This window comes from Triticum aestivum, chromosome 3A (genome assembly GCF_018294505.1).
Source record: "Triticum aestivum cultivar Chinese Spring chromosome 3A, IWGSC CS RefSeq v2.1, whole genome shotgun sequence".
NCBI lineage: Eukaryota > Viridiplantae > Streptophyta > Magnoliopsida > Poales > Poaceae > Triticum > Triticum aestivum.
In genome coordinates, this window is record NC_057800.1 from 58,442,124 (window position 1) to 58,514,212 (window position 72,089).

Sequence of the window (72,089 nt, forward strand, 5' to 3'; positions counted from 1 at the left end):
ACTATTCATTAACTGAACCTTGTGCCTGTCTCCTGTCTTCAGTGTAGCTTCAGTATCGCCTGGGTTCTGGTCCTGACAATGCCGCCGCCATGACGACAGCCTTGTTCTCAAGGCGAAACAGTTTGTGACCAGGGAAAGTTTTGTTCATGAACGTAGCATATTCCCAGGTTGCATCATCTGAAGCTAAGCTTTCCCATTGTACCAAACACTGACCAACTGGAGTTTTGTTCCGATTGACGATTCTTCTGTCCAACACTGCCACTGGAATTGTCTTGATATACCCTTCAGGCGTAACTAATGGAACATGAGGTAGAGGAATTGCTTTATGTCCAATATGTTTCTTGAGCTGGCTGATGTGAAAGACTGGATGTATGTTTGTACCCTCCGACAGGTGTAATTTGTATGAAACCTCTCCAATTCTTTCAATTATCCTGTATGGACCATAAAACTTGGACCTCAATTTCAGTGATCCTCTTAAACTGAATGCATTTTGTCTGTAAGGTTGTATTTTCAAATATACCATATCGCCAGTGGCAAACTCTCTTTCAGTCCTGTTTTTGTTAGCAAAGTGTTTGATTCTGCTCTGCGCATGTTCCAAGTTGGCTTTCAATCTTTGCATCATGTGTTCTCTTTCAGTGAGTGTCAATCTTGCTTCTGGAGAAATTGTTTGTTTCAAGGTAAATTCCCCTATCTGTGGTGGTTTGTACCCATACAGAGCTTGGAAGGGGGTGCACTTGAGTGAGGAGTGGTAACTGGTGTTGTACCATAGTTCTGCTAATGGAAGCCATTTCATCCATTTCTTTGGTTCTTGAAATACCATTCCTCTTAGATATGCCTCTAAGCACTGATTTACTCGCTCTGTTTGCCCATCCGTTTGGGGATGAGATGTTGTGCTGAACCTGATCTTGACACCAAAAGCAATGAATAGTTCTTGGTATAGTGAACTTGTGAAAATGCTATCTCTGTTAGAAAGAATGCAGACATGAATGCCATGTAGTTTAACCACATTATCCATTAGAGCTTCAAATACAATCTGTACTGTATAAGGATGTGCCAGAGGAATGAAATGAGAATATTTGGTCAACCTGTCTACCACCACTAGAATGACTTCTTTTCCTTGAAAATTGGGCAAATCAGTAATGAAGTCCATTGTGATGTGAGCCCAGGCCATGTTAGGGACAAGTAATGGCTGTACCAGTCCTGGAGGGTGTATGTGCTCTATTTTTGTGAGTTGACACACAGGGCACTGCTTGATAAACTCCTCTATGCAGTTTTTAAAGTTGGGTCAATAAAAAACTTTCTTGATTCTGTAATAAGAAGCCTTAATGCCTGAGTGTCCTCCCATTGTAGAAGAATGGGATGATTGCATAAGTTCTTGTCTAAAGTTTGTAGTGGCTCCCACATAAATTCTGTTCCTGTACTTAATCAGTCCATTGTGGAGAGAGAATTTTGGTTGGGGAGAAGTGTCAGCAGCTATTTTCTTTAAGAGCTTGGAACTGTCTGGATCTCCCACATAACTGGCTTTCACATCTTCAGTCCATGTAGGAATGACCAAGGTTACATTGTTGCACTGCATTGCCTTGCTTGTATATTTCCTGGATAAGGAATCAGCTACCACATTTTCTTTTCCTTTCTTATACTCAATAATGTAGTCATACTCCAACAGTTTAAGCAGGAGTTTGTGTTGGATGCCTTCTGTCAACCTTTGTGTGGTCATATATTTGAGAGAGTGTTGATCTGTTTTTATGACCAGAGCATTTCCCCATATATAATGTCTCCACTTCTTAAGTGCCTTTATTGTTTCCATTGCCTCTTTTTCATAAATGGACTGAGCTGCTGATTTTGGACCCAAGCTCTTGTTGAGATATGCAAGTGGTTTTCCTTGTTGCATGTGAACAGCCCCAATCCCCGTGGCACATGCATCAGATTCAATTGTAAAAGGGAGAGAAAGATCAGGCAGTGCTAGAATAGGACAACTACTCATGTCCTGTTTCAGCGTTTGGAAAGCTTGGCTTTGTGGAGGCCCCCACTGAAATGCACCTTTTTTGAGCATATCATGTAGTGGTCTACATATTCTTTCATAATCTTTCACAAATCTCCTATAGTATCCAGTTAATCCTAAGAATCCTCTTAGTTTGGTCACATTCTCAGGTTCTTTCCAGTCCAATACTGCTTGGATCTTTTCAGGATCAGTTGCCACTCCTTGTTCTGAAATGATGTGACCCAAATAAGAGACCTGACTTGTAGCAAAAGTACATTTGGATATCTTCACATATAATTCATGTTTCCTAAGCATTTCCAATGTTCTCTGAAGATGTCTTATGTGATCTTCCATGGCTTTACTGAATACCAATATATCATCAAAGAAAACCAATACAAATTTCTTTTCTCTGGGTTCCTGAGTTTCTTCACATACTTGATTCATCAAGCATTGGAAAGTTCCTGGACCACAAGATAGACCAAAAGGAACCACTGTGTACTCGTAATGACCCATGTGTGTTCTGAAGGCTGTTTTAGGTATATCTTCAGTGGCCATTCTAATTTGATGGTACCCAGACCTGAGGTCTAGTTTGGAAAATACCTTTGTTCCATGCAGTTCACTTAATAAGTCTTCAATGATTGACATTGGAAATTTATTTTTCACTGTGATTGCATTTAGTTCCCTGTAGTCCACACACAATCTCCATCCACCATCCTTTTTCCTGACCATGATAGCTGGTGAAGAGAAATGACTGAAAATCTGTTGCATTTCTCCCTTTTTATTAGCTATTTGATGATTTCTTCCATTGCATCCTTCTGGTAGTGTGTCACTCGATAGGGTCTCAGGTTTGGTGGTTTAGCTCCTTCCCGTAATATGATTTTGTGATCACAAGTCCTCTTGGGAGGAAGCTTTTCTGATTCCTCAAACACATCAGCAAACTTCTGTAACAAAGGTTGTAGTGCTCTTGGGGGAGGAGAAGGGTTGTTGTTGTTGTTGTCAGTTTGAACTTGTTGGATGTTTAAGATGTATCCCATTACTCCTTTCTGCAATAGTTTTTCCATTCTGGCAATAGAAATTACACAATTTTTCTTGGGAATAGTATGATCCTGTAGCACTATTGCTTGTCCTTGCTTGGTCACCACTAGTAGCCTCTCCACTAGATCCAAACAAATTGGACTGTATTTGTATATCCAATCAGCTCCTAGAATGATGTCATATGTAGCTAAATCTAGGACCTTGAATGTGCTGGAAAAAGTATGACCTTGTGTTTTGAAATCTAGTTTTGGAACTTGAGAAGTAGCAATTAACTTGCCCCCACTAGCAACTATGACTTTTTTGGGTTGTATTTGTTGTTGGTAACAATTGCATTTAACTGCAAAGCCTGAACTCATGAAAGTGTCTGATGACCCACTGTCAAATAATGTTGTGGCCTTTTTGCCAGATATGTCTATTATCAAGGAAAAGGTGGGCCAGGAGTTCCTTCTGCAGCATTAACAAAGATGTGCATAGCTCGATATGTAGGTTTTTCTACATTGTTCTCAGGTACTTTCTCTTTGTCTGGTGTATTTGGCGCTGTGATAGGTCTGATTAGGAACATTATTATCTTCAGTGCTATCACTGTCTTCATTCTCATCCACTTCTTGCAATATGTGCAGTGTTTTTCCAATTTTGCACTTGTGTTGTCTTGACCATGGCTCCCTGCAGTACCAACAAGCTCTGGCATCCTTCGGAAAAGGTACAATGTACTTTTCTTGAGCTGGTACTTGAACTTGTAGTGCAGGAGTAGTAGCTTTGTATTGAGGTGTATAATTCCTGGGCTTGTAGCTAGTTGGTGGCTGAATCTTTCTGGCAGCTGCAGCTTTCTCATATACCTTAGCATACCAGTATGCTTCTATGATGCCATTAGGTTTTTGTCCACACACTTCATGTTTAATATCAGCCTTGAGGCCTCCAATGAAACAGCTGAGCCGGAAATTCTCTTGCAAACATGGATGATCTCTTTTCACCAGAGCAACACAGTGTTCAAAACTGTCAATATAATTTGCTACAGAATTGGTCTGATGTATATTTTTCAATAATTCCACAGCTTCATGCACACTTGCTTCAGAGAATCTATCAGATATCATTTGAGAAAATTGTTGCCAAATAACCATTTGCCAAGGAACACAAATATTTTTCAACCAATTTGAAGCTCGACCTTGTAAATGACCTGTAGCTAAGTTGACCCACTGATCATATGGAGTGCCAGACATGTCAAAAAACTTTTCACAAGCAATCAACCAACCAATAGGGTCCTCTCCCTCAAACAATGGAATTTCCAGTCTTGGACCCTTGAGAACTGCTTCAGCAAAGTAAGAAGGACCTCCTAGTTGTGTAGCATATTGGTTTCTTTGTGCATCATATAATTGTCCTGTAGCTTGGTACACTGGTGGTTGAGGAGGACCATTTGTAGAAATGTTGATATATTGGCTTGTTATCGGGTTATAAGTATGAGGTGGAGTATACAGAGGAGCAGTGATTGGGGCAAAACAAGTCAGTCTGAACTGATTTTGGAGAGGAATGTCCTGTTTTTTCTCCACGGATGTGCGAGTACTTTCAGTAAACAAACTAACATTTGGCAATCCTGATGTTACTCCTGGTACAGATGTCATCGGAACTGACCCTGGCTTAGTAAATTCCTGGTTCAGGTTTCTATTGGTTTGTGGCTGTGAAAATATTGTCTGATCTGGAATAGAGACCCTTGGTGGTATATTGATCTGCGGATAGCCGGTACACATTGGTGGTGGGGCGCTGGGTGTGGCCATTTCAGTTTTCTGATTACCCAGAGACATGTTTTGCAGTATGAGCTGCAGTGTTTTCTGAATCTCTGCGTTCACATCCGTCAGCTTGGCTTCCACTCGTGGCATGGTCACCACCTCTGATCTTAACTGTTGCACTTCCGAGCATAATTCCTTCAAATCAGAGAGCTCAGCCCGTAGTTCAGATACTTCGGTCTCTAGTCTGTCCACTGTGATATGAACCTTGGCACGTGTGTCAGCCATCTTCAGATCGGATCGGTGCGAGAGACGGGCCAACGATCTCGTCCCAATTAGCTCCGATCTGGACCCAACTCCTTGGCTATGAGTAAGAGGATTAGGGATTTTACAGGAATCCCAACCTGACCTTCTATTTCACGCCACCACTGGCACACGGATCGGCTTCAAGGACAGGAATTTTACCGTGAGGGGAAGATCCCCAAGCAACCTTCCCGGACTAGCTGATTTGTGCCCGAATGAACGCCGCCACCACTTTTGCCGCCACAGTGTTCACCACCGCCACCGCGAACAGGGAGGGACGGGAGGTATTTTACGAGAGAGCCCAACCCCTCGTCCTCCACTGCTCGATTCGCCACCACAGCGTCACCGTCGCCGAGAAATCGACTGGCTACTGATACCTTTGTGAGGATCAAATTGACTAGAATAGCAGGATCTACTCCACTCAATCAATCTCAGAGGAAGAAATAGAGTAATTTGTGGGTAATTTGATAGATCAGGAGGTAAGATACCTCATCTTGAGAGAGTACAATAACTAGGGTTCTACTCTAGACTAGAATTTGGGGAAAATTACAACCTGCCTTCCTCCGTCGACGGGAGGGGCTAATATACCTGCTTTCCAGCTCAGCGCGGTAGAAAAACTACTGTTGCAACGGACAGTACACAGTAATAACTTGAGTGAAACGGTGAAGGGATCTGAGCCGTTGAACTTTCTCTTATCATTTCAACTGTTCATTAACTGAACCTTGTGCCTGTCTCCTGTCTTCAGTGTAGCTTCAGTATCGCCTGGGTTCTGGTCCTGACAGGTATTCAGATTTTCGCCAGATCTACACGTCAATATCTTCTCAGTGCATCTACAAGCTCATTAGTCAGTACTTTCAACCATTCTAACATGTTTCAGTTCTAGCAGCATGCAGGTGGCTCTAGAGGGGATTACATCATAGACATGCTGATCAGGTACATGACCGAGTCGTCCGCAACCCGATTCTTGAATCTGCCTCCTTGAGCTGATTCATGAAATGTAAATTTTCCGACTCCCCTTCTAATTTTCAAGCTCTCATCATGTTACAAACTTGCCACTAGAAACATGATTGTTGCATTCATCCACGCACATCTATCAGGGCATTAAGCACATATATCAGGGCATTAAGCTAAACTTAGCTTTTGAAGTGCATGTTAGTAAGATTTGTAGCAACAACAAAGCCTACAACAGTCATGTTCATGCTGATTGGTCCCTTGTATATGTCAGCAATGCATCTGTTTTTGGTTTGCATTAGATTTGTATGAACTACTTAATTAGTATTGAGTCTCAATGGCATCTTCTCTTAGGAGCAATTGACGGGGGAGATCCTAGCATTCTACATTTGGGGAGGTTTTCAATCTTTTTCTGTAGAGAAATTGATCCAGTCCTGAATATTAGATTAGTCTATTTTACAAGGTTGAGAGTAGCTCAAAAGATTCTCATAGATTCTCTACCTTTGCCCTCATGAAATAATTCTAAAACCAAATAGTGATGTCAGGTGTAAATTCCATGAACAATAGTTGGTTTCTGTAGTTATTTGTCAAATTTTTCATCATAGGGTTCTAGGATTGGTGACTAATGTGACGCCCCCGATTCAATCGTACACTAATCATGCACGCAAACGTGTACGATCAAGATCAGGGACTCACGGGAAGATATCACAACACAACTCTAAAACATAAATAAGTCATACAAGCATCATAATACAAGCCAGGGGCCTCGAGGGCTCGAATACAAGTGCTCGATCATAGACGAGTCAGCGGAAGCAACAATATCTGAGTACAGACATAAGTTAAACAAGTTGCCATAAGATGGCTAGCACAAACTAGGATACAGATCGAAAGAGGCGCAGGCCTCCTGCCTGGAATCCTCCTAACTACTCCTGGTCGTCGTCAGCGGGCTGCACGTAGTAGTAGGCACCTCCAGTGTAGTAGTCGTTATCGACGGTGGCGTCTGGCTCCTGGGCTCCATCGTCTGGTTGCAGCAATCGAGTAGAGGTAGGGGAAAAGGGGGAACAAGGCAACCGTGAGTACTCATCCAAAGTACTCGCAAGCAAGGAGCTACACTACATATGCATGGATATATGTGTAAAGGGCCATATCAGTGGACTGAACTGCAGAATGCCAGAATAAGAGGGGGATAGCTAGTCTTAACGAAGACTACGCTTCTGGTCACCTGTCTTGCAACAGGTAGAAGAGGACGATCTGAAGTCCTCCAAGTAACATCACATAGCAATAATCCTACCCGGCGATCCCCTCCTCATACCCCTGAGAGAGAGCGACCACCGGTTGTATCTGGCACTTGGAAGGGTGTGTTTTATCAAGTATCCGGTTCTAGTTGTCATAAGCTCAAGGTACAACTCCAAGTCGTCCTGTTACCGAAGATCACGGCTATTCGAATAGATTAACTTCCCTGCAGGGGTGCACCATCTTACCCAGCACGCTTGATCCCATTTGGCCGGACACACTTTCCTGGGTCATGCCCGGCCGCGGAAGATCAACACGTCGCAGCCCTACCTAGGCTCAACAGAGAGGCCAGCACGCCGGTTTAAACCTAAGCGCACAGGGGTCTGGGCCCATCGCCCAATGCACACCTGCACGTTGCGAACGCGGCCGGAAGCAGACCTAGCCTAGTGGCGTTCCAGTCCAATCCGGCGCGCGCCGCTCAGTCGCTGGCGTCACGAAGTGCTTCGGCTGATACCACGACGCAGGGATACCCATAACTACTCCCGCGTAGATGGTTAGTGCGTATAAGCTCGTAGCCAACTCAGATCAAATACCAAGACCTCGTTAAGCGTGTTAAGTATCCGCGAACGCCGAACAGGGCCAGGCCCACCTCTCTCCTAGGCGGCTCAACCTGCCCTGTCGCTCCGCCTCAAGATCCACTCGCGGGTGCTCCACCAGCCGACCCGACTTTAGTCTCACATGTATCATGTATAAGTATATGGTATATACCCGTGATCACCTCCCGAGTGATCACGGCCCGATAGTATAGCACGGCAGACGGACAAGAATGTAGGGCCACAGATGAATGTACTAGCATCCTATACTAAGCATATAGGATTGCAGGTAAGGTAACAACAGAAGTAACAAGGACAGGCTATGCAGCAGTATAGGAGTATCTGAAAGCAGTAACATGCTACACTACTCTAATGCAAGCAGTATAGAGAAGAGTAGGCGATATCTGGTGTTCAAGGGTGGGCTTGCCTGGTTGCTCTGGCAAGAGAGAGGGGTCGTCAACACCGTAGTCGAACTGGGCAGCAGCAGCGTCGGTCTCGTAGTCTATCGGAGAGAAGAGGGGGAAGAAACAATGAATACCAAGTAAACCGATGCATATCGATGCATGACATGTCAAGAAGCGATGCTAGGCGTGCCCTAATGTGGTATGAGGTGGTACTGGTTAAGGGGGGAATCATCCGGGAAAGTATTCTCGGTGTTTCGTGTTTTCGGGCAGAGGAGCCGGAGGGGGAAAGTTGCGGGTTCGATAGGTTAGGGGGGTGTGACGGACGAACGGACTGCGTATCCGAATTCGTCTCGTCGTTTTGAGCAACTTTCATGTTGAAGATATTTTAATCCGAGTTACGGATTAAAAGATATGATTTTCTAAAGATTTTATTAATTTCTGGAATTTAATTAATTATTTAACCCAACATTATCCAGAACAGTAAAAGCTGACGTCAGCATGACATCAGGGTGATGTCAGCAGTCAACATTGACCATTGACCTGGTCAACCTGACGTGTGGGTCCAGTGGGACCCACCTGCCATTCTCCGTTTAGTTTAATTACAGATTAGTTAATTTTAATTAGTGATTAGGTTAATCTAATCAGGATTAATTAACTTAATTAATTAATTAATTAATTAATATTTTAATTATTTTAGTTATTATTCATTTATTTATTTAATATATTTATTTATTTATTTATTTTATTATTTTTTAATTCCTTTTTCTTTTTCTTTTTTTTAATAAACGTTATGGGGGCGGGCCCCTGTGGTCAGTGGCCCATGGGGCCTTGCGGGCGTTGGGTGCAGGGTGCGGTCGCCACCTGCTAACGGGCGAACCCGGGCGGCCGCCGCAGGCGCGCGCGCCAGCACCGGCGAGGCGGGCTGGGCGCCGGCTGCAGGCGAGAGGGGAGGCGGGCCACGGCAGGGCGTGGCCGGCGGGCGCAACAGCGGCCACGGCGCCGGACCGGGAAGGCGCGGGCGAGGCCACGGTGAGCGCGGGCCGGGGCGTGACGAGCGCGGCACCGGAGCGAGGCAAGAGGTGTGCGGGAGGGGCGTCCAGGGGCGCGGTCGAGGGGAGCGCGGCGAGCGCGCAACGGGCGGCGCCGGAGCGCGTCGACCGCGGGCGGGGAGGGCGGTGACCGTGGCGGCCTAGGGGAGAGGGGGCGAAGGGGGGTGCTCACGGGGGGATGTAGGGTTCGTGGCAGCGGGGCGTGAGGAGGAGGACGGAGACGGCGCGCGACGGGGAGGCAGTCCGGCGACGAGGTCCGTTGAGGAGGAGGGCGGCGAGGCGGCGTTCCGGTCGACGGAATCCTGGGGCGACGGGGTCGGGCCTCTCCCCGATCCAGATGGGACCGAGAGGAGAGTGGGAAAGTGGGGGAAGGTGAGGACGGGGCGATGGGTCGCCGGCGTCGGGGGGCGACGAGATCGGGCGGATCCCGATCCAGTCAGCGCGGGAGGGAGGAGAAGGGGATCGGGGGAGGAATCGGGTGGAGTGGGGGGAACCGCTAGGGTTCGGTCGCCCCAGGAGGTGAGGTAGGCGCTGGCTGGGCCGGCCTGTTTGGCACCGAGGCCATCTGGGCCAGTGGGACGTGGGAGGGGGTTCCCTCTTTTTTTGTTTTGTTAGTTTCTTTCTTTTATTTATTTTCCTTTTTTCTTTATTTTCTTTTGTGTTTTCTTTTAGTTTCCATTTATTTTTGTTTTAGTAAAATACTATAATGGCGCCTAATTTGCTGTTAACAAATATGCCACTGCCACATTAGCTTGCTACCCAAGCTAAATTAGTTTCGCAATTAATTAATATTTAAAAGTATATAAATAATAGTTTTCACTACTGTTTCAATTATCTTATAGTATTTAAATATCTTATAAAGGTATGGTTTCTCCATCATAATTACCTATGTAATATTTGGTTCACCCCGAACATTCTAGTTTTAAGATTTGAAAACTTTTATTGTTTGCTTAATTTTTAAAGTTTGAACTAGGTTTCGAACTGGCGCGAGTCTATAAACAGTAATCCGAGGTGACGTGGCATCATTAGCGGAGGCTCACTGTAGCTTAACTATCCGGGCGTCATAATTCTCCTCCACTACAAGAAATCTCGTCCCGAGATTTAAGAGGGGAGTAAGGGGGGAAGGTTTGGTAACGAATATAGCGGGTCTTCTCATCCTGGCTTGCTCTTCTCGAAGAGGTCAATCCAATATATTGATGCCTTCATACTTCTGCTTCAGGTCTAAATGATGAAGTCGTCATCCTTTCTTCGGGATCTTCATCGTACTTACGAAAAGGATATGGGGGAAGACTCGGGAAGGGCGGGCCTTACCAGGTTGACTATCTGGTACATAACTCAGGGAATGGGGTAGGAAGTAACTCTCGAATTGAACTTAAGAAAATATCAAGAGTAAAGTAAGAAGGTACAATAAGACGTTTCAAGCGGATAGGTAATCGTTCGTTGTCTGGAACATAGTGTGAAAGGGGTTCAGAGCAACGAAAATAATATTGCGTCTGATACCAGAATAGAACAATAGAAAGGTGACCCATTACATACGGAATCAAGCACGAGGAATATCGTTGGCAACAGGGCGTACAGGAGAGTCAGGTTTTGATCCTATGGAACTGTGGGTTATGGGCCCACCATGTGGGTTAAAAGCAGGAAGGCGCTAATATTTGCACGGTCAAGATAACAAGGTATGTCAGAGGATAGCCTGTCGGTTTTGTTGGCAACAATGTCGGTACCAAGGGCGAGGGACGAAGAGAACCATTTTCCTGCTCGTTGAACGAGGCGGACCATTAGGCAAAGTTCTCGTCCATCGATGGCTACCAGAATGTCATCAACAATAGTAACAGGTTCTTGCTGACAGAATTGCACACCGAGGAGTTTACATAAGCAGTAGAATATTACTGCTTAGATCATATAGGTCACAAGAAAGGTTCAAACAACCAATGGAAAGTAAAATATGATTATCATATTAAACAGAACAATGGAAAGGAAAATGTGTTTAAACACATATTTCAGGGATATATCCTTCCCAAGGACAAGCAGAGCATGATATCCGTGGCAAGATATAATGTAGAAAACCCCTTTAGGAAAGGGAAGAGAAATTTTCATGACATTACCCATACAACGGTGTTTGGATAATTGATCAAGAAGCATTTAGCATTGGGCTTTAAATGTTCTTGTTGAAAATCGGAGTACCACAGACATGCTTCGAGATAGCATTGACATGGTCTTCAAGCAAAAATCGGATTTTGGATACACAAAGGATCCATCAGGATAAACTCATTAAACAGGCATTCAGTTTCCTCATGGAAAAATGATTAACCTTGTTACAAAGGAAACTATAACACTAGGTCCTCTGGTCCGGTGTGCTAGGCATGACATCACCTTACCGGGGCATATAGGGACCAATGTTATAACTCTTGAAAAGTTGTCCCAACCATCATATCTGACCGAGATTCAGATCCGGTTGGTGTCATGATACCTCAGACTCAGGATGTCCGAGAAGAAAAGGTGCAACACAAATAGACGAAAAGACATTCCAAGATTCTCAGGAAATGAACTATGGAAGCAAGTTCCGAAACCAGAGTTCATCATTAAACCAAGGAGAGGATGAGGAAGTGGCTGACGGACTCAGCATAATTCAACGAGGTATCCAAAAAGATGCATCTCCTCAATTATGTGGATAAGGAGATAGCATTTGTCCGATCAAATGATATAATGAAGCATGCTCGAGGACAACATACACAATTAAACATTGGTTGAAAGGTGCGCCCGAAATATGGGTTGGGCTGCACGACCAATGTCAGAATGGTGATTCAATAATCAATAGTCTAAGAATGAACGGTTGACCATTAACTTCAAAGCAATAGGGTTGCTAGAAGTACAGAATCCAAATAGCATAGTTCACTTGTTGGTACCCCGGTTGGAATCAACCGAGGACCAAGAAAGAATGGTGATGGTGAGAAGTATCACTATACCAAGAATTTCTTAAGAGGTGGAGCAATTCTCACAACCTTCTTGACATAAAAGATGGTAATACTTCAAGTTGAAGAAGAACAAATGCTGGGTAGCAAGGAACTCAAGATTCAATCCAAAACATGAACACGTTTGTGTTGAGGGAAGACAAGGATGTGGTCGATGATAACACGATCATCGAGGGGCAAGGATGGTATTTCCCATCATGAATTTGATTGATATCCTGGAAGGAGTTAAAATGTTGATGATGATCACGACAAATTTTGTCGAGAGGCTCCATGAAGATGCAATCGCTCGGCGACGGCATCAAGCCAAGGGAATGGTGAAGCAAAAGGCTATTATAACCGTAGATAAGATGTCATCCCAAAATTTAGAGTTATCTCTCAAGACAAACAATATGATGGTGAAAGTTCGATGTAAGCTTAGAGCACTGTCGGGATTGTGTCCCAAGGATGAAGGACATAGGTAAAATGGTCAAGAAGTCAACCTGACGATGATGATGTAGTCAATCAGCTGGGAATGACACGATCGAGTACAAACTCGTAAGCGATGAAGATTACTAAGAGTTGTTGAATCGTAGTGCGGACTCGATTCAGTTATCGGTGTTCTCGAGTGACTAATAACTCAGACCCTGGGGGGGATCCGAGATCGGTGAGAAGCAATACTAGATGAAGACTTGCAGGAAGCAACATAGTTCTCGAGATACCAAAGGTTAATAATCGAGGAAGATCAAAATAGAGGTTGGGCAAGCGTATTGATCTGCAAAAGGCAAGCACTTTAACTTGTCCGAGAAATTGAATCAAGGAGAAAATGTGGTCGGGACCACGACTGCAAATGATCAATACATAAATACCAGATGATTTCATACCAAGGAAATAGTTATTATTACAAGAAGCTTCTATGACAGGATCTACATCGTGTCCATGGGCATGAACACAAAGTTCAAGGTCGACTCCCACTTCTTTAATGCATAACCTTTCATTCACTTCTCGCCTTCAACGAAATTGTGTGTTGAAATTTTATCTGACATAACACTAGTAGAGTATGACCCGTAGTGGTTTCCGGGTTCACACAGTTTAAAGAAAGGCATATGTCCAACCCATCAGGGCCTCTTAGGAACATATACCACAAACTTCAGGAGTAAATAACACAAGCTCGATAGCAGAGCATGGTTGGCAAAGTAGAGGATACAATTTACCAAAGGCGGTATATATCCTAGGAAAGGCTCAAGGTTATTGAATATGAAGGACATTGTCGGATAAAATCCAGCAAAGGATCTGGGGTGAGTATCGACACACAACCAGAGGAAGAAGCAAGGCAAAGACATTGGATTATCGAAACAACTGAATAACTTAGAGCTCAATTGCTAAGGAGTTATGATTTACAAAGCGAAGAATCAGAAGCAGACGCTCTGATCAAGGATGGATAAGTTCAATAGACTTAGGGGCAAAATCGACGACAATTTAATTGGCGAGAACCAGCTCATGATTAAAACGACGTCTGAGCCGGAAGGATGAATTCTAGGATCTGTTTGAGGATTGTGAGCATTCGCAACAAATCGAATCAACGGACTCAAAATGACAATGACAATGGGTGTCAACAAGATTACTAGACTTATGGGACTAACCATAATGCAAGCAATCAAGAATTTCAAGAGCAACAGGATGCTCAAGATTTTCGGAAGATCGAGTGATATTTCGAGGATTGGTGACATACATGAAACAACTGGGGATGAGTGGATACTCGGTAAGTGCGAGAAATTATCCGTAGTGGTATTCATATAGCAAAGAACTGCAAGGCAGTAGGCACAAAGTATTCTCGAAACATTAGAGAAAATTTCGAGGTATCTTGTAATAACAAGATCGACTGGGTATAAAGTAAGGACGACGGGTGTAAGTATTTATCCATAGGGATATTTCGGTGGAAGGGAATTGCAAAAGCAACGGGCACAAGGTCTCGAGAGAATATTGGAGAGTATCTTCTAAATCTTCTGGTGCAGCCGGCAATCATCTGGCATGAAGGGGCTCTCCGGGAGAAAGTATTTTCGAGAACCTAAAGTTAGATTTTAGTAAAAATCGTTTAACCCGAATAGAAGAGAGTTCAGAATCCCGGAGTAAAGATCGAGGAGTAAAAAGATCCTAATACCACCCAATTGGCGACGTGGGCCCATGGGCCGCACAACCAAGTTAGTAAAACAATTTTCATCGACTAGACTCAACTTCGGCCAAGGAGTTGGAAAGGGGGATTCCTACAGGCAGTTGGCTCTGATACCAACTTGTGACGCCCCCGATTCAATCGTACACTAATCATGCACGCAAACGTGTACGATCAAGATCAGGGACTCACGGGAAGATATCACAACACAACTCTAAAACATAAATAAGTCATACAAGCATCATAATACAAGCCAGGGGCCTCGAGGGCTCGAATACAAGTGCTCGATCATAGACGAGTCAGCGGAAGCAACAATATCTGAGTACAGACATAAGTTAAACAAGTTGCCATAAGATGGCTAGCACAAACTGGGATACAGATCGAAAGAGGCGCAGGCCTCCTGCCTGGGATCCTCCTAACTACTCCTGGTCGTCGTCAGCGGGCTGCACGTAGTAGTAGGCACCTCCAGTGTAGTAGTCGTTATCGACGGCGGCGTCTGGCTCCTGGGCTCCATCGTCTGGTTGCAGCAATCGAGTAGAGGTAGGGGAAAAGGGGGAACAAGGCAACCGTGAGTACTCATCCAAAGTACTCGCAAGCAAGGAGCTACACTACATATGCATGGATATATGTGTAAAGGGCCATATCAGTGGACTGAACTGCAGAATGCCAGAATAAGAGGGGGATAGCTAGTCTTAACGAAGACTACGCTTCTGGTCACCTGTCTTGCAACAGGTAGAAGAGGACGATCTGAAGTCCTCCAAGTAACATCACATAGCAATAATCCTACCCGGCGATCCCCTCCTCATACCCCTGAGAGAGCCGACCACCGGTTGTATCTGGCACTTGGAAGGGTGTGTTTTATCAAGTATCCGGTTCTAGTTGTCATAAGCTCAAGGTACAACTCCAAGTCGTCCTGTTACCGAAGATCACGGCTATTCGAATAGATTAACTTCCCTGCAGGGGTGCACCATCTTACCCAGCACGCTTGATCCCATTTGGCCGGACACACTTTCCTGGGTCATGCCCGGCCGCGGAAGATCAACATGTCGCAGCCCTACCTAGGCTCAACAGAGAGGCCAGCACGCCGGTCTAAACCTAAGCGCACAGGGGTCTGGGCCCATCGCCCAATGCACACCTGCACGTTGCGAACGCGGCCGGAAGCAGACCTAGCCTAGTGGCGTTCCAGTCCAATCCGGCGCGCGCCGCTCAGTCGCTGGCGTCACGAAGTGCTTCGGCTGATACCACGACGCCGGGATACCCATAACTACTCCCGCATAGATGGTTAGTGCGTATAAGCTCGTAGCCAACTCAGATAAAATACCAAGACCTCGTTAAGCGTGTTAAGTATCCGCGAACGCCGAACAGGGCCAGGCCCACCTCTCTCCTAGGCGGTCTCAACCTGGCCTGTCGTTCCGCCTCAAGATCCACTCGCGGGTGCTCCACCAGCCGACCCGACTTTAGTCTCACATGTATCATGTATAAGTATATGGTATATACCCGTGATCACCTTCCGAGTGATCACGGCCCGATAGTATAGCACGGCAGACGGACAAGAATATAGGGCCACAGATGAATGTACTAGCATCCTATACTAAGCATATAGGATTGCAGGTAAGGTAACAACAGAAGTAACAAGGATAGGCTATGCAGCAGTATAGGAGTATCTGAAAGCAGTAACATGCTACACTACTCTAATGCAAGCAGTATAGAGAAGAGTAGGCGATATCTGGTGTTCAAGGGGGGGGCTTGCCTGGTTGCTCTGGCAAGAGAGAGGGGTCGTCAACACCGTAGTCGAACTGGGCAGCAGCAGCGTCGGTCTCGTAGTCTATCGGAGAGAAGAGGGGGAAGAAACAATGAATACCAAGTAAACCGATGCATATCGATGCATGACATGTCAAGAAGTGATGCTAGGTGTGCCCTAATGTGGTATGAGGTGGTACTGGTTAAGGGGGGAATCATCCGGGAAAGTATTCTCGGTGTTTCGTGTTTTCGGGCAGAGGAGCCGGAGGGGAAAAGTTGCGGGTTCGATAGGTTAGGGGGTGTGATGGACGAACGGACTGCGTATCTGAATTCTTCTCATCGTTTTGAGCAACTTTCATGTTGAAGATATTTTAATCCGAGTTACGGATTAAAAGATATGATTTTCTAAAGATTTTATTAATTTCTGGAATTTAATTAATTATTTAACCCAACATTATCCAGAACAGTAAAAGCTGATGTCAGCATGACATCAGGGTGATGTCAGCAGTCAACGTTGACCATTGACCTGGTCAACCTGACGTGTGGGTCCAGTGGGACCCACCTGCCATTCTCTGTTTAGTTTAATTACAGATTAGTTAATTTTAATTAGTGATTAGGTTAATCTAATCAGGATTAATTAACTTAATTAATTAATTAATTAATTAATTAATTAATATTTTAATTATTTTAGTTATTATTCATTTATTTATTTAATATATTTATTTATTTATTTATTTTATTATTTTTTAATTCCTTTTTCTTTTTCTTTTTTTTAATAAACGTTATGGGGGCGGGCCCCTGTGGTCAGTGGCCCATGGGGCCTTGCGGGCGTTGGGTGCAGGGTGCGGTCGCCACCCGCTAACGGGCGAACCCGGGCGGCCGCCGCAGGCGCGCGCGCCAGCACCGGCGAGGCGGGCTGGGCGCCGGCTGCAGGCGAGAGGGAAGGCAGGCCACGGCAGGGCGTGGCCGGCGGGCGCAACAGCGGCCACGGCGCCGGACCGGGAAGGCGCGGGCGAGGCCACGGTGAGCGCGGGCCGGGGCGCGACGAGCGCGGCACCGGAGCGAGGCAAGAGGTGTGCGGGAGGGGCGTCCAGGGGCGCGGTCGAGGGGAGCGCGGCGAGCGCGCAACGGGCGGCGCCGGAGCGCGTCGACCGCGGGCGGGGAGGGCGGTGACCGTGGCGGCCTAGGGGAGAGGGGGCGAAGGGGGGTGCTCACGGGGGGATGTAGGGTTCGTGGCAGCGAGGCGTGAGGAGGAGGACGGAGACGGCGCGCAACGGGGAGGCAGTCCGGCGACGAGGTCCGTTGAGGAGGAGGGCGGCGAGGCGGCGTTCCGGCCGACGGAATCCGGGGGCGACGGGGTCGGGCCTCTCCCCGATCCAGATGGGACCGAGAGGAGAGTGGGAAAGTGGGGGAAGGTGAGGACGGGGCGATGGGTCGCCGGCGTCGGGGGGGCGACGGGATCGGGCGGATCCCGATCCAGTCGGCGCGGGAGGGAGGAGAAGGGGATCGGGGGAGGAATCGGGTGGAGTGGGGGGGAACCGCTAGGGTTCGGTCGCCCCAGGGGGTGAGGTAGGCGCTGGCTGGGCCGGCCTGTTTGGCACCGAGGCCATCTGGGCCAGTGGGACGTGGGAGGGGGTTCCCTCTTTTTTTGTTTTGTTAGTTTCTTTCTTTTATTTATTTTCCTTTTTTCTTTATTTTCTTTTGTGTTTTCTTTTAGTTTCCATTTATTTTTGTTTTAGTAAAATACTATAATGGCGCCTAATTTGCTGTTAACAAATATGCCACTGCCACATTAGCTTGCTACCCAAGCTAAATTAGTTTCGCAATTAATTAATATTTAAAAGTATATAAATAATAGTTTTCACTACTGTTTCAATTATCTTATAGTATTTAAATATCTTATAAAGGTATGGTTTCTCCATCATAATTACCTATGTAATATTTGGTTCACCCCGGACATTTTAGTTTTAAGATTTGAAAACCTTTATTGTTTGCTTAATTTTTAAAGTTTGAACTAGGTTTCGAACTGGCGCGAGTCTATAAACAGTAATCCGAGGTGACGTGGCATCATTAGCGGAGGCTCACTGTAGCTTAACTATCCGAGCGTCACAACTAAGCAGGGTTGTTTTCTTTCTTTAATACATACATGATCAGGTCATAACAATGTATTTTTAATGATCATACCTTTAAATGTCACATGAAAATAGAACATATCCTAACTTTTCTAACCATTTTCTGTTATTTGCTTGAGGAACAACCAACATGAATATTTGTATTCAAGCTCCCAACAAAGTTACTACTGTTGTCACAGAAATATAGTTATGTTGTATGTATACTTAATTTCCCAAGATGTAGATTTTCTTCTTATCTTACATGTTATTATTTTTTCTTTTTCTGCTTGTGAAAAAACTTAGTTTAAAAAAATAGGTCCTCATTCTAAAGGAGTAACTTCTTGGACCAGCAGTAGATATTGTGTCCGGAAGGACGAGGAGCATTGGTTCATATTTTCTCTGTTGGCCTTGTGTTTGTTTACTGATTATTGGCTTGACATGAAGATTGATCAGGTGCATGGATGTCATGTGCATGTTCTTCTTAGTTTCAATACACTTTAACTGGATTATACTTCAAGTACTCCGAGTACTTGCTCTTGTAAACCGACAGTACATTTTGTTTGCATTTTAACCCTTGTTAGTATGTTTTCCAAGCAACATGGCATGTTGCAATTCTCTTCGGAGTCAAACCCTTGGGTGGTGACGACGGTGATTACGACGACGGATTGTGGGCCTACCAGAGGGTGCGGCAGGCGGCAGTGCAAGGCGACTCATAGTGGGGCGCGGGGCCGATGCTCGCAGCAGTGGCAGGAGTGAGCATGGTGTAGGCAGCTGCCAGATGTGGTGCGGGCGGTAGCCGGCGTGGACATGTAGATGTTCATCCGAGACGCACGGTGAGTATTCTCCACATGATGGTCTAGCTATTACAAATTAACCAAGATCAGTAGGACTAAAAAATACATGTTTGACACTATTTGAGATGGTCCCTCAAACAGACACGCCGCCACACCTGCCGACCCCTGCGCAGCACACCCACCCCTACGCTCGGCCACCGCGGTGGCGACGGCCCAGCTCCAGCGCGCCGGCGACCGCGGCGGAGGCCCCGGAGGCGGTCGTCGGGGCGGGCGGCGCGAGGTGGGAGCCGATGGGCGCGCGGGAGTACTACGACTACCGGCGGGCCATCTACGGCGACATCACGCACAAGGCCATCCTTGTGGACGCCGCCAGCACCCTCCTCGCCCCCACCGAGCCCATGGCCCATGTCAGCCTACGCCCTTCCCCCATATACCGCAGCTCCAATTCATGTTCCTCTGTTTGTTCCACTCGATTCTGATGGCCGTTCCCATGGTTGACGGAGGCCTGCATGTTTTCTATGCGGTGCACACGCTGAGACAATGCGTGGCATTTGGATCGACCTGATTCGTGCTCCCGTAGACCGTTCCGTTCGTGTATGTTCGTAGATTCGGGTTGTGAGAACCTGGGCAGATTTGTTTCTGCTGTTCATTTCTGGGTTGTGTGGATTTGTTTCTCCATGCACAACGAATTACTGACAAAAATCTCCATTTCCTCTGTTAATTGGGTATGCATACGGTGGTTTGATTAATATGGCTTGTGTTCTGAATGTTAATTCAGGTGTACAGAACAGTAGGCGAAAAGTATGGGGTGAAGTACTCGGAGGATGAGATCTTGATGAGGACCTCGAGGCCTCGGAGAGCCCCTCTGAACAAGACACGCACGGGAGCTCTGCCTTGATGGGGAAAGCAGCGGAGTTGGTACAGTGGCGAATGTGGGCGGGGTCGGCCGTGGAGGGAGACTTGCTGGTCGGAGCAGCAGGAGCAAGAAGATTGAGGCGGTTCAGGTTTGTCTCTATCTTCCTCCCCCTCTCTTTCCCCCCTTGTCTCATAGATGAGGTCGTTGGTGCATGCAAGGAGTGGGTCGAACACGAATCGTAGCAAGAGCGAGGAGCTGGACGTGGTTCATGGTTTGCCTTTAGTTCCTCTCTCTCTCTAGATCTCTAGACGTGGGTCTTTTTGTCCATATACTGAACCATGAAGTTGTAAGTTCATGTTCTTTATATTTGTACAGATATTTAACTGCATTAGTGAATGTTCTGGGTCTGATACAGCAGCTAAGCTTAGGTGATTCCTCATGTTCTATGTGGATCGCATAGAAAATAGAAATCCTAATTTCTAAAAATAGATCGAATCATGTATATATTTGCAGGGCAAGACAAGAACATTAGTTGGATCCAGAGTATCGAGATTGCAGAGGACTCAACAAAGGGTCTGCACTTATTCTATAAATTCAGTATCAGGTTAGTGCCTCTGTTTAGTGATTATATAGAGCTACCTTTTGAACTTGCAGAAACTGAATGCATATAAGAATCGAGGACCTTTACAGTGGATGCATGATGATGATCATCCACCGAGCAGCATATCATCTTGGAAAAGCAGATGCGAATTTCTCCTAGGTATGCTTCTCCGGTTGTCCCTCGCATCAACTCTCTCAGCTCCCAAACCATTAACCTCGTCCTGGTTGTTCCTATTTTTTTTGTTTTGTTTTTACCAATGCACTTCTCTTGGCATGTTTTAGTTTGTTCCTTCCTACGGCCAGCTCGACCATTTGCTCCGCAGGGAGTTTTTTAGCTCGGAAGGAGCAAATAATTTGAGAATGCATTGGTCTTTTCTGCAATCTGTTGTACAGGAGGATCTTTCATGTTTCTCTGCAGGCCCCACTTGCAGTGCAGGGACATACTGCCATGAAGAGTGTGCGTCTCAATGACTATCGGGTCCCATCTGTCAGTGCAAAGTTGAAATAAACTAAAAAATTGAAAAGCCAAGATTCAAACCGACGACCTGTGTGAGCCGCGAAGGACATGCACCAACCAATACGCCCATACAATTTTCTAGTCTTTTATGCACTACAACGGTTTATATATCCGATACAGCCGTGGAGTTAAATGTGTTGCAGTTAGTGCACCCATTTTCCACATGTTCGCTTTTTTATTTTAGAAATTGCAAAATATTCAGGTAGTATATGAAGTGTCCATGCTTTTAGGAAATGTATTTCTAGTTTTAAAAAGTGTTCACTTGTTTAAAAAGTATATGTGTTTGTCAAAAGATATATTTTTTAATAAAAATAAATATTAAAATATGTGTCAGAAAATAAACAATGGCCTAGTGTTACTCCAGGATTTTATACATTCTTATATTTAAATTTGCAATTTTTAAACTATACATACATTTGTCTAGTTAAAAAACTTTTAAATAACTGACTTTATAATAATACGTAAATATATTTTTATTACATTAACGTGTTTGAAAATAAATTTTTTACGCATATTAGTTCTGAGACAAGAAGATTCTAGATTTATTTTTATTACCATTAGAATAATTTGCATAAGTTTTAGAACTAATAAAAGCGAAAAAGAAACCCACACGTCGAAGGGTCACATAAAAAAGGAAAAATAACCAATATTTTAAAAAAGGACCACATGATATGTTTTAAAACACGAATATTTTGAAAATTGATTAAAATTTCATAAATGTATAACTATTAAAAATTGCAAAATTATTTTATTAAATGTGTGAAACCTTACAAATATTATGAAACATTTTTTAATTATTTTGTATTATTTAAAATTTGTGAATATTTTAAAAAATTGAGGGGTCATTAACTATTTATTTAATATTGTGACTATAGTTTTAATATTTTTCTAAAAACAAAAAATAACTAGCATGTGGAAAATTGGTCGTACTGATTGCAGTCTAGTTCGCTAGATAAAGGTTAGCGATGTGTTACAGTCAACTTACTTGCCCTGGTCATGTGGTTTGTGTAGGTCCTTCGCAGCGCACAGGTCGCCGGTTCAAATCTCTGCTGTTCTTCATTTTTATTTATTTTAGTTGTCCACTGACATGTAGAACCCGATGGTCATTTACACGCACTCTTTCCATGCCGGTCTGTCTCGGCACTGACCTGTGCCAGCTGGCATGTCTAGTTAACAACACATACGCATTTGAACCGTATTTGAACCATACCACCGAGTTATAGAACCAGTTTGATGTATTTTTCAAGTTTAGGCACCAAAGTGAACATTGATGGCAAGTTTAGACACCGCTGGTGTTATTACCTCTTTGAACATCAACTATAGGTTGATGTATAACCAGAAACACCATGGTACAACACACGTACTACACATAAGAGGATCACAAATCCACAATACACACACTCTCTCTCTATATGTCAGTTTCTTCACGTATGCACGCTACGTAGCTCAAAAGAAAAAGAAACAAGCCTCAACCACATCAAAAGAAGCGCCGCGCGACATATGTATCAACCCGATCGATAAACCACTAGCTAGCTATATATAGGATCGATGCTGTTGCTGCCCGTTCCCTTGGCAATGCTCATCACGTACGTACGTAGTAGTAAGAATTAACGATCAATCAGCAGTACTTTTTTCTTTCAATTAAGTAGAAGATCGATGGATCTCCTTCTTCTCCGGCACCGGCGAGGATCAGTACGTACTAGGGGCAGTGCACGTTGCGGCCCGGCCCGCCGTAGTAGAAGTAGTTGCCCCAGAGGTTGTTGTCCCAGTCAACCACCTGGACGTTGCGGAAGTAGGCGGCGCGGTTGAATCCCTCGCGCGGGAACTGGCCGCTCCCCATATGCGTGGGCGTGTGGGAGCCCGAGGGGCGCGTGTTGACGACCTCGCCGCCGAACTGCACCATGTTGGCGTGGCCGCCGAGGCGGGAGAAGAGGGAGGAGGGCCAGTAGCCGACGAGCGGGCCGGAGCCGAGCTGCAGCCACCAGTCTACGGATTCATGTCGGACGCGCCCGAGCCAAGCCGGGTCACCGATGTGCGGGCCCGGGGCGGCGTGATCGGATGCGCCTTCGACGCCCTCCCGTCCGTCTACGAGACTTTCGTGAAGAACATGCGCGTCACCCTGGCGGCTGCAGTCGGTATGGATCAGTTCGTGGGCGAGGAGCTGAAGGATCGCCTCAAGCGGGTGAACGACCTTCTCGACGCGGCCAACGCACAGCAGGACCACCTCAATCAACTCGTCAAGCCGGCGGGATCCGGCTCCCTCCGCGACAACGGACCCAGCGATCATCAGAACACGACGTCTTCGTCACCCGGCGAGGCGCACTCCGGTCGCACTCGGACCAGGCGCAACCCTGCCCCGACGACTGCCGACGGCTTGGGCGACGAGCCGGTCTTGGAGGTCCGATGCCGACTCGACCCCTGCTCCAACCCGGCCGACGCCTGACTGCGGTCGATCCAGCCGCCCGCGGTGCGGTCACCGATCGGCTGGCCCCCCGCGCCATCGACGACACCGACGCCCACCACCGCCTCGACCGACTCGCCCTCTCCAAGGAGCCGGAGGAGAGCGGCCCTGTCGGGCCGGCGTGCTTCGGACCACGCATCTGGGATGAGCCCTTTAGTAAAGGGTTCACGCTCCCCTGCGACACCACCAAGTACAATGGCACCGTGAAGCCGGAGGACTGGCTCACCGACCACACCACCGCCATCGGCATCGCTGGCGGTAACCACCGCCATGTCTACTACACAACCTTCTTCTTGTAGATGTTGTTGGGTCTCCAAGTGCAGAGGTTTGTAGGACAGTAGCAAATTTTCCTCAAATGGATGACCTAAGGTTTATCAATCCATGGGAGGCGTAGGATGAAGATGGTCTCTCTCAAACAACCCTGCAACCAAATAGCAAAGAGTCTTTTGTGTCCCCAACACACCCAATACAATGGTAAATTGTATATAGGTGCACTAGTTCAACGAAGAGATGGTGATACAAGTGCAATATGGATGGTAGATATAGGTTTTGGTAATCTGAAAATATAAAAACAGCAAGGTAACTAATGATAAAAGTGAGCGAAAACAGTATTGCAATGCGTTGAAACAAGGCCTAGGGTTCATACTTTCACTAGTGCAAGTCCTCTAAACAATAATAACATAATTAGATCATATAAGAATTCCTCAATATGCAATAAAGAGTCACTCCAAAGTCACTAATATCGGAGAACAAACGAAGAGATTATTGTAGGGTACGAAACCGCCTCAAAGTTATCCTTTCGGATCGATCTATTCAAGAGTCCGTAGTAAAATAACATGAAGCTATTCTTTCCGTTCGATCTATCCTACAGTTCGTACTAAAATAACACCTTAAGACACAAATCAACCAAAACCCTAATGTCATCTTGTCGGAGTAAATGACCATAGGTAGCCTCATCCGCTCCCCATGGCGATTCGAGACATCGGGGCCAGCTACGCCCCTCAAGCCTCGAAGACAACGGGCCGCCTTCTCAAGGCCGGCTGGTCCAAATGACCAGCTGCTTGAGAGCGGCGGCTCCTAGAAGACTGCCTTGAGGAGGGCCGACTCCTACCAGGCGGCGTTCAGAGAGGCCGGCTCCTAGAAGGTGACTCCCCTCCACCCCCTTGAATTTTGCACCACATTAAGACGACGAGACGGGGCATGGCTACAGTGCAGCCTGCCACCCCTGAATTCCGAGAGGAGCGTGGCCGCAGTGCGGCGTACCGGACGGACATCCTCCGCCCGGCGCGACACTGTTGCCATGCAGCCCATGACATCATCCATGGCAAGACTAGCCATGCCTCCACTACGGACTGTCGGTACGGCCTGCAGGCGGCGGGCCCTACTTGACTGTGAGAAGCCAGAAGGCGGCGAGATCCGCCAACCGGCTGGAGGGAGGACGACTCCCAGCAGGTGGCCTTCCCCTTCCCTCAGAGTTTGTGCGCCATTAATCGGAAGAGATGGGGAGTGGCTACAGTGAACGTCCGCCAGGCAGCGGGTACTGTAGCCACGCCCTCCCCAACAAAGCATGCGTCATCAATGGCATTGCTGCAATACTAAGCAGCCGGCAGAGCCCACAAGTGGTGGGCACGGCCTATCGGCTCAGTACGAGACAACCGGCGGGACCCACCAGGCGGTGGGCCGCAGCGGCCGACGGAGAAGCCGGCGTCCACAACACTGATAGCTGGGACCACCACCCGGCTGGATTACCATTGTACCCCTGGGGGTAGGCCTATATAAACCCCCCAGGGCACCCATGCAAAGGGTTTAGCTTCACTAAGACCCTAACACACCCACACACGCATATAGAGGGAGTAAGCTAGGGCTAGCCTTGTTCTTCTTCTCCCTATAAAGAAACAGCTCAAGGAGCAAGCTTGTAGCCACCATTGTTGCTAGAGTGGTCATGCGGAAGCCCCGCAGAGCAGGAGTAGGGGTGTTATCTCCTAGGAGAGCCCGGAACCTCGGTAAGATTCGCCGGCGGGCATGTTTGCGCCTTATCCCATTTTCTGGCACCGGTGACGTATTATTAGCCCCCTCCATAATAAGCCATCCATTGGCATATGTCGCACGACACCCCCGACATTTGGCGCCCACCGTGGGGCTAGGTGCACCATCGTCCGGAGATCTGTTCTGCACGGAACCCTGTTCCTCCCTCACGAGCGTAGCCAGCCCGGCTCGCCTGATGGCGTTTGCGCTGACGCGTTGCACGATGCCGAAGTTGCCTGTGCAGCAGCCAACCTCACCGATCTTGTTGGCGAGCTTCGCCTCTCCACCGAGCCCGCACCCGATGCGACAACAGCTAGCTCTGAGAGCTTCTTCATGGACCTTCTCGGCAAGCTTCACATCGCCAGCCAGCCCGCCACTGACCTAGAATCGGTTGGCTCCACCAATTCGATGCTTGTCGACAACGACACGGCTTCCTTCGACTCCTTCCCCACCAATGTGGTGGTCATCGACGATCCACTCCCGCGCGTGGAGAGTGGCGGCAGCACTGTCACGGAGGTGCTTATCATCAGCCACGACAACGCTTCTGGCGGAGCGGCCCAGGACCCATTGCAGGAGGCAATGCAGGACCTGTCTACGCCCATCGATGCAGACGCCAACACCGAGACGCTGGAAGCCTGCCGCGTCTCGCTCGTTGAGAACGCCAAGAAACTGGCTAAAATGAGACGCCTTTCCGAAGCCTTCCAGCGCGAGATCGACCGCGCTGTAGGCGGCACGCCGACTGCTGGTGGACCCAACCGCGTGGGCACGATCCGGCAGCGAGGCGGTGCCGCCGCCAGCATGTTTGGGGCAGAGCGTCCTGTCTAGGCCACACCCATGGAGAACATACGAGCCGCCCAGGCGGCGGCTGATGAGCTGGACCGTCTGGAGGGTGATGAGTGTTGCTACATGATGGAGCACGTTCAACAGCTTATTGACGCGGCTGCCGCGCAACAAGAAGTCGTCTGTCACATGGAAGAGCATAACCAGCGGGTTGAGAACCCGCCCCTTCGCCAAGAGCATGGCGCGACCTCCCGGACGCCGACAAATGACGCCCACGACAGACGAGACAAGGAGCCGGCTGCTAGCCGCAACCGGACTCGCATCACCATCGAGCGCGACCAAGACAGCCGCCCACGAGCAGTAGAACGACGGGGCGACCATGCGCCACCTCCACCTCCTCGAAGGGAGAGGTGAATTTCCCCGCCGTTTGTTGATCACCCGACTCTGGGTGACCGGCTAGGCCGCCGAGAAGGAGTCGAAGAGAATGATGCCCGCAACCGGATCGACCGCCTTGCTCGATCCTTGGTGCTAGAAGAAGAAGATGCAATGGGTCCACCTTGTTTTGGCCCTCGCATTCGTGATGAGCCCTTCCCAAAGGGTTCTCATTTCCAAGAGATACACCCAAGTACAACGGCTCCGTGAAGCCGGAGGATCGGCTGGTGGACTATTCCACCGCCGTCAGCATAGAGAATGGCAACAAGCACGTTGCCGTGAAATACGTCCCGCTCATGCTCCAGGGCACAACCCGGACGGGGCTTAACATCCTCAAGCCCTACAACATCAACAACTGGGTAGATTTCACCGAAGTGTTCATCCGCAACTTCACCAGCACCTAAAAACGGCCTCCCAAGCCCCGCCAGCTCTCGTTGTGCGTTCGAGCACTACAAGAAATATGTCAACTTGTGACCAGCACTATTGGTCACTGAATGGTCACTGTTTTCAATTTGTGACCTTTTTGTGACCAAAAACATAAGGTCAAAAGTTGGCGGTCATAAACTGACTATAGCGACCTTTCTTCTGGAATGGTCGTAGACGTTTATGACCAAAATACGTCTACTGTGGCGTTTTGGTCACTAGCAACCTCCCCAGGCCACGTAGGCATCCAGCGTGGCAATCTGATGTGGCACAAGATTCAGCCCGGTCCAATTCGATTTTCTACATGGGCCTAGCCCAACAATTCAGCCTTTTTACTGTATTTTTTTTCTTGTTAATTTTTGCTAGCTACATGGGCTTGGGACATTAATTCGGCCTTTTTTTTCTAATATGCAGCCTTTTACAGTCTATTGATATTTTATTTTCGTCCTTTTTTTTGCCACTGGTCCCACTTGTCATGCTTATCACAAAATTGATCCCACACATCAAAAATTTCAAAATCTGTCAAACAACTATTATAACTTGGACCCCCTTGTTAGGTTTCCATTTGACAGGTATTCAATACACAATCATTATTTCAAACAATCCAAATAGCAAATGAAATTCGTCCAAAACAACACGGCATTAGTCTATTACAAACATTACAGTATACTACAGCCCAGATAAGCCTACTACTGCCTACATTTACAACACATAATATGCTAGTCTTTGTTGATATGCTTCACAGCTTCAAACTTGGATTTGCACTTCACCTGTGCAAAAAACAAGAATGAACATATAAGAATAAGAATCTGTACAGAACATCAAACAGTAGCCAATGAGGGATCCAATAACTTATAAGCAAGAATTGACAGCAAATGAGATGTACATAAATAGTATGACTAACACTAACCAGTATGTGTTCATGGAGTGACTAACACTAACTAGCATGGAGTGACTAAAATGTTCTTACTAGTTCAAGGCTATTACAAGCATGTACTCCCTCCGATCAAAAATAAGTGTCTCGGCTTTGAATTAAGGAGGGAGTACATAGAAACCAACAACCAGCAGATTAATATAAGTTCTTCCATTATCAGAAAAGACCATGAAACAGACATTCTGAAACCAACGAAAATCTAATATAAGTTCTTCCATTATATTTACCAACCTACCTATCGATTTCTCAACACCAACAAACAGTCCTCAATTGGAAGTAACAACCAACAAAAATTCTATTTAGCATGTGTGCAAACTGGAGTTGTTTCAGTTCATACAGCAGATACACGAAGGAAATATGCAAATGTTTGATCTATAATTCAAATCATAGCACACAAGGGGGCTAAATAACGGCAACCTGATTACCATCAGGCACAGAATTAAGGCAAAACACATCCAGCAGACATAATGCCGAACCAGCAGCAGAGAGAAAGTGAATAATACCGAGGTGGAGATGTTCCTCTTGCCATCGGTGGCGCAGACCAGGCACCGGTACTCAACAGGCTCCCCCTTACTCGCCATCTTCTTCAACCTAGCCTGACACTTCATCGACACTGCGCACATCGAACAACTCGTCACATCAGAGTTGTTGAACCCATCAAATCTACAACCCACACCACACGAACCAGCTGTAAGGGTAGGGGGTCTCTCACATCGCTTCATGGTGACCCACATAGAGCCCTTCTCCGTGCTCCTCTTGCACATGCTGGTCAGCTTGGTCAGGAACATATCTGCCTGCATCAACACCTGCACAGAACACGCAATGCGGGCAAACATGGTCAGAAACAGTTCAACAAAGCAGGGCAGAATTTCCTGCTATCTGATGAATTAACAAAACAAGAGTGGACATCTCACAGTGAGTTAACTATCTGATGAATTTAGTAAAACACATACTAGCATTCACTGACTTGTCCTATACTAGACAGGAGGTCCAATTAACATTTGGGTACATTAATAATCAGATTACAGGTGAAAAATAGCAGTCAGAGGAGTATTCAGTAACTAGATGAGATGAGAGAGGGACCTGCTGCGCAATCTCCCTGGTAGGGCAGATGCAGATGGCCTGGGGAGTCCTGCGGCTGGGGTCACCACCGTACACAGCCGCCATAACACTGGTCACCTCGTTGATCTTGTCCTTGAAGTTCTCTGAGTTCTCAGTTCTTATCATACGTTTATGAACTTCATCACGTACCCGTCGCCATCAGGAATGTTGCTCCTACAGCAGCAACAACAGGTAACCATTTATAAATTAAACGGACAGTCCAGCTATAAAGTGGATGGCACAAACAAGTTGGCTGCTTACCTATAACTTTCTGCAACAACAAATGATTTTCATCGTGACCCAACATGTAAACATCAGTCACTTGCCGCGGCATCAGCTTCGGGCACCTTCTTCTTGAAGATTTCTTCTTTGCCCCTGAAGAAGCATCCGCCAGCAGCCTCGGCGTGCCTACAATTTGCATCATCATGCATGCAAAAGTGTGTCAATTTCAATATAGTAGGCTAGCTTTATAAGGAAGAAAGGAACACTCCATGCATCCATCTGATGCAAATATTTGCACTAAAACTATGATGAACCTGCACCCAGAATTATATCTCTAGGAGAGAGGGCCCCGCTTGTACAACAACAATACCAACTAACAAGAGCTAATTAATAATCCTACTATATACTAGCATAAAGGTTTTCTAGTTATTAACAAGGCAAAAACTGATAAGTAGGAAGCTAGTCACATCAGGTAAAAAGTTAAGTAGCACAGTTTTCCATTTTAAGAAGCATAAATGCAAGCCAGTCCCAGATACTGTTCTTGGATGTTATCAGGACTCAAGCATTGGGATGGCATAGCTAAATATAGTGCAGTAATGACTTCAGAACAAATATTCCCCAAAGACTAGATGCATGCTAAGGAGGAAAACAATAACTTGTTTGATTGTTTTCCATTCTGAACCATAAATACACTTGTTCAGTGCAAACATATGTACTATAAGGCTTCCTTAATTGGAGTGACATTAATCAGGACCATACATATACAGGCTCCTAGAAATAGAAGTTACGAGTAGAGCCATGGATGGACTAGTCGATATATACGAGTCGAGCGACTCAAAAAGAGAGTTGCATCAGCTGGGACGAGGCGCCGCCAGCACCCACTCCCTACGTCCGGAAATACTTGAAATAAGGGTGCACATTTGCATAATAGCTATCTGAACATACAGAACCCAAGTTCCTACCGATGTACTATGGAAATTTGAAATTTAAAGTCCTAGCTTTTACTACTGAAATTTCCATTGGTAGTTCACCACTGAACTCTATTTTTGTAAGCCCGGGAACTCCACGCCAGCCCTATCAATCCTAACAGTGTGAGTTAGTCAGGCAGGTTGCAGAACAAGAGGCTATATTCAGTTAACAAGCATTGAATTCAGTATCTTCAGTGTGTGCACTGCACCACCAAATGCAGCTGGCTGCAGAACATCTCAGTTCGTCCAGCAGGCAAGGACGAAATCAATCCAACCCGCCATCTACCTATTTCAAAGTCAGGTAACACTGGAGTGCTATCTAACACCATCAATTCCAAGCCGGCTAATACTACTAGCAAAATCAGGCCTGAACTCTTAACAAGTTAGAGACCACTCCAAAATCAGGCGAACTCTTATACCTCATAGAACGCTGGCAGAACAACACAAGCATCAGGTATTGTAACAGAATAAATCACAGGTAAAACCACTCTAAAACCTTTTAGACCAGCAGATCTGGCTATCGGAGCGGGTGAAAACCGCAGATCGAGGGGCATACCATGTACTCGGTGGTGATGAAGGGATCGTTGACGGCGACGAGCTCGACATCGTCGCTCTGGAGGGCGACCCTGGCGACGAGCCTCCCGATCCTCCAGACCACGCAGAAAGAGCAAAATTGATCAGCAAAAAACAATCATCACTCAGATCAGGAGACGAAGCAGCAGTAATTCGATGATCAATTTACCCATGGCGAGGGAGTGGAACTGTCGCTGCGACGCGAGGGAGTGGAAGGGCGGGGAAGAGAAGGTGGGGGCCGGCGGCGAGGTGAGGGAGACGGGGGCGGTTGGTGGCGGTGGTGCTGTGAATGGCACGGGGGGGGGGTGGAAGGCGGGAGCGACGATTCTGGCCGGAGGCGAGGGAGGAGTGGAGGGGAGGGGAGGGGAGGGTGCAGACCAGTGGCGAGGGGAGAGGTGGGTGGCGGAGGCGAGGGGAGAGGTGGGCGGTGGAAGGAAGGGGAGGACGGGGCGGCGACGGAGGGATCTGGATCGGGGAGAGGAGTGGGGGCGGGGAGGGATCTGGATCGGCTAGGGTTCACGCGCGTGTGAGAGAGAGGCTGACTGGATTGGATCGACGGATGGATTGATGTATGGATGGATGGATGGACGGATGTTTGCCACGTCATCGATCCATGCCACAACGGATTCCACCAATCAGAATTCAGCCTATGTTTCTCTTACAGTTTTTATCCTCTTATTTAGGGCAAACATTCAACATATTAACCACTTATAGTTTGTTAAAATGAAATAATATTGTGCACATGTGTGTATCTTGTGATGATAAACAATGTTGATCTGGGGAGTTTTCATTTTCATTCCAAAAAATACCCGTTTTCTATTTTTCGAGTGCCCGAAATGGTTTTTTTGTGAAGGACCTACCATCCATCTATTGCAAAATTGGACCAAATCATTTTTCTAAAATATTAGGCAATGTTTAATGCACAATAGACCAAATAGTTGGGTGTCAAAAGTTTTGATCCACCACTCGTGAAAAAGACAAATTTCCGCCGATTCAGTTGGAAGCGGGTCAAGTTTGAACTACATCTGCCTCATAGTTTGCTCTTTATTTTTTTCAAAAATCATTTCTAGGTAAATAAGTATCTATTTAATTAGAGAAACATCAAAAGTTTTCCAAGATTCAACCACTAGCTAAGAACGGTCAAGCCCGCCGTTTAGACTGCATTTTGAAACGGGCATAAAAAATTCAAAAATAAATCAAAAATTGGAAAACCTTCATATTGTGTCGTTATATGTGGCCAAGTTACCAGCAAAAATAATAAACTTGTAATACGGCAATTATTTTAAAAAAGTGTTCTCAGAAACGAGCTATCATGTGTGGAGATCAATGCCTTTCAAGTCAGATGATCAATCTTATGGCCACATTCATGGCATAGTTTGTTCAAATGATCTCATATTGTGCACAAGGGTGCATATTGGAATGGCAAACAATGTTGCCTAAGGGAGTCTTCATTTTCTTTGCACAGAAAATTCGTTTTCCATTTTTCGAGTGCCCGAAATGAGTTTATTTTGTGAAGGACCTACCAAATATTTGTTGCAAAATTGTACCAAATCATTTTTATAAAAAAACTAGGCCATATTTAATGCACAATTGACCAAATGGTTGGGTGTCAAAATATTTGATCCATTTCTGGTGAAAAAGACAAATTCCCACTGATTCAGTTGGAAGCGGGTCAAATTTGAATTGCAGCTGCCTCATAGCTTGCTCTTTATTTTTTCCAAAAATCATTTCTAGGTACATAAGTATCTATTTAATCAGAGAAACACCAAAAAAATTCCAAGATTCAACCACTAGCTAGGAACGGTCAAGCCCGCCGTTTTGACCGCATTTTGAAATGGGCATAAAAAATTCAAAAAATCAAAAAAATTGGAAAACCTTCGCATTGTGTCATTATATGTGACCAAGTTTACAGGAGAAATAATAAACTTGTAATACAGTAATTACTTCAAAAAAGTGTTCTTAGAAATGAGCTATCAAGTGTGAAGATTCATGGCTTTTAAGCCAAATGATCAATCTTATGGCCATATTCATGGCATAGTTTGTTCAAATGATCTCATATTGTGCACAAGGGTGCATCTTGGAATTCCAAACAATGTTGCCTAAGGGAGTTTTCATTTTCTTTGCACGGAAAATTCAGTTTCCATTTTCCGAGTGCCCGAAATGAGTTTTTTTTCTGAAGGACCTCCCAAATATTTGTTGCAAAATTGGACCAAATCATTTTTCGAAAATACTAGGCCATATTTAATGCACAATTAACAAAATGGTTGGTTGTAAAAAGTTTTTATCCACCTCTGGTGAAAAAGACAAATTCCCACTGATTCAGTTGGAAGCGGGTCAAATTTGAACTGTAGCTACCTCGTAGTTTGCTCTTTATTTTTTTCCAAAAATCATTTATAGGTACATAAGTATCTATTTAATCAGAGAAACACCAAAAAAAATTCCAAGATTCAACCGCTACCTAGGAACGGTCAAGCCCGCCGTTTTGACCACATTTTGAAACAGGCATAAAAAGTTCAAAAAAAATCAAAAAATTAGAAAACCTTCGCATTGTCTCATTATATGTGATTAAGTTTCTGGGAAAAATAATAAACTTGTAATATGATAATTATTTTAAAAAAGTGTTCTCAGAAATGAGCTATCATGTGTGAAGGTCAATGGCTTTCAAGCCAAATGATCAATCTTATGGCCACATTCATGGCATAGTTTGTTCAAATGATCTCATATTGTGCACAAGGGTGCATATTGGAATGGCAAACAATGTTGCCTAAGGAAGTTTTCATTTTCGTTGGACGAAAAAACCATTTTCCATTTTTCGAGTGCCCAAAAGGAGGTTTTTTTGTGAAGGAACTACCAAATAATTGTTGCAAAATTGGACCAAATCATTTTTATAAAATACTAGGCCATATTTAATGCACAATTGACAAAATGGTTGGGTGTAAATTTTTTTGATCCACCTCTCGTGAAAAAGACAAATTTCCACCGATTCAGTAGGAAGCGGGTCAAATTTGAACTGCAGCTGCCTCATAGTTTGCTATTTATTTTTTCCAAAAATCATTTCTAGTTACATAAGGACCTATTTAATCATAAATACATGGTTTGGTGGCCATACGTAGAGGTTTGGGCAGTGGCCGAGGGCCCCAACTCTAGAGCGCATAAACTCGCATGCCCGCCGCGTGGTCACCGCGTGACCGTGGCGTTGCCATGCGTTCTGGGCGGCCTAGGCATGTCTAGTGGGTTGGGCACTCCCCAGGTTGGTGCTAGGAAGAAAATTACAACATAAGATTCTCACAAGGAGACCGATCGATGCTCAAACATGAATTAACAGCCAAGTGTTTGATTAGCGGTACGGGAAATGTACATGGCTAATGGGCGTGAGTTTTGGCTGAGGATGATCAGTTACTAAGAAGACCGTCTTCACAAATTTTCAGCTCAAAAGGAGGAGCCTAGGTGGTACTTGCTTTGCGAACTACCACACTGGACATAACTACGAATGTTGAAGCTCGGCTCAAAATAATGAACGGATTGAGCTGGCATTAGGTGGAGGATGGTTATTTGGGCATAGGAAACCACTGTAGAAAATGGATACTATTTGGAAATGCCAAAGTGGTACTTCCTTCACAATTCTCTTCTATGGACAGAAACTTGGGAAAACTAGTGAGAGAGATTGGATGAATGAAATGAGCTAAAAATTGGTGTAGGTAAGTTACATAGGTATGGTCATGCGCTGGTAAATTTTCAGATCATTTGGGTAAGCCTAGCTAGTACTTACTTCACAAAGCTTCTCTCGAGGTAGAAACTTTGAAAATTTCCTGAGAAAGATTTACTAGGAAAATTGAGCTGAATATTATCATGTGGCAATGATTTGGGTATGGAAGAGTGCCCGAAAAGTTTGAGGGTAATAGGAGGGGTCTAGATAACACTTGCTTTGCAACGTGCCAATTTGGCCATAAAATATAAATTGAACCTGGGCTCACATAGATGATTTGACTGAGCTGCAATTTGGAGGAGGGTGATAATTTGGGCATATGAAGGAACTGTATAAATTTCATGTCATTTCGATATATAAAAAAGGTACTTCCTTCACAATGCTTCTAGGTGGACAAAAACTTTGGAAATTTGCCGAGGAAGATTTGCTAGGCAAGTGGAGCTGAATTTTGTCATGCGGTAATGATTTGGATAGGAAAGAGTGCCCAAAAATTCCGAGGGCAATCAAGAATATATAAATAGCACTTCCTTCATAAAGTGCTGTTGTGAACAAAATAGGAAAATGAATATTGTTGAATTAGTTTTGAACTATGCAAGGAAGGATTTTTACATATTTGATGAAGATATGACCCAAAGAATTTATGAGATTTTTTTGGGAATTTTGGGAATGACAAATATAGGTTGCTTCACAACCTAGGGCAAAAACTGCCACATGGACATGACACATAGGCAAAACTGATGAGGTGGCGCCTAGTCATAGCAACCCACCACAATTTACAAGGTTATGACCATCTATATTGGTCATGATCAGCTAGAAATAAGGCAGCAGACCAGTGCTATCTGCTTTATGACCATTTTGTGTAAGGAAATTATGACCTTTCTGACCAAAATGGTCGTTATAGTTTAGGTTTTGGAGCCCCCGAACAACTTTTGACCAATTGGTCTGAAATGGTCATAGATCTATGACCAATTCTTCCAGGGTCACTAACAGAAGGTCACAAGTTGACATATTTCTTGTAGTGAAGGCCCAGACGAGTCCACTTGCGACTATCTGACCCGGTGGGCCGAACTACGCAACTCCTGCGAAGGGGTGCACGAGGTCCAAGCAATTGAGTAATTCACTGCCGGGTGCCGAGAGGGCACCCTCCTCAAGCACCGAATCCTCTGCGACGAGCCTGCTACACTCGGTGAGCTGTTGATCATAACTGACAAATACGCCACCGCCGATTCCTCCATGAAGCCGGAGCCCCGAGTGGACGCCTCTGGGAAAGTGCTCCCTCCAGCTCCCAGGACGCTGGCTGTCGACACCAGTCGGTGACAGCAGCCGAACGACAACAAGCACAAAGCCCCGCAACCGGCTTCCACCAGCCGACAAGTGGCAATAGTCGAAGACCAACAACCTAAAGGACAACCACTCCCCAAGCGCCAGAAGGGTGGCAAGCCTGCTTGGTTACCTGCCTTCTCCTACGAGTAGACCCTTGATGCTCCCTGCAAGTTCCACAGTGGCGCGAAGCCGTCCAACCACACCATCCGGAAGTGCCATTGGCTCACCCGAATCTCCAAGGGTGAAGGACTACTACCCCCTCTGCCTGCTGGCCCGCCGTAGCCTCCTCCTCAGCAGCCAGCGGCCTGTCTAGCAGTCGGCGCCGTTCAAGATGACTACCCCGAAGAGCATGGATCCTATGTTGTCTTCACCAGCGTGGCGGACGATCGGCGCAGCCGGCGTCAGCAGCACCGAGAGGTGAACGCCGTTGCTTCAAGTGCTCCAAAATTCATGCATTGGTCTGAGAAGCCCATCAGCTGGAGCTGGGCAGACCACCCGGAGGTGATGCCCTCTCCGGGTTCTTATGCTCTGGTGCTAGATGCCACCCTTGCAACGGAGAGGCGAGCTGCTCGTTTCTCTCGAATTCTGATAGATGGCGGCAGCAGCATCAACATTCTATACCGCGATACCATGGAAAAGTTATGCATTAAAGAGAGGCAGCTCCAGCCCAGTCGGACTGTTTTCCATGGTATTGTGCCCGGCCTGTCTTGCTCACCAATCGGCAAGGTCAAGATAGATGTCATCTTTGGAGACAAGGATCACTTCCGCCGCGAAGCAATTTGGTTTGAGGTGGTGGACCTCGAGAGCCCTTATCATGTACTCTTGGGCCGGCCGGCTCTAGCCAAGTTCACGGCAGTGCCACACTATGCTTACCTTAAGATGAAGATGGCAGGAACCAAGGGAATTATCATGATATCTTGGGACTACGATAAGTCGGCCGATTGTGCTGCGGCCAGCAGCCGGTTGGCCGAGTCCCTTGTGACCGCTGCTGAGAAGAAGCTCCTCGACCAGGTGGTGGCCATGGCCGGCAAGTAGCCGGACATGTCACTAGAACCCAAAGAGTCAGAGACCCAGTGGTACTTGCAGCCGACCAAAGAAACAAAGAAGATCCCTTTGGATCCTGAGCACCCGGAGAGATTTGCTGTCATAGGTGCCAACCTTGATAGCAAATAGGAAAGCGAGCTCGTCGATTTCCTCCGTGAGAATCGAGACATCTTCTCATGGTCTCCCAAGGACATGCCGGGTGTTCCGACGGATTTCGCCGAGCACAAGCTATATGTCAGAGCAGATGCCAAGCCAGTCAAACAACCCTTCTGCCGACTGTCAGAGGAAAAGAGAAGAATTATTGGTGAAGAGATAACTCGGCTTCTAGAAGCCGACTTCATCATGCATGGAAGTGTTTTTTCCAGAGTGGCTTGCCAACCTAGTCCTTGTACTGAAGAAGAACAACAAGTGGCACATGTGCATTGATTACACCAGTCTCAACAAAGCTTGCCCAAAAGATCCGTTTACTTTGCCTCGGATTGATCAAGTGATAGACTCCACAGCTGGATGCGAGCTGTTGAGTTTCTTGGATGCCTACTCAGGATATTATCAGATCAAGTTGAACCTGGCAGACCGCCTGAAGACCGCCTTCATCACACCATTTGGAGCCTTTTGCTACCTGACCATGACATTCGACTTGAGAAATGCCGGTGCCATGTTCTAGCGTTGCGTGCAGAAGTGCCTCCTCAAGCAACTCGGCAGAAACGCCCATGTCTATGTGGACGATATTGTGGTGAAGATAGAGAAGCACGACACCCTCTTGGAAGATCTCAAGGAAACTTTTGAAAATCTGCGCCGGTTTTAGGTCAAGCTCAACCCAGAGAAATGCGTCTTTGTAGTACCAGCCGGCTAGCTCCTTGGCTCCCTAGTCTCACAGTGCGGCATTGAGTGCAACCCTGTGAAAATCAAGGCCATCGAGAGGATGGAGAGACCCACCCGACTGAGAGATGTCCAGAAATTCACCGGCTGCTTGGCATCCATCAGCCGTTTCATCAGTCGGCTCGGTGAGAAGGCTCTTCGCCTGTACCAGCTCATGAAGAAAACCACTCATTTCGAGTGGAATGACAAGGCGGACGAAGCTTTTCTCCAGTTGAAAAAGATTTTGACCACTTCGCCTGTCCTGGTGGCTCTGAATGATAAGGAACCCATGTACCTCTGCATTACCGCCACTAGCCGGGTGGTCAGTACTGTCATGGTGGTAGAACACCCAGAGGCCGGCAGGGCACAGCCGGTCTAGAGGCATGTATATTATTTAAGCGAGGTACCGTCGACCTCAAAACAGAACTGCCCCCATTACCAGAAGATGTGCTACGGCGTGCACTTTGCGGCCAAGAAGCTGAAGCCATACTTTCAAGAGCACCTGGTCACTCTTGTCTGCACTGATCCACTTGCTGAGATCATTGGCAACAGAGATGCATCTGGCCGGGTGGCCAAATGGGCCATCGAATTGGCCCCTCATACCATCTTCTACTAGCCAAGCACCGCCATCAAGTCCCAAGCACTGTCCGACTTCCTCGCCGACTGGGCTGATACTCAGTACCTGCCGCCAGCTCCAGACTCCACCCATTGGCGGATGCACTTTGATGGATCAAAGATGCGCACTTTGATGGCAAATTACCGATTCCTTGTTCAGCAGCTCAGCGGATATTTTGAAGGGTGCGAGTTCCTTCACGTACCACAAAATGAAAATGAGCCAGCTGACGCTCTGGCACGGATCGGCTCCACCCGTCAAGCAATACCAGACGGCGTCTCCCTTCAGTGCCTCCGCAAGTCGTCAATCAAGCCTTCTCCAAAATCCGAGTCCATCTTCATGCCAACTCCTCCCGAAGCAATTTGACCCGGCCCGGGGGCTGCAGCAGTCGGCTCGGGGACTTCGGCAGGCGGCATGGGGACTGCAGCAGTCGCACCCGGATCGGGGACTCCACAACCCGGCCGGGGGCTGCAGCAGCCGGCCCGGGGACTTCACCAAGCAGCTCGGGGGCTGCGACAGTCGCACCTGGCTCGGGGACTTCACAACTCGGCCCGAGAGCTGTAGCAGTCGGCCGGAGACTTCCATGATGCATCAAGCTGGTAGCCAGCCCGCCACCTCCCATCCCAACCACCCTAGTACAAGGGACATAGTGGTAGTAGAAGAAATTCAAGCACCATCATGGGCACAACCCATCCTCAAATTTCTGGTGGACAGAGAGCTGCCGGCTGATGAGATCTCGGCCCGGCAAGTGCAGGGCCGAGCAGGAGCCTACATGATAATAAACAGAGAGCTTGTCAGACGCAACACGACTGGAGTCTTCCAGCACTGCGTAGAGCCAGAGAAGGGCCAAGCAATTCTCAAAGATAGCCACCAAGGTGAGTGCGGCCACCACGCGGCCTCCAGATCCCTTGTCGCCAAAGCCTTTCGCCATGGTTTCTTCTGGCCAACTGCTTTGGTAGACGCCAAGGAGTTGGTCAAGCATTGCAAAGGGTGCCAGACGTTCAGTTCCAAGCAACATTTGCCGGCTTCTGCACTCAAAACCACCCCCTCGCTTGGCCCTTTGCCGTCTAGGGGTTGGACATGATGAGACCATGCAAGACAGCACGTGGTGGCATGACCCACCTGCTTGTCGCCGTGGACAAATTCACCAAATGGATTGAAGCGAAGCCAATCAAGAAGTTGAACGGTCCGACTGCTGTGACCTTCATCACAGATATCACCATCCGGTATGGTGTGCTGCACAGCATCATCACCGATGATGGCACCAATTTTGCTAAAGGAGCTTTGGCTCGTTTCTGCGCAACGCAAGGCATCTGACTAGACTTAGAGTCCGTTGCCCATCCGCAGTCCAACGACCAAGTTGAGAGCAAACGGACTCATCCTCTCCGGCATCAAGCCCCGACTGGTCGAGCCTCTGGAGCGGTCGGCCGACTGCTGGATCGACGAGCTACCGGTCGTCCTCTGGAGCTTGCGCACCACGCCGAACAAATCTACCGGCTTCACTCCTTTTTTCCTTGTGTATGGGGCCAAGGCTATCATCCCAACTGACATCAAGTTTGACTCACCTCGTGTCACCATGTACACGAAAGCGAAAGCAAAGGAGGCACGAGAAGACATCGTCGATCTGCTAGAAGAGGGCCGGCTGTTAGCACTCAGCCGACCTGCCATCTACCAGCAGAGCCTACGCCAATACCATAATCGGAAGGTCAAGCCAAGATCCTTCCAAGAGGGAGACCTTGTGCTCCGGATGATCCAGCGAACAGCCGGCCAGCACAAGCTCTTGGCCCCATGTGAAGGCCCCTTCGTCATCAGCAAAGCATTGGGCAATGACTCCTACTACTTGATCGATGTACAGAAGCCCAGAGAATGCAAGAGAGACAACTCTGGCAAGGAATCAGAGTGTCCATGGAATGCAAACCTCCTCCGAAGATTTTACAGTTGAAGCAGTATGTACCATGCTGCCTTTTGTATTAAGCACTAAGACATCGGGTCCCTCGAGGAGCACTTGGGGGCTACCCTCTTTATCTATATGATAAGTTCTGTACCTATGAATGTGTCTTTTCATTATTTCTGTCTGGCACCGGGTTCGACCAGTCGGCCCGGGGGCTTGCCGCCTTGTACTATGTCAATGCTTCATGCAGTGGGACAAGTAGTGTGCCGGTACCTAGGCCCTCTCTTGCCATCAGCCGCAGCTCACAGAGCGACTGTCCGGCTGGCAAGAGTTGAAGGCAGGAAATGGTGCCCACACGAAAAATGGCTAAGGACTAAAGCATTCGCATAGGCCAAGCCGGCTCCTTGCCTTGCCGACCAGCTATTGAGCAGCCGGCCGGCCGATTTCTAAAAACTTAACTTCCTACGCTCTACAAACGGCTAAGTACTTGCCTTCCCAAAGCGGCCAAGTACTTGACCCGGCCACAAACCGCAGAGCGGCTGGCAAGACGACAGCTAAGGGAAGGCGGCAAATGAAAAAAGCCAGATGAGCAGAAGGAGAAAGACAAGTCGGGAATCAGCAAAGATAATTTACATAAAGGCTCATGGCCAACATTCAACAGAGTTTGAATACACCCCAGCGGGTGGAACTATGCAAACTTAACAATTTTTGTTCAAGAGATTACAAGACAGGAAAAGAAAAAGATTTCTTGGCCGCCTAGGCCAAAGGAGCAGCAGCCGGATTGAAGGGGTCGGCGGAGGTCGAGGCTCCGGGTGGTGGAGCGGCTGCCTGGTTGGTCTCGGCCTGGTCGGCACCAGCGACAGTCAGCTCATCAACGTGCCGCCCGCTGGTCGAAACCTGGTCAGGCTGAGGCCGGCGCTCGTCTTCACCATCCGGTGCATCGTCTTCGTCATCCTCATCCTCCACTTCGCGTTCGTCGCTGGAGGCGATCACCTCCACTGACTCCTCACCCTTCCCCGGGTTCAGCCTGAACCAGTTGGGCGGTGCCTCAACGCTCTCCTCGGTCAGCTCGAGGAGGAAGACACTGGTGTCCGCGTACTCAGCTATCGCCGCGGCGCGGCGATAGAGCTCGGGCGCCACCACCGCCAGCTCCTCGGTGGCTTCACCATGGAGGATGGCAAGCTGGTCTAAGTTCAGACCAGGGTACCACCCTTTGACGAATTCCAGGCCCCACCATTTGCCTGCCCGAGCTGCAGAGCCCTTTCACGCCTCAAGGCGGTCGACGGCCACCTCCAACCAGTCGGAGGTCTGACTTGGGGTGGCCGAGCTGGAGTGCCTGGCCAAAGGGCGGAGACTACCTGGGCTCCGGCGTGCTGCAGACGACGGAGAGCCCGATGTGCCGGCTGGAGACGAGCTTGGATGCCAAAAAGCTGCTCGATGGGGGTTCACGGGGCGTTGAGTGCACTTTCCGCGTCAGCCAGCCTTTGCTCCTCGCGGCGAGCTTCGATGGCCTGGCCTACAACGACGGCATGCCCAGGAAAATGCTCTGCACAAGAAGGAAAAAGAAGCATGAAGTCATAAGCCGGCTCGTATGACGAGTCGGCAGACAGGAGAAGGGAAAAAGCGACTTACCATCAAGCATGTCCTCGATCTCGCCGTAGCCATTGGTCAGAGCATTCTCCTTGTGTGCCCATTTCGAGAACCCAGTCTCGAATTCAGCCTCAAGGGCCTCCTCTACCTCCTTGAGCTTTTGGAGCTCCGCCTTGTGCTTGTCCGCCTGGTTAGAAAGCTTCTTGGCCAGGTGGTCGCACTCCTGTTCGGCCCTGCTGTACTCCTCCTCCTTGGTGCGCAGCATGGTCTGAGCCTTGCCTAGCTGCTGCTGCAAGGCGGCCTTTGGCCCCTGCGGAGGGCAAAGAAGAGAAGATGGTCAGAAAGATAACAAAGGAAAAATGTTGCTGCTGGAAGATCCGGCCCGACTGCTCAACAGTCGTCCCGAATCTCGGGGGCTACACCCCGTGGGTGCGCTGGCGCACCCCCGCGTGAATAAGGAACGAGGTACTTACTCTAGCTTTCGGCCAGCTCAGTATTCTGCTTGGCCAGCTCCCGGACCTGGGAGTTGTGGGTGGCCGCGTGTCGGGGGTTGGGTGCGACATATGCCAATGGATGGCTTATCATGGTGGGAGCGAGTAGAACGTCGCCGGTGCCTGGAAGCGGGATGAGGCGTAGACACGAACGCCGGCGTACTTTACCCAAGTTCGGGGCTCTCCTAGGAGATAACACCCCTAGTCCTGCTCTGCGGGGTCTCCGCATGATCACTAAGGCGCAAGTAAGTACAATTGTGCTCCTTGAGGGCATGCTCGCTCTCTCCTTCCTTTAAGTATGAGTCTAGTTCTAACCGGTTGGGAACCCTTTGCATGGGTGCCCTGGAGGTTTATATAGGCCTACCGCCCAGGGGTACAATGGTAATCGGGCCGGGTGTAGGGCCCGGCTGTCAGTGTCTCTGGTCGCCGACTTCTCCACCAGCGGCTGGGGCCCGTCGCCTGGTGGGCCCCGTCGACTGGTCCGGTTGCCGGCTGCTGATCACTGTAGCCGTGGTGCTAACGACGCGTGCTTGGTCTGGGGAGCGTGGCTATAGTCCCGCCGCCTGGTAGGAGATCACTGTAGCCACTCCCGGTCTCTTCTGGTTTAATGGTGCATGGACCCTGAGGGGGGGAACGGGCCGCCTACAGGGAGCCGGCCTTCCTCAGGTCCGATTGGCCAAGCCTCTGCCGGCTTCCGGGATCTCGCTGCCCGGTAGGGCCCGCCGCCCGCAGGTCGTACCGACAGGTCAACGTGGGAACGTGGCTTGGCCTGCCAGTAGGGATGTCAGGGATGGAGTGGAAACAGTGCCACGTACAGGCAGAGATCTCCGCCCATACGGAGCACTGTGGCCACGCCCGGCCCTGGATATGGGGGGGAGATGGGCTACACTATAGCCTCACCATGTCTCGTCCTCTTGAATGGGAGCGCAGACTCCGGGAGCGTGGTGGGCCGCCTGCCAGGAGCCGACCTCTCCGGAGGCTGCCCGCAGGAAGTCGGCCCGTCTTGGAGCCGCCTTCTTGAACTTGGCCGTCTTCCGGCAGCCGGCCGTTTGGGACAGCCGGCCACCAGAAGGCGGCACTTCTTCTTGATGTCTTGAGGGCCGCAGCCAGCCCCGATGTCTTGAAAGGCTCAGGGACACGGGTTGGGCTACCCGTGGCCCATTACTCCGACAATATTCCCCAAAGTTGGTGAGGTGTCGCAACTGGTAAGCCAAAAAGCCTCAACAGTTTTCTCCTCCGAGTGCTCTGGTCTGAATCCTCGTCTGACTCCTAGCGTGCCGAGTGGAGGGAGTCGGCCATAGCCAGTCGGACTCGTCCGGAAACTTTGAACGCGACGGCGGGAACCAGGTGGCTTATTAGCGAAGCCTCCAAGCCCGCCGCCTGCTGTGGGCACGCCACTTGGCATCAACCAACCGGGCCAGCCTGCCAGCTCATGTGCGCGATGGGACGTGACAGCAGGCTGGGCCCGCCACTATCGGGCCTTGGCACGCGAGTGGATCCGCTGCGGTCGAGGCGGCCAGTTGAGCTTCCCCGCGGAGTTACCATGCATGGTAACTCGTGCGATAAACAAGGGGACATGGGGTCGTGGGCACAGTTAATCCCACGACCCCATGCTCGCCCTCTCGGCTTCGTAGCCCGACAGATTTAAGTAGAGGGAGGAGGGGGAGCGGCGGAGCACACGCGCCCCCCTGCCCCTACTCTTGCATCTTTCTTCCTCCTCTCGCCGCGGCACCCGCGAACTCCGCCGGAGCGTTGCCACCGCCCGTTTCCGTCGAACTCTTCCGCCCCGAGCCCTTCTTGGACCGGCCTCAATCCTCAGCTCCTCTGCCACACCATTCGCTTCATCGAGATCTTCATGGCGCGCGAGTGGGGAGGAGACTGGGACAGATCGAACGTCAATGATGACCACATCGCCTTCCTCCGCGACACGTGGCGTCTTCCCGGCACCGGTTACGTGAAGGCGCGCGTGGTCTTGAGGGGGAGATTTCGCCGGCGCCGGGAGAGGGCGAGCGGGTCGTCTTCCGCTCGCACTTCATCCACGGCTTCAGCCTGCCGGCGAGCGGCTTCCTCCGCTTGTTCTTCGACTTCTACCATCTCCAACCTCACCACATCACGCCCAACACCGTGATGCTCCTATCCGCCTTCGTCACCATGTGCGAAGGCTACCTCGGCATCCTCCCTACCATCGAGTTGTGGGGAGCGTTCTTCTACACCAAGTTGGGCACCTTAGTCCGGGAGGTGGCTGCTCAGTGCGGTGCCTTCGTCGGCATGCGCCGTCCGTCTCCAAGGAACGCCTTCCCCTCCATCAAGCTTCCATAGTCGGTCAAGATGTGGCAGCAATCTTACTTCTATGTGGAGAACGTCGACCTAGCTGTCGACTTCCTCAACCTGCCGGCCTATGAAGCTGGCCTGCCAGCAGAGACTCGGGCCAACTGGGGCTACAGGCCGAAGCCGGTGTCGGCAGACGGCGCCGCCGCCATCGACCGACTCCGGGTGCTGATGGAGGCCGAAGGCCTCAAACGTCCGACTTGCTGGTCGCCTTCGTCGCGCGCCGGGTTCTCCCGCTCCAAGGCCGGCCTCACTTGATCTGCCGGATGAGCGGGCACCGCGACCCATGCCGGTTGAGCACCAAGGAGATGCCGGCTACTGAGGTGGCAAACTTGGTCAACGAGATCTCCTACCTCAAGCTAGATGGGTCATGGCAATTTGGCAAGCAGCCGTACTCCCGCGCGAACCCACCGCCTGTCGTAAGCTCTTCAACCTTTTCCCTCTCCCGTGCTTCATCTTGATTCCTTCTTGCTGATCGACCAGTCAGCTTCTTACTTTTTGAAACAGATCTACATGTCCGAGGCGACGGCCGCCGTCGTGGGGGTAGGCGGCCCCTACTTGCGGAACCGAGCCGTGAGCGACGTGGACGACCCCGACTTGGGGGCGGCCGCCTTGGAAGATGACGCCACAGGCGGCGTCTATGGAGCAGGCGGCTCCGAAGAGGGTTTTGGCGTCGAGTCGTGGCCGGATGATTTTGATGATGAGGAGGAGGAGCCGCGCCCTTCACGTGGCGCCGGCAAGGCGGACGCGGGCCCCTCCCCCGAGACGACTGCTCGAGGCGGTACACAAAAGCATAAACAGGGCGCCGCCTTGGGCAGCACGCCGAAGAAGGCCAAGAATCCGACCGCCGCGACCAGGCGGAAGGAGGCCGCCGCGAAGGCGGCCAAGTTCCAAAAACTCCCGAAGGCGCCTCCCATGGTGTCGGTGTAAGTATCGTTTTCTCGTGCCTTCCTTTCTTGTTGATTTTATCTGAGCTTCTTCTCCCTCTCTTCCTGATTTAGGGCTCCGCTCTCACTCGAGAAGTTAGCCGCCGCCTCCGTTATCGGGTCGGCGGAGGCCTCCACCACCAGCCGGCGAATCAATCCCGCGGCCGACCTCCGGGAGGCGCGGGAGCGAAACACGCATGAGGTGCGTGAGGAGCAGGAAGCTGCCTGCCGGGAGAAGGCGGAGGCAGACAAGGCGGAGGCCGCCGCGCTGAAGAAGGTGGCGGAGGCCGAGGCCGATGCCGCCGCGAAGAAGCGGCTTGAGGAAGCCGCGCGCTGCTGATACGTCTCCAATGTATCTACTTTTCCAAACACGTTTGCCCTTATTTTGGACTCTAACTTGCATGATTTGAATGGAACTAACCCGGACTGACGATGTTTTCAGCAGAATTACCATGTTGTTATTTATGTGCAGGAGCAAACATTCTCGGAATGACCTGAAACTTCACAGAGATACTTTTCTGAAAATAAGAAAAATACCTACCAAAGATGAAGGCCAGGGGGCTCACCACCTTGCCATGAGGGTGGGGGGCGCGCCCGCTACCTCTTGGGCCCCCTGTTGCCTCTCCGACTCCAACTCCACCTCCATATATTGAGTTTCAGGGAGAGAAAAACCAGACAGAAGAAATCATCGCATTTTACGATACGGAGCCGCCGCCAATTTAACGCCCTTGATGCGGCTATATCTCCCACGTGTCGAAGCATGACTTAGAGGCATAACCGCATTGAAAGCAATGTCGCAAGTGAGGTAATCTTCGCAAACAACCCATGTAATGCAATAAAGGGAAAAGGTACATAGTTGGCGTACACTCGCCACGTCACACAAATATCATAAATAACATTACATTCATCCAAATACACTCAAGGTCCGACTACGGAACCAAAATGAAGATAAACCCCAAATGCAACATAGTCCCTGATCACCCCAATTGGGCACCACTACTGATCATCTGGGAAAGACACGTAGTAACAACGAGAGTCTTCATCGAACTCCCACTTGAGCTCGGTCATATCATCTGGAGCGGTATCATCGGTCCCTGCATCTGGTTTTGGAAGTAATCTGTGAGTCACGGGGACTCAGCAATCTCGCACCCTCGTGATCAAGACTATTTAAGCTTATAGGAAGGGTAAAGGTATGATGTGGAGCTGCAGCAAGCGACTAGCATATATGGTGGCTAACATACGCAAAAGAGAGCGAGAAGAGAAGGCAAAGGCACGGTCGAACAACTATGATCAAGAAGTGATCCTAGAACAACCTACGTCAAGCATTACTCCAACACCGTGTTCACTTCCCAGACTCCACCGAGAAGAGACCATCACGGTTACACACGTGGTTGGTGCATTTTAATTAAGTCAAGTTTCAGGTTATCTACTACCGGACATTAACAAATTCCCATCTGCCCATAACCGCGGGCACGGCTTTCGAAAGTTCATAACCCTGCAGGGGAGTCCCAACTTAGCCCATCACAAGCTCTCACGATCAACAAAGGATATTCCTTCTCCCAAGACAATCCGATCAGACTCGGCATCCCGGTTACAAGACATCTCGACAATGGTAAAACAAGTCCAGCAACACCACCCAAATGTGCCGACAAATCCCGATAGGAGCTGCACATATCTCATTCTCAGGGCACACCGGATTAGCAATCCTTACAACTAAAACCAACCCTCGAGTTTCCCCGAGGTGGCGCTACAAGGGGCTCTAGTTTGGACCAACACTCAGAGGAGCACTAGCCCAGGGGGTTTAATAAAGATGACCCTTGGGCTCCGGAAACCCAAGGGAAAAAGAGGCTAGGTGGCGAATGGTAAAACCAAGGTTGGGTATTGCTGGAGGAGTTTTATTCAAGGCGAACTGTCAAGGGGTTCCCATTATAACCCAACCGTGTAAGGAACGCAAAATCCGGGAACATAACACCGATATGACGGAAACTAGGGCGGCAAGAGTGGAACAAAACACCAGGCATAAGGCCTAGCCTTCCACCCTTTACCAAGTATATAGGTGCATTAAGATAAACAAGATAATATGGTGCTATCCCAACAATAAACAAGTTCCAACAAGGAATGATCTCCAATCTTCACCTGCAACTAGCAACGCTATAAGAGGGGCTGAGCAAAGTGGTAACATAGCCAAACAATGGTTTGCTAGGAAAAGGTGGGCTAGAGGTTGGACATGGCAATTTGGGAGGCATGATAAGCAAGTGGTAGGCATCGTAGTATAGACATAGCAAAAGAGCGGGCATCTAGCAAGCAAAGATAGAAGTGATTTCGAGGGTATGGTCATCTTGCCTGCAAAGTTCTCAGAGTTGACTTGATCCTCGTAAGCGTACTTGACGGGCTCCTCGTTCATGTAATCGTCTCCCGGCTCTACCCAAACAAGAACAACAAGCAAAAGGGAACACAATCAACCACGTGCAATGCTCAAGCAACATGATGCAAACATGGTATGATATGCGGGATGCGATATGTGATGCATATGCATGATTTGGAAAGGAATGATTGAACCTTGACTCAACTTGGAAATCCAAGAGTGCCACTGGAAAGAGGAGTTGATTTCGGTTGAAATCGATATAAAGATCACCGGAATCGGATGCACGGTTTGGAAATGGCAAGCAAAACAAATATGGTACCGGTCTGCGATAATCAGCAAGAGGCCACCTAAATGCATCAAGATAAATAAGCTACTTCACTCAAACATGGCAAAAAAACATGGAAGGGATCCACTCATGATGCTTGACAAAAGATGAACACTGAGCTATGGCTAATTCACCCAATAACAAGTTCAAACAAGCATGGCAAAAATGCAAAAGATAACAGGTTTCAGACTTAGTGAAGTTAACAACATGCCAGGAATTTATCATCAGGAAGCAATGTTTAGAGCACGAAAACTACATGCTATAGGAACATATCATGGCAAAGCAAGGCATGGCATGAAGCTACTCTAAGCATATAACAAAAGTCCCTTAGTGGCCATGAGCCAAAAGGGATCAGAAAATACAATTGCAAGCATGTGAACATAGCAAAAACATAAATAGATTCAGACTTGGTGAAAAACTGGAGCATGCAAAACAGTTAACGAGTAGGCATGTTTACGAGCTCGATGCACTCACTACAAAACATGGCATGACAATCTAAGCATACACCCAGCAAGTAGACATGACATAGAAGGTAGACATGGCAAGAACAACAACATATCATGCACGGATCGACAACAACAAGCTCGGCAAAATTGCTAAACATGTTAACAATCTACCAGGAACATTTTATAGCAAAAGTAGAGCTCGATTGACTCAAGCTAGGGTGATCCATAATTTCAAACAAAGACATGGATGGAAAGAGCACAACATTATCTACAAAACATCCTTACTGATCATGCTCAAAAGAGGCATGGATCACTAGGAAACAACATGAACATATGGCATAAAAATAATGACAGGGCAAGGACTTAGCGAAATTCTAAGTCCCTAAAATCAGCATCATTGAGTAAGCTACTTTGCATGCTTGTGCTAGTCACCACAAAGATCACAAAACTACATGGCATACACCCCTGTAAAGATAGCATGACATTCTTCAAAACACATGTAGAGATCAGGATCATAGCATGCACACATTAATCATGGCAAAAATGACAAAAGTGCATTTGCTAAAACAGATCTGAAATTATCATCACATAGCCCTCTCCCAACAGCATTTGGGCATCAAGATGAGCTCAAATGAAAATGAGGCAATGAGATGAAATGATATACTCGTCGAGACGAACATTTTGATATGCTACATGCACCAATCGAAGCCACGATGAGGAAGTTATGGCATATCAAAGATTGCAAAATAATTAGGGTTTCTGAGGGAAAAAGTCAACCGTCTCGAATCCCAGATCCAGATCCAGCCAGGCGCAGATCCCGAGGTTGACCTTGAGCTCGCCAGAAATGGTGCTCGTCACCGGAGATCGAGGGAGAGGGCGAGGCCGGCCGGGTCAGTGTGGGGCGGCGCCCGAGAGGGAGATGGCGGCGTCGGGCGGAGGAGGGCATAGCGGCCCCGGGCGGTGGCGCGGCGGATGCGGCGGAGTGGACGTGTCTGGCCGGACGGAAATTTGTCCGGCGGCACGTGGAGAGGGAGGGGACTAGGGTTTGCCCGGAATTTTCGGGGAGTAGACTTTATATAGAGTTAGAGGGAGCTAGGAGACTCCAAATGAGGTGTGGTTTTCGGCCACGCGATCGTGATCGAACGATCTAGATGATGGAGAAGGTTTGGGTGGGTTTTGGGCCACTTTGGAAGGGTGTTGGTCTGCAACACACACGAGGCCTTTTCGGTCCCTCGGTTAACCATTGGAGTATCAAACGAAGTCCAAATGGTACAGAACTTGACAGGCGGTCTACCGGTAGTAAACCAAGGCCGCATGACAAGTCTCGGTCCAATCCGAAAACGGTTAGCACCCACACACGAAAAGAGGTAGAAAGGGACACCGGAGGACATAGGATCGTCGGAATGCAAAACGGACAACGGGGAAAATGCTCAGATGCATGAGACGAACACGTATGCAAATGCAATGCACATGATGACATGATATGAGATGCATGACAAAGACAAAACACACGGAGACAAAAACCTGACAACGATGAAATAGAATAACTTAGTGCCGGAAACGGCAAGAGTTGGAATACAATTAAGGTAAATTACATCCGTGGTGTTACAACCAAGCCCTAAAACCTCTCGGGAGGGCTGATCTGGTGTCCGTTCGGGGCTCCGGAGAGGGGAATCCGTCGCCATCGTCATCATCAACCATCCTTCATCACCAATTTCCTAATTCTCACCGCCATGCGTGAGTAATTCCATCGTAGGCTTTCTGGACGGTGATGGGTTGGATGGGATCTATCATGTAATCGAGTTAGTTTTGTTAGGATTTGATCCCTAGTGTCCACTGTGTTCTGAGATTGATGTTGCTATGACTTTGCTATGCTTAATGCTTGTCACTAGGGCCCGAGTGCCATGATTTCAGATCTGAACCTATTATGTTTTCATCAATATATGAGTGTTCTTGATCCTATATTGCAAGTCTATAGTCACCTATTATGTGTTATGATCCGTTAACCCCGAAGTGACAATAATCGGATACTTACCGGTGATGACCGTAGTTTGAGGAGTTCATGTATTCACTATGTGTTAATGCTTTGTTTCGGTTCTCTATTAAAAGGAGGACTTAATATCCCTTAGTTTCCTTAAGGACCCCGCTGCCACGGGAGGGTAGGACAAAAGATGGCATGCAAGTTCTTTTCCATAAGCACGTATGACTATGTTCGGAATACATGCCTACATTATATTAATGAACTGGAGCTAGTTCTGTGTCACCCTAGGTTATGACTGTTACATGATGAACCGCATCCAACATAATTCTCCATCACCGATCAATTGCCTACGAGCTTTCCATATATTGTTCTTCGCTTATTTACTTTTCGGTTGCTATTGTTATCATCACTACAAAATACCAAAAACATTACTTTTACTACTGTTACCTTTTGCTACCGTTATCACCACTATCATATTACTTTGCTACTAAACACTTTGCTACAGATATTAAGTTTCCAGGTGTGGTTGAATTGACAACTCAGCTGCTAATACTTGAGAATATTCTTTGGCTCCCCTTGCGTCGAATCAATAAATTTGGGTTGAATACTCTACCCTAAAAAACTGTTGCGATCCACTATACTTGTGGGTTATCAAGACTATTTTATAGCGCCGTTGCCGGGGAGCATAGCTCTATTCTTTGAGTCACTTGGGATATATATATATATATATGCTTATCATTATGAAGAACTTGAGAGATCCAAAAACCAAGATCTATCCCTCAACTACGAGGGGAGGTAAGGAACTGCCATCTAGCTCTACACTTGATTCACCTTCTGTTCTGAGTAAGCTTGCGACACCTACACCTGCTTCTACTATTCGTTCTGATATGTCACATGCTATTGATGATGCCACTTCTGCTATGCATGATACTTATGATGAAACTACCTCTATGCCTGATACTACTATGCCACTTAGTGCTTTTCTTGATGAACAACTTGCTAGGGCTAGAGAAATTGAAAATATTGAATCTGATGATACTGATGAAAGTGATGATGAAGAACCACTTGCCATTCCTAAGGGTTATGTTTTTGATCAAGATGCTTCTTTAGCTATTTTAGCTTGCAGAAATAGAACCGAACTTAATAGATTATTAGCTAAATGGAGTAAGCAATCTCTAAATGCTAGAATGAAACCTGACCCTGCTTCTGCTACTTCACCTATCTTTGTTACTGATAAGGATTATGAATTCTCTGTTGATCCTGATATAATTACTTTGTTTGAATCTAAGCCATTTCATGGTTATGAATCTGAAACTGTTGTGGCAGATCTTACTAAATTGAATGATATAGCCACCCTATTCAATAAAGATGAGAGAACTTGCTACTTCTATATCCTTAAAATATTTCCATTCTAATTAAAAGGTGATGCTAAGATATGGTTTAGTTCTCTTGATCCTGGTTGTGTGCGTAGTCCATAGGATATGATCTATTACTTCTCTGCTAAATATTTTCCTGGTCATAAGAAACAAGCTGCTTTAAGGGATATATATATATATATAATTTTGTGCAAATTGAAGAAGAGAGTCTCCCACAAGCTTGGGGGAGGCTTGTCCAATTACTTAATGCTTTGCCTGTTCATCCTCTTAAGAAAAATGAAATACTTGATATCTTTTATAATGGACTAACCGATGCTTCCAGAGATTACCTGGATAGTTGTGCTGGTTCCGTTTTCAGGGAAAGAACACCGGATGAAGCTGAAATTCTATTGAATAATATGTTGACAAATGAAAATAATTGGACACCTCCGGAGCCAATTCCTGAGCCTATTCCTAAACCAACTCTGAAGAAGAGGGGTATTCTATTTCTCAGTCCTGAAGATATGCAAGAGGCAAAGAAATGTCCAAAAGAAAAAGGTATTAAAGCTGAAGATGTTAAGAATTTACCTCCTATTGAAGAAATACATGGTCTTAATTTACCGCCTATTGAAGAACTCATGGTCTTGATAACCCGACACAGGTAGTAAATGTAAATTCTCTCTATAGATATGATAAAGCTGTAATCCCATTTACTAAAATTGCTAGCCCATGCTTAGATGAGTTTGATAAATTTATGGCTAATCAAGAAGATTTTAATGCTTATTTTGGTAGACAATTAAAATATAATTCAAATATGCTTGGACACTTGGGTGATTATATGGCTAATGTCAAAGGTGAACTTAAACTTATTAGTAAACATGCTTCTATGGTTACCACTCAAGTAGAACAAGTACTTAAAGCTCAAAATGATTTGCTCAATGAATTGAATAGTAAAGATAATGATTATGCTGTTAGAGTGGCTACTAGAACTGGTAGAATGACTCAAGAACCTTTGTATCATGAAGGCCATCCTAAGAGAATTGAGCAAGATTCTCAGAGAAATAATATAGATGCACCTAGTTCGTCTAAAAAGAAGAAAAAGAAAAATGATAGGACTTTGCATGCTTCTAGTGATCCTATTGTTGAAACACATGAGAATCCAAATGATATTTCTATTTCTGATGCTGAAACTCAACCTGGTAATGAACCTGAAACTATTGATAATGCTAATAATATTGTTCATAATGATGCTCAACCTAGTAATGATAATGACATAGAAATTGAACCTGCTATTGATCTTGATAACCCACAATCATAAAATCAATGTTATGATAAGAAAGACATCGTTGCTAGGAAACATGGTAAAGAAAGAGAGCCTTGGGTTCAGAAACCCATGCCTTTTCCTCCCAAACCATCCAAGAAAAAGGATGATGAGGATTTTGAGCGCTTTGCTGAAATGATTAGACCTATCTTTTTGTGTATGCGATTAACTGATATGCTCAAAACTAATCCTTATGCTAAGTACATGAAATATATTATTACAAATAAAAGAAAGATAACGGAAGCTGAAATTTCCACCATGCTTGCTAATTATACTTTTAAGGGTGGAATACCAAAGAAACTTGGAGATCCAGGAGTACCCACTATACCATGCTCTATTAAAAGAAATTATGTTAAAACTGCTTTATGTGATCTTGGAGCCGGTGCTAGTGTTATGCCTCTCTCTTTATATCGTAGACTTGGTTTGAATAAGTTGACACCTACTGAAATATCTTTGCAAATGGCTGATAAATCAACTGCTATATTTGTGAGGATGTGCCTGTTGTAGTTGCAAATGTTACTATTTTAACGGACTTTGTTATTCTTGATATTCCCGAGGACGAGAGTATGTCTATTATTCTTGGAAGACCCTTTTTGAATACTCTAGGGGCTGTTATTGATTGCACTAAAGGCAATGTCACTTTTCATGTTAATGGTAATGAGCATACAGTACACTTTCCGAGGAAACAACCTCAAGTTCATAGTATCAACTCTATTGGAAAAAATTCATCGATTATATTTGGAGGTTTTGAATTTCCTCTTCCTACTGTCAAGAAGAAATATGATATTCTTATTATTGGGGATGTGCATATCCCCGTTGAGGTAACATAGTGTTATTCAAAATTTCTCCGGTTCCATATTATTCGTAATGAGTTCATTAATAAGACTTGATCGACCTTGTTAGTGGATTCCTTTTGATGATCATGAGATGGATGAAACTAGAAGGCACAACCTTATGTACCCCACTTTTACTTCCTCACATTTATATTATATTAAATAAAATAAAATAATTATTTGTCTGTCTGTTATCTAATTATCCGTGCAATATAAAAGGGATTTTTGTATTCGTGCCCCTAGTTGGGTCACGCTCGACGGATTTGTCCCTATTTTTTCAACAATTGCGGTTTTGCCCAGCTCACTTCACTCGCCTTGTGTTTTTGCCCTTCCGGGGCGGTTCCAACCAGTGAGCAGTCGCCACGTGGCAAACCGTGATTGGTCGGAACCGCCCCGGAAGGGCAAAAACACAAGGCGAGTGAAGTGAGCTGGGAAAAACTGCAATTGTTGAAAAAATAGGGGCAAATCAGTCGAGCGTGACCCAACTAGGGGCACGAATACAATTGTTCCAATATAAAAATACCTCGAAAATAAAAGTCCTCCAAATGCCCTGAAATTTAAATATGATTTTTCTAGAATATTTGAGGATTTAGGGAACAAAGAACACACCAGGGGGGCCAACCACCTTGCCACGAGGGTGGAGGGCGTGCCCACCCCCCTAGGGCTCGCCCCTGCCTCGTGGGCCCACGGTGGCCCTCCTCCACTTATCCTTTCACCCATACACTCCTTCCTCCCCCAAACACGAATAACCAGCTCAAACCCGAGTCCAAGCTCGTTTTGCTGCCATTTTCGATCTCCTTGCTCAAAGCACCTCTCACAAAACTGCTTGGGGAGATTGTTCCTTGGTATGTGACTCCTCCATTGGTCCAATTAGTTCTTGTTCTAGTGCTTTAGTCATTGCAATTTTTTGCTGCTTAGGTGACCCTATTCTTGAGCTTGCATGTCAAATTTATATGGTCAAAAGTAGTTTTGATGCATGATATAGGCTGTAGGCACTTGTAGGAGCAGTTACTATCAATATTATTGAGTTGGGTTTACTTTATTTTGAATTCAGAATTTTTAGAGGAAGAAAAATGCTTAGGAAAATGTTCCTAGGTGGTTCTTCAAGGAAGCAAGGACCTAGGCTTGCAATGCGTGATGCTGACGAAGAGCCACCAAGAGACGCTCCAGTGCATTCTTGTGAGTGGCCTTCTGAAAATTTTATGGATCGAGTGGGAATAAAAGAAGAATTCAACGCATATTTGCGTAACGCTGATCTCGTGAGCTTCGAGGAAGAGAAGTGCAGTCAGTATCATGATCTCACTAGCTCCTTTGTGAGGAGGTTTGAATTTTCAACTTCACGTAATTCTCCAACTGTCCTGTTTGATCTTTATGATAAATCTTATACCATGGACTTAGAGGATTTTACAACTGCTTGCAAACTTCCACAATGGGGTAGTATAAGGGATCCTCGCAAATCTGAATTTAGAGATTTTCTTGCTAATATAACTGTGGGAGAATCTAGAGATATTACACAAGCTACCATAGGGAGCATTGACTTTCTTGCTATACATTATTTTGCTCTCTTCATAGGTAGATGCATAAATGGTAAAGATGAGGCATGTCACATGTGTGTCCCCGATCTTAGTATTCTTAGGAGTGCTGTGTTAGGAGACAAATCATATAATTTGGGAGCCATTGTTGCACGTAGGTTGCATCTTAATAGACGTAATGGAGATTTCTTTGGTGGAATTTATGCAACCCGCATAGCTAATTTTCTTTGTATAGATGTACGCGAAGATGATATTGAATTACCTCCTGCCTATCTAGATTTTAATGATATGGTTCACCACTAGTTTGTCGAGAGGAACGAATCACCTCTCCAGCATCGACTAATCTTTGACAGACGCCGTGCTGTCCGTATTACTATCCCTGCTCCTGCTTTCTTTGATTATCATGCAAGAGGAGGATATCCTATTACCCGAGAGGAGGCAGATGAGTACGAGAGGAGAGAGGAGGCCGCTCGTCGCCACGCTGTAGCTCAGCAGGCGATAGCTGCTGCATCACAGTACGACCCCAGCTACTATTATGGATATCAGCCAGGCCAGCCGTGGCCATAGACCAACTTAGGCCAAAAGCCTAAGCTTGGGGGAGTACGTATTTCTCACCGACATTACATTTATGCTCACACACTCATTGCTAGATGTCGGTGCTCATACTTTTTCTTTGTATCATCCATGCTAGTTTATTTTCCTTTTTTTATTTTTTCTTCTTGTGTGTTTAATAAACCTTAAGAAAAACCAAAAAATTAGTTGTAGCGTTTAATTAGTTTACTTTCCATGCTTGTAGTAGTAATTAAAAAGAAAACCCAAAAAGATTTCATGTTCTTCTTTTGCTTGTTGGGAGCTTTCCCATGTAAATAATTTTATTTCTTTTCTTTTCTTTGGGGGTCGATAGGAGAAGACCATAATTAAATTGTTGAAGTGGCTCTTATATGCATAATTGTTGATCTAACAAAAGAGCCCATATTGCCTTGTCTTCTCCTGTTTATTGAATGCCTGCAGATTCCAGCTTAGTCCAATGCACGTGCACTATTGTTATTATTATTCACACTATTCGGTCATGCAAGTGAAAGGCAATTATGATGATATATGATGGACTGGCTGAGATGAGAAAAGCTGGTATGAACTTGACCTCTTTTGTTTTTGTAAATATGATTAGTTCATCATTCCTGATTCAGCCTATTATGAATAAACATGTTTGCAATGACAATTAGAGATTATAGTTTCTTGTGCCATGCTTGATTAGCTACGAGTTATAATGGTTTACCTTGCGTGCCAACATGCTATTAAAATGGTTATGATGTGGTATGATAGGGTGGTATCCTCCTCTGAATGATTTAAGTGACTTGACTTGGCACATGTTCATGCATGTAGTTGAAACAAAATCAACATAGCCTTCACGATATTTATGTTCGTGGTGGATTATATCCTACTCATGCTTGCATTCAGTGTTGATTAATTTTAATGCATGTTCATGACTGTTGTCGCTCTCTAGCTGGTCGCTTCCCAGTATTTTGTTAGCCTTCACCTGTACTAAGCGGGAATACTGCTTGTGCATCCAAACTCCTTAAACCTCAAAGTTATCCCACATGAGTCCACTATACCTACCTATATACGACATCTACCTGCCGTTCCGAGTAAATTTGTATGTGCCAAAATCTAAACCTTCAAATAAATATCTTGTTTTGTATGCTCGAATAGCTCATGTATCAACTAGGGCTGTCTGTATCTTCCATGTTAGGTGGGTTATTCTCAAGAGGAGTGGACTCCGCTCCTCACTCACGAGAAAATGGCTGGTCATCGGGATGCCCAGTCCCATGCTTTATGCAAACTAAATCAAAATGATTGCAAACAAAACTCCCCCTGGGACTCTTGTTAGTTGGAGGCACTCGTTGTTTCGAGCAAGCCATGGATTGATGCTTGTTGGTGGAAGGGGGAGTATAAACTTTACCATTCTGTTTGGGAACCGCCTATAATGTGTGTAGCATGGGAGATATCGCCATCTCTTGGTTGTTATGTTGACAATGAAAGTATACCGCTCAAAATATTATTCAACTCTATTTCAAAACCGAGCTCTAGCACCTCTACAAATCCCTGCTTCCCTCTATGAAGGGCCTTTCTATTTACTTTTATGCTGAGTCATCATCCTCTATTTAAAAAGCACCAGTTGGAGAGCACCGCTGTCATGTGCATTCATTCCTGTTAGTTTACATTGAGTATGACTTGACTGGGTCTCTTTTACCATGAATTACAATGTCTAGTCAGTCCATGGTCTTTAAAGGTGCTCTGCATTTATGTTTTGTGGCCTCAGAAAGGGCTAGCGAGATACCATCCTGTTATATCATATTATGATTGTTTTGAGAAAGTGTTGTCATCCGAGTTTTATTATTATGGCTCGCTAGTTGATTATGCTATTGATATGAGTAAACTTGAGACCTATGCGTTATTCTGAATGTGGTTAGTTATAATCTTTGCTGAAAACTTGAATGCTGGCTTTACATATTTACAACAACAAGAGAAAACCGAGTTTGTAAAAGTTTTTCTTTTATCACTTTCATTTTGTCAACTGAATTGCTTGAGGACAAGCAAAGGTTTAAGCTTGGGGGAGTTGATACGTCTCCAACATATCTACTTTTCCAAACACTTTTGCCCTTGTTTTGGACTCTAACTTGCATGATTTAAATGGAACTAACCCGGACTGACACTATTTTCAGCAGAATTACCATGGTGTTATTTATGTGCAGGAGCAAACTTTCTCGGAATGACCTGAAACTTCACGGAGACACTTTTCAGAAAATAAGAAAAATACCTGCCAAAGATGAATGCCAGGGGTCCCACCACCTTGCCACGAGGGTGGGGGGCACGCCTGCCCCCCTAGGGCGCGCCCCCTACCTCGTGGGCCCCTTGTTGCCTCTCCGACTCCAACTCCACCTCCATATATTGAGTTTCGGGGAGAAAAAAATCAGAGAGAAGAAATCATCGTGTTTTATGATACGGAGCCGCCGCCAAGCCCTAAAACCTCTCGGGAGGGCTGATCTGGAGTCCGTTTGGGGCTCCGGAGAGGGGAATCCGTCGCCATCGTCATCATCAACCATCCTCCATCACCAATTTCATGATGCTCACCGCCATGCGTGAGTAATTCCATCGTAGGCTTGCTGGATGGTGAAAGGTTGGATGGGATCTATCATGTAATCGAGTTAGTTTTGTTAGGGTTTGATCCCTAGTGTCCACTATGTTCTGAGATTGATGTTGCTATGACTTTGCTATGCTTAATGCTTGTCACTAGGGCCCGAGTGCCATGATTTCAGATCTGAACCTATTATGTTTTCATCAATATATGAGTGTTCTTGATCCTATCTTGCAAGTCTATAGTCACCTATTATGTGTTATGATCCGTTAACCCCGAAGTGACAATAATCGGGATACTTACCGGTGATGACCGTAGTTTGAGGAGTTCATGTATTCACTATGTGTTAATGCTTTTTTCCGGTTCTCTATTAAAAGGAGGCCTTAATATCCCTTAGTTCCCGTAAGGACCCCGTTGACACGTTAGGGTAGGACAAAAGATGTCATGCAAGTTCTTTTCCATAAGCACGTATGACTATGTTCGGAATACATGCCTACATTATATCAATGAACTGGAGCTAGTTCTGTGTCACCCTAGGTTATGACTGTTACATGATGAACCGCATCCAGCATAATTCTTCATCACCGATCCATTGCCTACGAGCTTTCCATATATTGTTCTTCGCTTATTTACTTTTCTGTTGCTATTGTTATCATCACTACAAAATACCAAAAACATTACTTTTACTACTGTTACCTTTTGCTATCGTTATCACCACTATCATATTACTTTGCTACTAAACACTTTGCTGCAGGTATTAAGTTTCCAGGTGTGGTTGAATTGACAACTCAGCTGCTAATACTTGAGAATATTCTTTGGCTCCCCTTTTGTCGAATCAATAAATTTGGGTTGAATACTCTACCCTCAAAAACTGTTGCGATCCCCTATACTTGTGGGTTATCAGCCACCAGGAGCTGGTGTTCGTCGTCCCCCTGAACTCCGTGCCGCCACGCCAGAGTTTGTGGCGCCGACTGGGGGTGCCAGCGATGATCACCAATTCATGGAGAGGGAGGGCGGCGATGTCTCCATGCCGGACGTAGTCGTGCCTCCAGCACCGCCGTCCGAAGGAGCGCAGGACAAGCAGCCGGCCGACCCACCAGTGCCACCAGCCGGCAGCGAGATGGTAGCGGGCCCAACTCCTGAGGCCCGCACACCATCGCGCCGCCGGTTTGCAAAGGCGGCTTCGGCACCGCGCCCGCTGGAAGTCGCTGTCGCGAGCTCATCGATCCCGGACGCCGAGGCGACCAGCGCCGCGCCCGCCGACTGGGTGCGAGGAGGCGGGACGGACCCTTTGAACCAAGCGATCCTGGACGTCCAAGGAAAGCTTCGAGCTGAAGCCGATGCCCAGAAGCAGTGCAACCAGGCGTTCTTGGAGTCGCGAGCGGCCATCCGGGTATGTTTCTTCATCTTTGACTCTTGAATTTCTTTACTTCTTTGTGGGGGCGCGCCAGCGCACCCACTTAGTGTAGTCTTCGAGCTTCGGGCCAGCTGCCGAGCAGGCGGCTCGAAGCTTTTAATTTGGCGAGCTCCGAGTACTAACTTCATCTGTTATCTTTGTTATAGGACTATCACAACCTCCGCGCAGTCGCCTTCAACTCCAATGTCCGAGAGATGGACCAACGGGCTGTCGACTTGTTAGAGAGCCTGAGTAAGTCCTTGTTTCTTTTCTCTGCGGGGGCACGCTAGCGCACCTGTGGGATGTAGTCCCCGAGATTCGGGCCGACTGCTAAGCAGTCGGGTCGGATCTCCCGGGCAACTGTTCTTCTTTTCCATTGGCTGCTGACGCCTTTCCCTTTCTCCCCTCTTGCAGAGGCCAACGCTGCCCTGCAGTAGGATCTTGTGAAGCCGAGATCGCCTTGTGCGCCAAGGAGGTGGAGTGCAGCATGCTGGCCGAAAGCGTGACCGTCCGGCCACACACCTGGCGGAGCTTCTCAAGACGGCTCAGAAAGAGGCGGAGACGAAGGAGTCCGGTCTCCTTGCCGAGTTCAAGACCAAACGCTCCGCCTGGATTGATAAGGAGGCCATGCTGATTGTCGGCTTCGGCGAGATCGAAGACATGGTTGACGGTAAGCTTCTTCCTTCTTCTTTCTTTGACTTGCCGGCTACCGACCACGCCGGCTTTTAGCTTTTGGCTTCTGCCTTACTTGCTTTTTTGCTCATGCAGACTTCTTTCCTGGCCACTCCGGCGCCACCAAGCAGGCTATTGAGGCCTATCATGAGGAATGAAGGGCGGAAGGAGTGCAGATTGCTGTCGACGCCCCCAGACCCTTAGTGAGCAGCTCCTCAGCATCCAGGCCCGCCTTTGACCAGCTCATTGGATGCTGTGCCGTCTTCAGCGTGTCAGGGCCCAGGCGATCTCTGCCCCGTGGCCAAACATGCCGGCTCCACGCACTCCCAGCCAGACCGCCGACTGGCTGGAAGTGGTAGCCGGCTGTCTTGAGGCTTGGAAGGGCTCCTCGGCCTGGGCTGGCGCACGCCGGGCCCCGAAGTTCGTCAAGGCATGGTGCCCTGGGCTAGATCTAGCCTAGTTGACCAAGTTTCGACTGGAGGCCCAGGAGGAGCTGCTGGCGGTGGAGCGTGATCTCATCAAGCGGGCGGCGGTGATCGCCGAGTACACCAACACCAACGTCTTCGTCCCGAAACTGGCTGAGAATGATGCCGAGGTGCCACCAGAGTGGTTCGGGCTGAACCCGGAGGATGGCGAGGACTCGGCCGAAGTGATCGACTCGAGCGACGAGGGAGAAGATGACGAGGAGGAGGAAGGTGAAGAGGAAGCGCCAGAGGTCAACGCGGACGGCCAGCCTCAGCTCGACCGCGCCTCCAGCAACGAGCCACGCCAGAGCGAGCTGACTCCTGTTGAAGGCGACCAAGCGGAAACTAACTAGCCGGTGATAACCCACAAGTATAGGGGATTGCAATAGTTTTCGATAAGTAAGAGTGTCGAACCCAACGAGGAGCTAAAGGTAGAACAAATATTCCCTCAAGTTCTATCGACCACCGATACAACTCTACGCACGCTTGACGTTCGCTTTACCTAGAACAAGTATGAAACTAGAAGTACTTTGTAGGTGTTGTTGGATAGGTTTGCAAGATAATAAAGAGTACGTAAATAAAAATTAGGGGCTGTTTAGATAAAGAAACGATAAAGTAAATATAGCGAGTGTGGAAAAATGGTGGTAGGAGTTGCGAAATTGCCCCTTAAGCAATTGACTACTTTGCTAGACCGATAGCAAGTATTATGTGGGAGAGGCCACTTCTAGCATGTCATCCCTGACTTGGAATTCTATGAACTTATGATTGGAACTATTAGCAAGCATCCGCAACTATTAATGTTCATTAAGGTAAAACCCAACCATAGCATTAAGATATATTGGTCCCCCTTCAATCCCGTATGCATCAATTTCTATGCTAGGTTGAAGCTTCTGTCACTCTTGCCCTCCAATACATAGTCCTATTAACATACAACTAACCCTATGGTATGATCCACGCGCGCAATCATATGATGGGCACCAAAGGACAGCAACATAACCACAAGCAAATTAAATCAATCATAGCAATTCATCAACCACCGATAGGACAGCGAAAATCTACTCAGACATCATAGGATGGCAACACATCATTGGATAATAATATGAAGCATAAAGCACCATGTTCAAGTAAAGGGTACAGCGGGTTGGGGGAGAGTGGACCGCTGTAGATAGAGGGGGAAAGGTGATGGATATGTTGGTGAAGATGGCGGAGGTGTTGGCGTAGATCGTGGTGATGATGATGGCCCCCGGTGGCACTCCGGTGCCACCGGAAGCGAGGGGGAGAGAGCCCCACTCCTTCTTCTTCTTCCTTGACCTCCTCCCTAGATGGGAGAAGGGTTTCCCCTCTGGTCCATGGCCTCCATGGCACCGGAGGGGTGAGAGCCCCTCCGAGATTGGATCTATCTCTCTGTCTCTCTCTGTTTCTAGGTTATCAGATTCTTCCCTTTCACCATTTCTTATATTCCCGGAGATCCATAACTCCGATTGGGCTGAAATTTTGACACGATCTCTATCCGGAAATTAGCTTTCTTGCGGCGAAAGAAGGGCACCAACCGCCTTACAGGGTGTCCACGAGGGTCAGGGGCGTGCCTGACACCATGGTGCGCCCCCTACCTCGTGGGCCCCTCGAGCATCGTCTCGCGTGGATTCTTCTTCCCAAAAATCATATATATTCTAAAAAAATCTCCTTCAGTTTTTATTCCGTTTGGACTCCGTTTGATATGGATATTCTGCGAAACAAAAAACATGCAACAAACAGGAACTGGCACTGGGCACTGGATCAATATGTTAGTCCCAAAAATAATATAAAAAGTTGCCAAAAAGTATATGAAAGTTGAATAATATTGGCATGGAACAATCAAAAATTATAGATACGACAGAGAAGTATCAGCATCCCCAATCTTAATTCTTGCTCGTCCTCGAGTAGGTAAATGATAAAAAAGATAATTTTTGATGTGGAATGCTACCTAGCATAATCTTGATCATATTTCTAATCATGGCATGAATATTAAGATATGAGTGATTCAAAGCAATAGTCTATCATTTGACATAAAAACAATAATACTTCAAGCCTACTAATAAAGCAATCATGTATTTTCAAAATAACATGGCCAAAGAAAGTTATCCCTACAAAATCATATAGTCTGGCTATGCTCCATCTTCACCACACAAAATATTCACATCATGCACAACCCCGATGACAAGCCAAGCAATTGTTTCATACTTTTGACGTTCTCAAACCTTTTCAACTTTCACGCAATACATGAGCGTGAGCCATGGACATAGCACTATAGGTGGAATAGAATATGATGTTGGAGAAGACAAAAAGGAGAAGATAGTCTCACATCAACTAGGCGTATCAACGGGCTATGGAGATGCCCATCAATAGATATCAATGTGAGTGAGTAGGGATTGCCATGCAACGGATGCACTAGAGCTATAAGTGTATGAAAGCTCTAACTGAAACTAAGTGGGTGTGCATCCAACTTGCTTGCTCATGAAGACCTCGGGCATTTGAGGAAGCCCATCATCGGAATATACAAGCCAAGTTCTATAATGAAAATTCCCACTAGTATATGAAAGTGATAACTCAAGAGACTCTATATGAAGAACATGGTGTTACTTTGAAGCACAAGTGTGGAAAAAGGATAGTAGCACTGCCCCTTCTCTCTTTTTCTCTCATTTTTTTGTTTTTTATTTTATTTTTATTTTTGGTGGGCTTCTTTGGACTCTTTTTTTTATTTGGGCTTCTTTCGCCTCTTTTAATTTTTTTAAAGTCCGGAGTCTCATCCCGACTTACGGGGGAATCATAGTCTCCATCATCCTTTGCTCATTGGGGCAATGCTCTAATAATGATGATCATCACACTTTTATTTACTTACAACTCAATATTACAACTCAATGTCTAGAACAAAGTATGACTCTATATGGATGCCTCCGGTGGTGTACCGGGATGTGCAATGATCTAGCGTAGCAATGACATCAAAAAACGGACAAGCAATGAAAACATCATGCTAGCTATCTTACGATCATGCAAAGCAATATGACAATGAATGCTCAAGTCATGTATATGATGATGATGGAAGTTGCATGGCAATATATCTCGGACTGGCTATGGAAATGCCATGATAGGTAGGTATGGTGGCTGTTTTGAGGAAGGTATATGGTGGGTTTATGCTACCGGCGAAAGTTGCGCAGTACTAGAGAGGCTAGCAATGGTGGAAGGGTGAGAGTGTGTATAATCCATGGACTCAACATTAGTCATAAAGAACCCACATACTTATTGCAAAAATCTATTAGTCATCGAAATGAAGTACTACACGCATGCTCCTAGGGGGATAAATTGGTAGGAAAAGACCATCGCTCGTCCCCGACCGCCACTCATAAGGAAGACAATCAATACACACCTCATGCTCCGACTTCGTTACATAACGGTTCACCATACGTGCATGCTATGGGACTTGCAAACCTCAACACAAGTATTTCTCAATTTCACAATTACTCGACTAGCATGACTCTAATATCACCACCTTTATATCGCAAAACTATTGCAAGGAATCAAACATATCATATTCAGCGATCTACAAGTTTATGTAGGATTTTATGACTAACCATGTGAATGACCAGTTCCTGTCATCTCTCTAAATAGATATAAGTGAAGCAAGAGAGTTTAATTCTTTCTACAAAAGATATGCCCATGCTCTAACAAATATAAGTGAAGCAAAAGAGCATTCTACAAATGGTGGTTGTCTAAGTGAAGAGAAACAGGCAATCCAAACTTCAAATGATATAAGTGAAGCACATGAAGCATTCTATAAAGCCATACTCAAAAGATATAAGTGAAGTGCAAAGAGCATTCTATAAATCAACCAAGGACTATCTCATACCAGCATGGTGCATAAAAAGAAAATGAAAACTAAATGCAAAAGACGCTCCAAGATTGCACATATCGCATGAACGAAACGAATCCGAAAACATACCGATACTTGTTGAAGAAAGAGGGGATGCCTCCCCAGCATCCCCAAGCTTAGACACTTGAGTCTCCTTGAATATTTACTTGGGGTGCCTCGGGCATCCCCAAGCTTGAGCTCTTGCCTCTCTTCCTTCTTATCACATCGAGACCATCTCGATCATCAACACTTCATCCACACAAAACTTCAACAGAAAACTCGGTAAGATCCGTTAGTATAATAAAGCAAATCACTACTCTAAGTACTGTTGAAAACCAATTCATATTTTGTTTTTGCATTGTGTTTACTGTAATATAACTTTTCCATGGCTTAATCCACTAATATAAATTGTTAGTTTCATCAAAACAAGCAAACTATGCATCAAAAACAGAATCTGTCTAAAACAGAACAGTCTGTAATAATATGAACATTCAACATAGTTATGGTACTTGAACAATTCTACAAAAATTAGGAAACATAATTTTTTTTATAGTAAGACAGTGCAAAAAGAATCAGAACCATCTGACGTTCCAGCTAAAAATGTAAAATCGCGCACTACAGCCAAAGTTTCTGTCCTGCACCATACAAACCATCAAGCAAATGTAAACATCCTAAAGGCAAACCTTGGCACATTATTTTTATAATACAATGGAATTGTACAAGGGGATAATTATTTTTATTGAAAATTTTCTGTAATCAAGATTCACAAAGTTTCCGTGAGCATGAACAAAGTTCAAGGCTAGCTCCCACTTCAACAATGCTTGTCTTTCTCACTTTCGCTTTCCTTTTTGAAAAAGTTTTGGGTTCCCCTCTTTATTTTTGTTGTTTTTAAACTATATGAAAGCACTCAACGGAAATAAATGACTCTCTAAAACTTCCGGGTTGTCTCCCTGGCAGCGCTTTCTTTAAAGCCATTAAGCTAGGCATATAGTGCTCAAGTAGTGAATCCACCCGGATCCCAAGGTATATCAAAGCCAATTTGAACCAACAATGATTTGTAATTTAGTAGTGAGCACAAAGTAACATATATCAAGCAATGACGAAGTCTAACTCTCTTCCTATGCATCAGCATGTCATAAAAGAACAATTCATGCACACATAGTAAAGGCCAATGCATAGTATAAACAGTTTCTGGCAATTTTTTGGTGTTGGAAACATAGAGAGGTGGAGATATAGTTCCTCTCTCATAATAATTGCAAGTAGGAGCAGCAAGCACATGCATATTATATTCATCAAAATCATCATGTGCAACGGTAAAAGGCAACCCATTAATATAATCCTTAATAAGTGCAAACTTCTCCAATATAGTGTAGTTGGGAGAATTCAAAAAGATAATAGGACTATCATGCCTGGGTGCAATAGCAACAATTTCATGTTTAACATAAGGAACTATAGCAAGTTCATCTCCATAAGCATAATTCATATTGGCATCTTGGCCACAAGCATAGCAAGCATCATCAAAAATGGATATTTCAAAATAATCGACGGGATCATAGCAATCATCATGGCAATCATCCTCCGCTAAGCACGAAGGGAAATTAAACAATGTATGAGTTGAAGAGTTACTCTCATTAGAAGGTGGGCACGGGTAGCTAATCCTCTCTTCCTCCTTTTGTTCTTCGCTCTCCTCCTCATCTTTTTCATCCAATGAGCTCATAGTTTCATCAATTTCTTCTTCCATAGACTCCTGCAAAATATTAGTCTCTTCTTGGACAGCGGATACTTTCTCAATAAGCGCATTAATTTCATAATGGTATTCATAATTCTCATAACAATATTTCAGGATAGCTAAATTTTTAGGTCTATAAACAACATCATCAAAATCTTCAAACTCTTTAAACATAGATTCAATTTCATAAGCACCCATAAAAGCAACAAATTCTTCTATTTGTTCCACATCATAGTAATCATATATACCTCTAGCATAAGAAGCTAAGGTTTTATTATCATTAAATTTGCATAAAAAGGGAAGGTGTGGAGCCTTCATCCTCGAGAAACAAGTATAATCATATCTCAAGCATAGTTGCCTAGCATACCAATTCAATATATGAATTTGATCCAATAATAGTTTCCCTTTTTGTGTCAAGCGGTAATCCCTAAAGTATTCACGTTGATCCAACGTTACTCCCATTACATAATTGAATGGGGTTTTCTCAGGATTATTAAAGTAGTACATAATATTTTTCACATAACCAGCATCGAGGGTTTTAGGAGGTTCCCCATCTCCATGAGTAGAAAGTACACCTAATTTTTTTTGATATTTCGTGTTCCATATCCATAAGTAAAGATAAAGAACAACTAAGAAAAGCAAATAAAAATTACCTAGTGATAAAGCAAACAAGCACACACGAGAATATTCACCCCACGCTATTGCTCCCCTGCAACGGCGCCAGAAAAAGGTCTTGATAACCCACAATTATAGGGGATCGCAAAGTTTTTGATAAGTAAGAGTGTCGAACCCAACGAGGAGCTAAAGGTAGAACAAATATTCCCTCAAGTTCTATCGACCACCGATACAACTCTACGCACACTTGACGTTCGCTTTACCTAGAACAAGTATGAAACTAGAAGTACTTTGTAGGTGTTGTTGGATAGGTTTGCAAGATAATAAAGAGTACGTAAATAAAAAGTAGGGGCTGTTTAGATAAAGAAACGGTAAATTAAATATAGCGAGTGTGGAAAAGTGATGGTAGGAGTTGCAAAATTGCCCCTTAAGCAATTGACTACTTTACTAGACCGATAGCAAGTATTATGTGTGAGAGGCCACTTCTAGCATGTCATCCCTGACTAGGAATTCTATGCACTTATGATTGGAACTATTAGCAAGCATCCGCAACTACTAATGTTCATTAAGGTAAAACCCAACCATAACATTAAGAAATATTGGTCCCCCTTCAATCCCGTATGCATCAATTTCTATGCTAGGTTGAAGCTTCTGTCACTCTTGCCCTCCAATACATAGTCCTATCAACATACAACTAACCCTATGGTGTGATCCATGCGCGCAATCATATGATGGGCACCAAAGGACAGCAACATAACCACAAGCAAATTAAATCAATCATAGCAATTCATCAACCACCGATAGGACAACAAAAATCTACTCAGACATCATAGGATGGCAACACATCATTGGATAATAATATGAAGCATAAAGCACCATGTTCAAGTAAAGGGTACAACGGGTTGCGGGAGAGTGGAATGCTGTAGATAGAGGGGGAAAGGTGATGGAGATGTTGGTGAAGATGGCGGAGGTGTTGGCGTAGATCGCGGTGATGATGATGGCCCCCGGTGGCACTCCGGTGCCACCGGAAGCGAGGGGGAGAGAGCCCCCCTCCTTCTTCTTCTTCCTTGACCTCCTCCCTAGATGGGAGAAGGGTTTGCCCTCTGGTCCATGGCCTCCATGGCACGGGAGGGGCGAGAGCCCCTCCGAGATTGGATCTGTCTCTCTGTCTCTCTCTGTTTCTGTGTTCTCAGATTCTTCCCTTTCATCGTTTCTTATATTCCCGGAGATTCGTAACTCCGACTGGGCTGAAATTTTGACACGATCTCTATCCGGAAATTAGCTTTCTTGCGGCGAAAGAAGGGCACCAACCGCCTTACGGGGTGGCCACGAGGGTCAGGGGTGCGCCTGACACCCTGGGGCGCGCCCCCCTACCTCATGGGCCCCTCGAGCATCGTCTCGCGTGGATTCTTCTTCCCAAAAATCATATATATTCCAAAAAAATCTCTGTCAGTTTTTATTCCATTTGGAATCTATTTGATATGGATATTCTGCGAAACAAAAAACATGCAACAAACAGGAACTGGCATTGGACACTGGATCAATATGTTAGTTCCAAAAATAATATAAAAAGTTGCCAAAAAGTATATGAAAGTTGAATAATATTGGCATGGAACAATCAAAAATTATAGATACGACGGAGACGTATCAGCCGGCCGCTCCACCATCCGGCACCACCGACTCTGCCATTCCGCCGAACCTGTCTGCTGCTCCCTAGGCTGCCAATTTATCTTTGTTTTTACCTTCTTATCAGTCTCGACAAACTTTATTAGCTTCGCACAATTCCACCCACGAGGTGTATTTCAAACTTCTGTTGAATATTGTCCAAGGGCCTTTGTTATGTAAATATTTTTGCCGAGTTCTATCTCTTCTTGCTTTCTGCTCCTTGTCCTTTTTCCTTTGCCGCCCCCTCAGTTGCCGTCTTGCCAGCCGGACAGCCGCTCTGCGGACTGTGGCTGGGTCAAGTACTTAGCCACTTTGGGAAGGCAAGTACTCACCCGACTAGAGCATTTAGCAAATTGAGTAGAAGCCGGCCGGTCGGCTGCGCATCAGCCGGTCGGTGAGGCGGGGAGCCGTATTGAACTATGCGCATGCTTTTGGGTCCTTAGACATTTTCATGTGGCACCCTTTCCTGCCTTTGACTCCTGTCTACCGGGTGGCCGCTCTACGAGCTACGGCTTTAGCAGGAGAAGGCTTGAGTGCCAACACATTACTTGTCCGGCTGCTGGAAGCATTACATAGTACAAGGCGGCGAGCCCCCGGGTCGACTGGTCGAACCCGGTGCCATGCGGACTAACACATTCATAGGCATAATACTTATCATATAGATAAAGGAGGGCAGTCCCCGAGTTTCTTATCGGGGGACCCGGAGTCTTCAGAGTTAATAAAAAAGTTGGCTTGGTACATACTGCATTTAACTATGAAACCTTCGGAGGAGGTTTGCATTCCATGGTCGTTCCATCTCCTTGCCAGAGTCGTCTCTTTTGCACACTCGAGGCTTCTGAGCATCGATCAGATAGTAGGAGTCGTTGCCCAACACCTTGCTGATGATGAAGGGGCCTTCCCAAGGTGCCGAGAGCTTGTGCTGGCCAGCTGTTCGCTGGATCAGCCGGAGCACAAGGTCTCTGAGGGAGTCCTGGATTAGGGGGTGTTCGGGTAGCCGGACTATACCTTCGGCCGGACTCCTGTACTATGAAGATACAAGATTGAAGACTTCGTCCCGTGTTCGGATGGGATTTTCCTTCGCGTGGAAGGCAAGCTTGGCGATGCGGATATTCAAGATATCCTACCATTGTAACCGACTCTGTGTAACCCTAACCCTATCCGGTGTCTATATAAACTGGAGGGTTATAGTCCGTAGGCAATCAACTCCATACACAACAATCATACCATAGGCTAGCTTCTAGGGTTTAGCCTCCTTGATCTCGTGGTAGACCTACTGTTGTGCTACCCATATCATCAATATTAATCAAGCAGGAGTAGGGTATCACCTCCATCGAGAGGGCCCGAACCTGGGTAAAACAAAGTGTCCCCTGTCTCCTGTTACCATCCGGCCTAGACGCACAGTTCGGGACCCCCTACCCGAGATCCGCCGGTTTTGACACCGACATTGGTGCTTTCATTGAGAGTTCCTCTGTGCCGTCACAATCAGGAAGGATGCCTCCTCCCGTCTTTAAAGACGGCGCCGTTGCTAAGGGAGCCTTGGCTGTCGGCCAAACCCTCCGGCTAGGTGGTTTCCTCATGACCGCCTGTTCGGCTGTTGCGCCGACGGTGACCTCTCGGGTCATCAAAAGCAACCTACACGTCAGCTCGGAGCTCGTCGAGCAGCTAGATCCAATGGAGCTCTCTTCCGTAAACGAGCTCTTGGATCGCATCGCCGCCCTGGGGGTCGCTACGGATTACGACCAGGTTGGGCTTAAACCCGATCTAAGAGAAATTAACTCTCCCCAAGTCACCCACCACGTTGCCGTGGTAGAGGCGCAGTGCGGCGACCCTTCATCTATTTTAAGGACTAGCTACGTCCGAATTCCCGACTCCTCCAAGCCGGATACCCGCGGAGGGAGGATGTAACTCAAGACCTGAGCTTAGGATCAGGCAACGGGCTAGATTCGTTGGACAACATCCAAGAATCCGAACTTCAGAGTTCGGAAACTCTTCGGCCTCCGAATCTTGGATTGGGTGAGGTTTCAGATTCAACGACACCCGCCCACCCGAACATAAGCGATCTCTCCCAAATCAGGCAGAGGCCCGAGGAAACAGTACATCATTACTGGGCCAGATTCCTCCTGGTTATGAACAGGATAAAGGATTGCCGCGAGGAAGACGCAATCTCAATTTTCTGCAGTAATTGCACGGACGAGGGAATCCTTAACGCCGTAAGTCGTCGTGATATTACACGCTTCGCTGACTTGGCGTCCATAGTACAAAAATACTGTGCGATGGAAAGCGCCTGGAAAACCGAAATAAAATTTTGGGATAATCCGGCCTTGAATAGTAATCCCGTCCGAACTAAGAGGGTGCATCATCATAGGACACCCGGGATAAACACCAAAAAGCCAAAACCCTCTACAGGGCATGGAACCGTACTGGAAAGGTGGCTTGATGGACCCTGTAGAATTCACAGTACAGAGGACGCCACACCAACTCACAGCCTTAGAGCATGTTGGATACTCCGGCAGGTGGCCAAAATTGGCGAGGACCTCTTAATTCTGGAGGCCGCAGAAAGCCAGCCCGAGGACACCAGTACCGTTCTCACAGTCTTCGAGACTTTCGCATCAAATAATATGCGAAAAAGAACACTCCACAGCCTCGCCGAAGTCTATCAAGTTGCAACAATAAATC

The 72,089-nt window shown here is 46.7% G+C and overlaps 1 protein-coding gene across 2 annotated transcripts; it reads left to right on the top strand.

Annotated features, from left to right (window-relative positions):
- The first annotated feature begins 19,170 nt into the window (after positions 1-19,170).
- LOC123060267 (uncharacterized) lies at positions 19,171-20,867 on the top strand. 2 transcript variants are annotated; one of them, XM_044482880.1, is made up of 5 exons: positions 19,171-19,437; positions 19,809-20,034; positions 20,262-20,314; positions 20,400-20,490; positions 20,577-20,867. In XM_044482880.1, the coding sequence occupies exons 2-5, from the start codon at positions 19,928-19,930 to the stop codon at positions 20,644-20,646; spliced, it is 321 nt and encodes a 106-aa protein (XP_044338815.1). In that variant the 5' UTR covers positions 19,171-19,437; positions 19,809-19,927; the 3' UTR covers positions 20,647-20,867. The 2 variants fall into 2 exon arrangements, 1 of the variants encoding a protein (XP_044338815.1); XR_006427835.1 differs by lacking the exon at positions 20,262-20,314 and having other exon boundaries at positions 20,400-20,867.
- The last annotated feature ends 51,222 nt before the right edge of the window (positions 20,868-72,089 follow it).

Coding starts and splice junctions, on each gene's coding strand:
- LOC123060267 (XM_044482880.1), top strand. CDS start 19,928: ATGGGGAAAGCAGCGGAGTTGGTACAGTGGCGAATGTGGGCGGGGTCG. Junction 20,035..20,261: donor AGAAGATTGAGGCGGTTCAG/GTTTGTCTCTAT, acceptor ATATTTGTACAG/ATATTTAACTGCATTAGTGA. Junction 20,315..20,399: donor GATACAGCAGCTAAGCTTAG/GTGATTCCTCAT, acceptor ATATATTTGCAG/GGCAAGACAAGAACATTAGT.